This window comes from Ahaetulla prasina, chromosome 1 (genome assembly GCF_028640845.1).
Source record: "Ahaetulla prasina isolate Xishuangbanna chromosome 1, ASM2864084v1, whole genome shotgun sequence".
Taxonomy (NCBI): domain Eukaryota; kingdom Metazoa; phylum Chordata; class Lepidosauria; order Squamata; family Colubridae; genus Ahaetulla; species Ahaetulla prasina.
This window is the reverse complement of record NC_080539.1, coordinates 220,632,168-220,689,062: the sequence shown is the minus strand read 5'-3', so window position 1 is coordinate 220,689,062 and position 56,895 is coordinate 220,632,168. Positions and strand designations below refer to the sequence as shown.

General features: G+C 39.2%; 1 protein-coding gene and 1 pseudogene across 4 annotated transcripts; one reads left to right on the top strand and one right to left on the bottom strand.

Annotated features, from left to right (window-relative positions):
* Positions 1-1,755: 1,755 nt before the first annotated feature.
* TTC21B (tetratricopeptide repeat domain 21B) lies at positions 1,756-55,458 on the bottom strand. 4 transcript variants are annotated; one of them, XM_058191371.1, is made up of 29 exons: positions 55,359-55,458; positions 52,942-53,071; positions 52,024-52,134; positions 50,336-50,502; positions 47,573-47,695; positions 45,235-45,392; positions 43,716-43,800; positions 40,873-40,971; positions 39,618-39,810; positions 39,063-39,160; positions 38,118-38,318; positions 35,473-35,602; positions 33,823-33,980; positions 32,321-32,539; positions 26,417-26,655; positions 25,620-25,692; positions 25,022-25,132; positions 24,010-24,148; positions 23,426-23,532; positions 21,509-21,697; positions 21,292-21,402; positions 16,324-16,405; positions 14,850-15,000; positions 13,384-13,545; positions 12,372-12,567; positions 11,493-11,717; positions 7,252-7,372; positions 4,576-4,643; positions 1,756-4,399 (listed from the first exon to the last, which is right to left on the bottom strand). In XM_058191371.1, the coding sequence occupies exons 1-29, from the start codon at positions 55,377-55,379 to the stop codon at positions 4,322-4,324; spliced, it is 3,945 nt and encodes a 1,314-aa protein (XP_058047354.1). In that variant the 5' UTR covers positions 55,380-55,458; the 3' UTR covers positions 1,756-4,321. The 4 variants fall into 4 exon arrangements, with proteins under 4 accessions (XP_058047354.1, XP_058047362.1, XP_058047371.1 ...); XM_058191379.1 differs by lacking the exon at positions 4,576-4,643; XM_058191388.1 differs by lacking the exon at positions 47,573-47,695.
* LOC131189452 (U6 spliceosomal RNA) lies at positions 44,537-44,632 on the top strand (annotated as a pseudogene).
* Positions 55,459-56,895: the final 1,437 nt, after the last annotated feature.

Below are 56,895 nucleotides of genomic sequence, written 5' to 3'. Positions count from 1 at the left end.
TATTAAAAACTCGATTGGAATCAGAATTAGTGGCAGTACAGTATCTTCCATAAATTTTCATGCAAATTAACACACTGATGAATGGAATAAACCTTGGCTTTATTAGCTGTTAAACTGTTCTTCCTTCCTGTTTACATTTAGGGTGGCCGAAGAAAAGGACAGGAGTTAAATGATAGAGGAACTGAGAAGCCAGCCATGCCGCAATTTAGCTCAATGTGAAAGATGCAGGAGACGTTGGTATTCTCGTGGAAATCTAAACATTCTATCTACTTTTATGAATTATAAAGCAATGTTACTTTTATCCAGTGCAATATCAGAAGACCAGAGTTTTATTAGCAGTATCCTTGTACAGTTCTGGAATATTGTTCCTACTTTTCTTTCTAAAAATAGTCACCCCTTTTTAGTGGTGGTTGGATTATTTGCTATGGGAATAAGAAGGATCCCACCTACTAACTAGAATAAGCTTAGACTATTTTGATCTGGCAAGTTATTCTTTGGTAGCTTTATTGTACAATATACCCTTAACTCTTCTATAGGAAGTTTCTGGCAATTACAAATTCCAATCCACTTAAAAATGCCTATTGTAACAGTAATGAGCAAAATATTGTACAGAACTGGTTATGCCATAAATAACTAGATTTCAGTTCAGGGGCAACTGAAACAAAATTAAGCGTGTATAGATGACTGTGGGCACAAATCTTGTCCTGTAGTGGTTAAAGATAACATTCTAAAAAAATGGAGGGAGAGTTTAAAGCTAAAGTAAAAAAGTCACTTCTTTTCTTGGAAAAATCCATCTCTACATATAGTTTACATAAAAGGAAGAGTTTTTAAAAAAGCAAAACCAGCAGAACTAAATAAAGACTGTTGGTGTACTGTATAGCAACAATTAGTGCAACAACAGGATGTGGATATGACACAGAAAAAAGAACCAACACTCAATCACAGGGATGAAACCTTAACATCACTGTTTGAAAACTGAAATCGGATTTAAGGATACCAGGAAGTTGCAGGACCTAATCACAGAACCCACACTTCTGCAATAAGTAAAAATAGGTTTGAGAATCTGTTTTTATATAATAATATACAATAAACATTCACTTACTTTTCCAAAATAATAACCTGTAACACTGATTGATAATTTTCAAACTTCATAGATACCAATGAGAAAATTATATAAATATTTTATACAGTGCCTTAGAGTTGGATGATGCAGATATAAGTACCAAGCATAAAATTTTAATTCCGCTGTTTCTCTTGTATTAATACCATACAAGATTGGTTTAAACCATGACCATAAAAGAAATAACAGTGGAACTTTCTGCTTTGCACTCCCCCTCCCTACTTCAGGTAGCTCACCTACATACCACCTTTTATAACAGGGCTGTCAAACTTGAACATCTCATATGATGTATTGCGATGGTTTTTTATCTTTGTGGAGCCGGGGTGGGTGTAGCCTGCAATTGATGCATCTGGCCCATGGCCCGCCAATTTGACAGGCCTGTTTTATAGAATCACAGACAGAACTGAAGAGTAATAACTATGTCAGGGCTAGTGCCCCCCTCCCTTGAAAGAATATTTAAACTTCCAGCTACCACACAAGATCCTAATTGTTGAACCTAGTAAAGCTAATGAATGCACTCAGCTGTGTTGGGGCAACAAGAAAACAATATAGCTAAAAGTTTTCATGGATTTGTCACATGCATCCCGTTTGATGCATTTTCCCAAAATTTTACACTAAACACTACTGGCTATAAATGATTTTAATATGTAAGCCTTTAAAAAAATCCAAATGTGGCAAAAGGGAACATTGCAATGTACACTACTTTTTTTAAAAAAGCAATCTTACCCCAGCCAGATTTTCCACAAAAAAAGTAATAAAACACTGGGAAAAATGCCTGGCCAAGGGGCTATCCATTCCTTTTAAAAAATTATCTACCTCCAGCTGATTTAGCAAATGGTTGGAAGAAAGCAGATTATGTGAACATGTTTTTGAGACAGAGCAACAAAAATGGTTTGTGTGCTGCATATACCTATTTAGATTATAATCAATTCAAAATAGCATAGGCATTCATTGGATCAGTAAAACCAAAATTTCTCAGAAATAATCTTTTCTGGAAATTCTAAATCTAGGTAGGCAATACATCACTTGATAGTTTCTTGTCACAATAGCCCAAAGAATCAATTAAGAGCAAGTATGAGAGCCACTTGTATCTTTACCAGAAGTGATAATAAAAAGATAGTACTACTGTGTTTCCCCGAAAATAAGACCCTGTCTTATTTTATTTATTTATTTATTTATTTATTTATTTATTTATTTATTTATTTATTTATTTATTCGTATTTCTATACCGCCCTATCTCCCTAAGGACTCAGGGTGGTGTACAGCCATATAAAAACACACAAATATACAAAATAAAACATTCATCTAAAAAACTTATTATAAAGGCCAAATATTTAAAATAAGATATAAATAATAAAACCCAATTTAAAACCAAAGCTAAAATTTAGTCATTTAAAAATTTAAAACCCTAGTCCAGTCCTGCGCAAATGAATAGATGTGTCTTAAGCTCGCGGCGGAAGGTCCGAAGGTCAGGAAGTTGACGAAGTCCTGGGGGAAGCTCGTTCCAGAGGGTGGGAGCCCCCACCGAAAAGGCCCTTCCCCTGGGCGTCGCCAGTCGGCACTGCCTGGCCGACGGCACCCTGAGGAGTCCCTCTCTGTGAGAGCGCACGGGTCGGTGGGAGGCATTCGGTGGCAGCAGACGGTCCCGTAATTAACCCGGCCCTATGCCATGGAGCACTTTGAAGATCATTACCAAAACCTTGAAGCGCACCCGGAAAACCACAGGCAGCCAGTGCAGTCTGCGCAGGAGAGGTGTTACATGGGAGCCACGAGGGGCTCCCTCTATCACCCGCGCAGCTGCATTCTGAACTACCTGGAGTCTCCGGGTGCTCCTCAAGGGGAGCCCCATGTAGAGAGCATTGCAGTAGTCCAGCCGAGATGTTACGAGAGCATGAGTGACCGTGCACAAGGCATCCCAGTCTAGAAAGGGGCGCAACTGGCGAACCAGGCGAACCTGGTAAAAGGCTCTCCTGGAGACGGCCGTCAAATGGTCTTCAAAAGACAGCCGTCCATCCAGGAGAACGCCCAAATTGCGCACCCTCTCCATTGGGGCCAATGACTCGCCCCCAACAGTCAGCCGCGGCTGCAGCTGACTGTACCGGGATGCCGGCATCCACAGCCACTCCGTCTTGGAGGGATTGAGCTTGAGCCTGTTTCTCCCCATCCAGACCCGTACGGCCTCCAGACACCGGGACAACACCTCGATAGCTTTTTGAACCCTGAAATAAGCGCATGGCCTTATCGCCATGCGCTCAAAAGCCCGATTGGGCTTATTATCAGGGGATGTCTTATTTTGGGGGAAACAGGGTATATAGACTCAAAGCTATAGATAATAATTTGGATGTTAATCCTTGTTTTTGATTTAAATGTTGGGCTTAAATGTAGGCAACTGAAGTTCAAATATGTCCTTAAGTTTAAGAACTCCATGATAATTTTAGAAAAGGCTTTATTTCTTAGTTTGATTCACTTTCCAAAAGATGGAGAGACTGAATATTGTGGAAGGACAACAGAAAATACAGCTGTTAACATGGAAAAAAAATCCTCAGGAAAAGCATGGAACAGAGATCTTTCATTTTATATCATATTCTTCATACTGTTGCATATTTATATGCAATATTGCACACAAACATGCAAAACTGAAGTCGTATTGCTATAGTAAAATAAATTTAAACAAGAATTAGGTTATTGCTTAAGGTTTCCAGCAAAGAAGAATGACAGCTTACAAAAACAAAAGTTAAAATTAGAGAGATACAAATATAACATTGTAGTATAGTACTTTATTTCTCCCTTTCCTGGTATTCCTGGGGATTCAGAGTAGACCCTGTTTCAAAACATTGATTACACTCCAAATAAATCACCTCTACAATGCAGAAAGAGCAATAGACACAGCTGGAAGTTCTCTCTACAGATTTCTCTGCCACAGAGCGATCTTCAAAGAAAGTTCCAGCTGTGCATGTTGTTTCTTTTTACTCAGTTTATCTGGATTGCAGCCAGTATCTACAGGAGGAAAGTGAGACACCAATGATCTTTTGTTTTTACTGAACCCTAAATACTAAAGCAGCCTGTTTTTAAAATAAATCTACAAGTAGTCTTTGCTGGTTTTCACTGGGAACTAGTTGGGTGTGCAGCATCTTCAATTTTACAGATGACTTTAAAGCTCCTTTTATCTTCCAAATTAACATAAAATGCATTCAACAACGCTCAAGTCCTTAAACAGGCACGTGCTTTATCAAGTATTTCTTTTTTTATCTTCGGGTAATTTGGATGTGCTTCTAAAACCTGTTGAATAAAAAAAAAACTTTGAGACTGCTTTTCAAGCTACAAGTTAACTTTAAAACATGTAACTATATTGTCTAAATTTGCTCCGCCATCGGTTTATACGTTTGCTTTATTCTGATTCTTAACATGCAACACATACACACACCTTTCGTTATCAGATAGTCAGTATACTTTACCTTATGACAAATAGTGATAGCATCAATATGTCTCTTGGCTTTCAGATAATTAAAAGCTAGCTTGAAACCTATAAAAGCAGAATGATACAGATTTTGCAAAGGAATATTTTTAAAGAAATAAAAATAAAGAATTAGGATGACATGGGCATGCTTTTCTCTCCAGTTTAAATTATGGTAGAAATGGAAGTTTTTAAAATGAGAAGATAACCTATTGGTCTGTTATACAGAATTTTCATCTCCGTCAAATTTTACCCTTATCCCTCAAGCTCAAAATCCTTAACAATACCAAACAGGAAAAGAAAGGACAAACCATAGAAAAGTTTTTCTTTTAATTTCCAACCACCCATCTCCTTTCATTCACATTTTCTAATTGCAAAAAGTTAATTTCATAGTTGCTTACTACAACACCTTCATTTCAGCTCAGAAGCACATGATTTGAAAAGAACATCCCAATCAATTTCCTAGGCTCATCTGCATGAAATATCAAATCAAATATCTGTATTACGGTCTTGACCAGCTTTTTACAATTTAACAATAATAAAATTACAGCAAAAGAAGGAACAATTTAATACAACAATTAGGAAAGGGGAAAAATGGGGCAATAAAACTAAAAATTTTGCACAGTTGTGTAATTTGGTAAAAAATTTTGGTCACCTGAAGTGTAAGTATAGGGTTAATGTCCTTTAAAAGAATGAACATAAAATTTATCTGATTGGCTCTTGTATTTGGAAATGATTGGTCAAATCAAAGCATGTCTTGCAGCACTGTAGAAGGGGCACCTTATTCACAGAAACATTGCCCCTGTGGTTCTAGAGAGGTATAAACTTTCACCCACGTTCTTGTACTGTGCATGAAATAATCCTCAACAGGTCCTATGGAACTGAGGAAACCTTTGGATTTAGCACAATTAGGTATGTTTATATTAACTTTGCTCAGGTTAGAAAGTGCTGAGCTATATCGTAAATGATAACAAGCCGGCTCTATGGAGCTTGGGCTTGGACAGACTCAGTACACATTCTTTTTATGGAGTTCACTCTGGAGTCAATTACATTTCAGTAGTAAGTATGCAGCATTCCTCAGTGGCTTCATGGAATGAAGAATGTGTTGTAACAACATGGATTTGAGCTCCAAGGCCAGGCAGAGGAAAAGAGTTTGTGGATTTAAGAGTTGAATACAGAAAGCTACACTCATCTCCCAAATTCAAGTGAGTTTTCTCCTAAGGCCCTACAGGTATCACAGAGGACTAGAGTAAACGAGAGAGAGCTGAACCCCCAAAATTCTACAAATGTTGAAGCTGGTAGCATTTTTCTCCTCTCAGTTTTAAGAACTTTTGAAGGGATGAGAGGAGAGCTTGCTGTCCTTGAAAACATGTTTGTTTCTATCCACAAGGAAATTAAGTAGCTTCCCTTCCACTAAATTCTACCTTAGCCAACCTGAGCGTTCTTAGAACCACACTGCTCTCTGCTGCCAACAATCTCCAATAGCATAAAATCAGCTATCATACATAGCACTTAACCTCATCAGTTTGAAAAATGCAGAGGTCTTCTCTAGAAATCCAAGAGGTGATGTATTCAAGTATGTACTTTTCCATCTAGACACATGCCTGTCTATGAATGCCTATTACAAGTTGTGTGTACAGTGTATATGTGTGAGAAAGAGACAGAGTGCACGCAAAAATAGCAATAGCACTTAGACATATACCGCTTCACAGTGCTTTCCAGTTCTCTCTAAGTGGTTTACAGAGTCAGTAGATTGCCCCCAACAATCTGGGTCCTCATTTTACCAACCTCAGAAGGATGGAAGTTGAGTCAACCCTGAGCAGATGACATTCGAACTGCTGGCAATCAGCAATCAGCATAATTAGCATGCAATAGTGCATTCTAACCACTGAGCCACCATGGCTCAAAAAGCTCTTCTGAAAAGTATGATATTCCAGGATGAAAATGTAGTCTCCATTAATTGCATTACTGGCTTTTCAAATATTCTTTAAAAGAGACCAATTTTAGAAAAAAACTAGCAATTTTCTATTACATACAGAATGTTATTTCCATGTGATATTACACTGCAATAAATACATGAATCATACTTACACAAAGGAGGAATGACATTTTTTTCTGAATTACTGTTTTTATGTTCTGTTTTGCTAATTTAACCACAGGGCTGCCTCTTGATAAAACCAAACAATTTGTTAGCCTGCAGCACAGTGCTATATATCTGCTCAAAAGTAGATTTCCAAGCAAACATATGTAGCATCTACTTGGATGACAGCACTGTCATCTTCTAATGGGGTTGTTAATACATCTGATTAATTTTAGAGACATTCACATAGATTTCTACTATTTGAAAGAATATATTTTCCAATTAAAAGTATTACATTGAACACAGATCTTGATAAAACAGAAACGTTTAAAGAACAAATCATGCACACTTTGTTGAACCTGAGGCTGAGATCATAATTTACAATAGGTGTTCTAATACCAATTCCCTAATATTTTAATGCTAGGTATCAGAGCAGGTGAAAAATGATCTGGCAAAGAACAGGATAACATATAATCTGACCTGATAGTAGGTGCATGTTTCCCATTTCCAAACTTTGCAAGATTTCATAAATATTTTGCCATGGCTGGCAATAATCATTGGAAGACCACAAAAAGCAGATCCCAAGAATAGACCTACCAATGGCTGGATTGGTTTGGTTCCCATATTTCCACGCCATCTCATAGTTTATAGCTGCATCTCTGTAAGCTTGCTCTTTTTCCATAATGTATCCCATATATTCATAAGCTTTGCAACAGGACTAAAAAAAAAAAAACAACACCAATTATTCCTAAAGTTAGAATCCCATTATTAAAAGTGTAAGCTAGTTCTGGGTTTTTTTCTAAAATGTATTGTGTGTTAGGCTAAACCAGAACTTTCCTTTGTCTGCTAATACATGTAGTCCTCAATTTACAACCTGAATTGAGCCCAAAATTTCTGTTGCTAAGTGATACATTTGTTTAACTGAGTTTTGCTCCATTTTGCAACCTGTTTTGTCACAGTTGTTAAGTGACTCACTGCTGTTATTAAGTTAGTAACATGTTTGTTAAGTGAATCTGGCTTCCCCATTAACTTTGCTTGTCAGAAGGTCACAAAAAGTGATAACATGACCCTGAGACATTGCAACTGTCATAAGTATGAGTCAGTTGCCAAGCATCTAAATTTGGATCACATGTCCATAGGGATGTTGCAACAGTTGTAAATGTGAAAAGTGATCATAAGACACTTTTTTCAATGATGTAACTTTGAAAGGTCATTAAATGAACCATTGTAAATTGAAGATTATCTTTAAGGAAATAACTTAGAAGAATTGCTTGAACCGCCAAGGACTGCAAGGAAACCTATTATGAGCTATAGTTGTAACCATAAGCCTCTTCCTCTTATTTTTTTTTTTTTAATTTTTTTTTATTACTTTTTTTACAACAAACAAACAAAAAAAAATACATTATTACACCCTTGTGCTATACATAAAAGGAAGATTTGGGTCTTCGGATATATCCTCATGATTGCCAAAATCCACGTTCTCGAGGTACAGGTACTGAAGCGTCCAATGTTCCAAGCGCAAAGTCCACAAATGGTTTCCAAGTCTTCCAGAAAATATCTTCTTTATACACACCACTTCTAATTTTAATATCACATGTCATTTTATCATTTAAAGCTAATTTCCACATTTCAGAATTCCACTCTTCTATTCTAAAAATCACATCTAGTTTCCAATATCTAGCTATTATAATTCTACCTATTATAATCATAATTCTAATCAATTCTTTTTCATATTTTGTTAATTCTATTTCCTTAATTACCAACAATAATATAGTTTCCACTCTCAATGTTATTACTTTCCCCATCATTTCAAATATCATTTTCTCCAATTGTTGCCAAAACTTTTTAACCTTATCACAATTATACCACATATGTTCATAAGTCCCCAATTCCATCTCACATCTCCAACATTTTTACTAGTTTTTTATCCATTTGTGACAATCTTACTGGAGTCAAATACCATTTCCAAACAACTTTATAATTGTGCTCTTTAATCCTTATAGATAAAGTTCTCATAATTCTACTCTTCCAATTCACATTCCAATCTGATTCTGGTATTTCAATATTAAGATCTTTTTCCCAATTTGTCCTCATCACTCTTTGTAATTTTTCATCAGAATTTATAATCTTATAAACCCTACTAACGAGTCCCTTTAGCCCAATTTCATCTTTCATAATCCGAGATACTAAATATTCAAATTCAGTTTCACATCTATTTATCGAATAATTTTCCTTTAGTTTTTTGTCCATTTTCTATCTGTATTTTTCAAACCAACTTAACCCTATTTTTTCAATAATTTCTTTATTCCTCCTTTCATTTCCCATAACTTTTATCCAATCTCTAATAATTTCTATATTTTCCTCTTTAATCACTTCATTACGTTTTATATTATTTTTAATTGGCCAAATTCCAGTTGTCTCCCCCAAAAAGATTATATCCGGAATTAAAATTTTAACAAATTTGTTCCACATTTTTACTTAATCCCTTTAACCAATAACTTCTACTTACACATTTTAAATTTGCTTTATCTAAAACCACCTTGATCCAAATTTCTATATCCCTTAACTCTAAATCTCTCCAATAATTATCTTCACCTTTAAGTATTTTTACCACTATCCGGATACCATACGCACAGTAATAATTAAATAATTTGGGGATTCCTAATCCACCTTCCTTTTGATTTTGATACCACATTTTCTTCACTAATCTGGGTCTTTTGCCACCATTGCAAAATTTATCCAGTTTTTTCTGATATCCTTCAATATCTTTCTCTGTCAAATTTAGTGGTAGCATCTCGAATAAAAAGTTGAACTTGGGCAGCAACATCATCTTACACATTGCAATTCTACCAAACCAAGACAACTTTAAAATTTTATATTTATCTATCTTCTTCTCAATTTCGTTAATCACCACATCATAATTAAGTTTTTTCAATTCTTTAACCTTAAGTGAAAGCACTATACCCAAATATTTCAATGTGTTTTAATCCTTATCCCAAATTGCTCTTGCATATTCTCAGACTCATTACCATTACTATCCATCAATAATTCTGACTTTGACCAATTTACTTTCAATCCTGTCATTTCTTCAAATTCTATCAAATGCTTATATATCTTTTCAAATCTTTCTCTACATTTTTCAAAATAATTAAAGTATCATCCATACAAATTTATCTTATACCCTTATATCCTTCTAATTCTTCATCTTTTCTATCATTTTGTCAATATTTCCATAGCCAATAAAAATAATGTTGGGGACAGGGACATCCTTGTCTCGTACCAGCTTCTAATTTTATCTCTTCAGTTAATATTCCATTCACCTTCACTCTTGCACTGCTCTTTTGGTACAATTTTGAAATAACATGTATAAACTTATTACCAAAGCCTAAAGCCTCCACAATTACTTTAATTGTTTCCCATTGTACAGAATCAAAAGCTTTAAAATATCCAATGATACTATACCAATTTTATCACCATTATATTCAGCTACATCTATAATATTTAATACTCTTCTAACAATATCACTCATGTATCTACCCTTCACAAAACCTACTTGATTATAACTTATATATCTATCTATAAATCTATTTAATCTATTACTTATAATAGCAGTAAATATCTTTGCATCCTGATTAATTAAAGAAATGGGCCGATAGGACTCAATCCTTTCTAACTCTTTATCTGGTTTAGGAATTAGGATATCACCGTTCTATTCCATGACGAAGGTACTTCCCACCATGTAATATTCCATTGAATAATTTTTGCAATCTTGGTATTATTAATTCTTTAAATTCTTTATAAAACTCAACAGGTAATCCATCCTCACCTGGAGCTTTCCCTAATTTTAATTTTTGTATTATTCCATTAATCTCATCTTGTGTTATATCTTCTTCCATCAATTCCTTATATGTTTGATCAATTTTCACCACATACTTTTCTAAATAGCTTTGCAATTTTCCCGATTAATTGGTTTCTTTGAATATAGATTCTGAAAAAATTTCTAACCACTTCACATTTCTCTAATTTTATAACATCTTATACCTCTATCATCTATCAAAACTCCAATTTCTCTCTTCTCTCTTTTATCTTTCGCCATCTTTGCCAATAATTTAGAATTTCTATTACTAAATTCAAAAATTCCTATTTAAAATCTCAAATTTCTTTTACTAACTCTGTATCTTCTTCTATCATTTTATTTCTTAACATATTAAGCTCCTGAAGAATTTTTTTTTCTTTAGTAAGCAAAAATTGATTTTCCAATTCTTTAATCTGATTTTTATCTCTTTCCATTTTAATTTTATAATTTTTATATTTCCTACTTGATAATTTAATACTCTCCCCTCTAAACACCGCTTTCATCGCATCCCAAACAATTTCAAATTTAACCTCCAACTTTCCTCCAGTTTTTTAAGTATCCATTTTTTATCCTTTTCATTTTTATACAATTTCTCGTCATATCTCCAATAGCTTCTTTTTTTCTCAAAATTAAAATCTAAGTCCACCATAACTTCTGCATGATCAGAATCTTTAAAAATTCCCACATCTACCTTATCCACATTATTCAACAAATCTTTAGAAAGAAAAATATAATCAATTCTAGAATATGTATTATATATCTTAGAAAAAAAAGTGTATACTCTCTCAATTCCTTTAACCTCTCTCCACACATCAACCACGCCATTTCGAAGCATCCACATGTGAGGGCGATCTGGCTGCGACATCTGTCACCCCATTGATCGCCAGGGTTGAAGCCTCTTCCTCTTAAGTGCTCATTACAAATCTCAAGAGATAAATTAACCAATTAATAGTTTTAAAATGGTTTCTGGTTTGCTAATTACCCTATTGTGACGAAGGCATCGCTTTAGTAATTCACTCGCCATGTCATATTTTGAAGATTGGATGTAAATATCTGCAAGCAATAGCCAACTTTTTTCAAACTCTTCGGCATCAATGGGATTCCAGTTCATTTTTGAAATTCGTTTCAACTGGTTTCTGGCTCTTGGGGTTTGCTTTAAAATCATGTATGCTGTAGCCATTCCCAAAAGTGCTGGGACATGATCCTTCTGCAACAATAGATGGAACAGAGAAGATAAACCCCTACAGAAAAATAATTTTTTGCCAACAGTGAATATTGTGATGCACATTCAGTCCCAATCTAAAGATTAATGTGCATTGCTCTCAAGAGGCCTAAACAGGTGCAGGAAAACAGATTCCTATCGTGGTGTTTCTCAACTTTGGCAACTTTAACATGTATGGACTTCAACTCCCAGAATCCTGCAGCCAGCATAACCATCTCAAATCATTTTAGCAAATCATTGTTTTTTTCTCAATCTCATTGATGAACTTCGCACAGTCAGTATATTTTTCTTCCAGTGGTTTCATGTATGCTCTAAGGCTAGCAAAAAACAGGAATATGGTTATCAATAACTATATTTCTCTAGAAGCCAGAATCTAACGCCTGCAGCCACATGACCAAGAATGATTTATATCCTATTTTCTTAGACTCCCTCTATCCACTTCCCATCACAAAGTGCACTTTTCTATATTAAACTCTAGATCACGGGTGTCAAACCCACTGTGTCACGCTGCCATCATGTGACGTTTCGCAACGTTTTCCCCATTTGCAGAGTTGGGGTGGGCGTGGCCTGCGTGTGACGCATCTGCCAGTTTGACACCCCTGTTCTAGATGTTCAACTGAACAAATGTTTTCAACTTACCTCATTAGTAACAATTTCTGTAAAGGCCTGTAATGCTCGCTCAACATTTGATTTTTGTTTAGTTGCCATTAAACAGTAATTTTCCATGATGCCAAGCTGAACGTGTCCTTGAGCAGTCTGAGGCTTCAATTCTTTTAGGAGTTTTTCTGCTGTTCTCACAGCCAGCTGGACTGATTCTTGCTTTTCTGTAGAACTACTAGATGCAAGAAAAAACATCAAGGTTATATTTTAGAATGCATTAGCAGTAGGCGGGAAAGAGACATTCTTGCATGTATTCAAGATATAAATGCAAAAAAAGTATTTAAGAGCACTTTTCAGTTTAATGCATAGAGAGAAGCGGTGTTTCTTTAGGCAACAAGACATCACAATGCTCATATTGTATTGGTCCCTTGGCTCTTAAGCCCTCTTTTGAGGGTTCAATGAAAATTGGTCTCAGAAGTAGAATTTGGTTTATGGATGTTAATGTCAACGCTCCATCAGATACGATTCCACCCATAAAGCAAATCCACACTGTCAAAAAGGGCAAGGCTACAACAGGCATCTCTAGTTCCATAACGTATTTTTTTTTCTTTTTGTTCTTTGAATGTCTGAAGATGGATTTCAGTCTTTCTTGTTGAGCATGGAAAAAGAAAAAAGAAAAGAAAAAAAAAACCAAAGCAAAACCCGTTGACAAAAAAAGTTAACAGCTGTACAATTAGAGAAGTTATTTTCCCATTTTATTGAATTAGCTAGATAAGCTTCGAAGCCTTTTAGACGTCTCCAGTGTAAGGCTGGGATGAAGTAGAAATCATCATGTGAAAATTTAAACCAGCAAGCAAGTTTTTTTCAGCATCAGATACTTCTTATTAACACTGTTATCTAACAATACACAGGATGAATTGTCACAAAATTTACTGTTTCATCCTACACTGTTTGGACCCAAAAACAAACTGGATGGATTCCTCCAAACATGAATGATTGAATTCATTGAACAAGATACCATCTTAAAGTAGTAGGAGTCGCCATCACTTACTCTATGTCACCATCCAGATGTTCAAATACCTCACCTCCAATCGTTTCATTGTCAGGATTTAAGCAAATTTCAATCATATTATACACTGCATTTTGTCCCCAGTCATTATCCTTTCTTGCTTTGTTAAAATGTCGAAGGGCATCATTTGGTTCACCAGTGTACCTAGCAAAATAATTAAAATTAATACCTTGTGTGGAAAGAATTTAAAAGAAAAGAAAAAACATGATTCCAAAGGTGCTTTTTTTCCAGGAGGCAAATGGACTTTCTTGTTTTTTCTTTGAAGATGTTTCATGCCTCTCATCTCTCATCTCAAGCTTCTTCATCTCTGACAGGATATTGGGGAATGGAAGGATTTGCCTCTATTTGCCTCCTAAAAAAGCACCTTTTGGGACAACCATGGCCAGGATGACTGAGAATCTGTCTGGACAAAAAACATTATTGTAGTTACTGTGTTTTCATCTTTAGAAGATACAAAGTTCATATTTCATCATGATTTCACAGAGGGAAAGTAGGCATAGTATAATAATAAATACTAATACATCTATTAGAGAATATTAAACGCCATTTTGGATAATGTCTCTTTTAGTTCCCAGAAATTAAAAAGTAGCATGTTCAAGCGTAAGAGACGACAAGAATATATTTGTAGCTAAATGAGAAATAGTCTAAGGCACCAGACTTATAAAGCATAATGCAGTAAATATTACACTTGTTGCTAAGGGAGCTATCTTTACACACAGACTCAATTCTGCCTCAATTCCAAGTTCATTTTTTAAATCACATTTAGCAAATTAATTATCTTATCTATGTAAAGCATGTGACATCCAATCTCCCTTTCAAATATGAAAATAGAATAACAGTGCTAATTCTAAGATTGACAGGTAATCCTTTACAGGAGAAACGTAATCTCTTCCACATCATGTCATTACCATCAAGAATCATCATCAAATAAAAATTTAAACATATGGGTCAACCACTCACATTTACACACTTATCTTCTATTAAAGTATGGTATATATCCAATTAGCATTTGATTATAGTGCATCACTGTTTATCACTCCCTTGATCTGCAAAAGCATGGCAATATTTTCAACCTTTTTTACTTGCCTAATAAGAGTAGCAGGATGTGTCCCTCTATTTCATATTATACTATAGAGGGACACAGTCTGCTACTGTATGTATAAATTCAGAGTGGTTGAGTTTATCCAACACATTACGTTTAAACTAAAAGAGCCACATAAACACATAAGAGACAAGAGGTTATGGAGGAATAGCAGCTTGTAGCTCAAGGATGCTGGAGGTAGAGAAGAGGAAAATGCAAAAAACCCCTACTTTGCTGGCCATCAAGAATCAATCATGGTGCATATATGATACAGATACACTAAATGAACTTGCTTGGCTAATATTTCATAAAGGCAAATATTTTTCCAGATTTCTTTTATTTTTAGAACTTTTCTAGCCATACCTACCACAAATACAATCCTTTGCAATAATGAAAACCCGAATCAAGTTTTGTCCTTGGAGAATGTTTCTCAGCCATTGCAAGGAATCTTGGAACTTCCTCTAATTTTCCAGCTCTTCTTAACAGATCAATTAAACGAGAGAGTGTAGTATAATCGTCTAAGCATATGATAATGAAGAGTAACTGTTTATTAATATATGTTCAGGTTACACAAAGCAACTGTCTATTTTTTAAAAACATACATATACAAACACACACATACACACACAGAACAAACCATAATACCAAAGAGACTTAATAAGAAAGCCAACACTCAAGTCATACATTCTTCACTCTGTAAACTTGCAGGGATATGAAACTGGTGGCCCGCGGGCCTGATGCATCACTCTCAGGCTACGCCAACCCAACTCCATGAATGGGGAAAACGCCGCGAAACATCACCTGATGTCAATGTGACGCCACGAGTTTGACACCTTGCCTCCCCCATCACATTCACACTTCTTTAATTTTGATGAAGGGGAAGGGCAGGTGGGGGGAGAAGATGAGACAATAGCTAAGGCTGGCCTATGCATCTAAGAATTCTGATAGCTGAAAACAACAGAATTATAGCCACTATGTTATTCATCTGTCCTCTGTTCCTTTGTACTACAGGAACTCTTGAATAAGGCTCCGGATGTTTGCAGAATGCTCCTTAAGTATCGAACAATACCCACATCATCATTTCCAATCTACAAATATTCAATGTATCTCTCTCTCTCTCTTTTTTTAAGAATATGAACATTCTTATTTTTAAAAAATATATATATTTCTCAGAACACATCTTTTAGCTTCTTATCCTAACCACATTTAAGGACTTCAAGAATTCATGGAAGTCCAGATTGCCTGCTACCAACGGGAAAAAGATATTTCCTTAAAAAAGTCGCAAAATATAGTCTCTTTTCTCCCATCTTCTTGTCCCCTGCCCCTAGAAACTCTTGCTGGGAGCACCCTTGATTCAGCCAAATATCTGACACCTCTCATGCAGACTGTGAAAGCGATTGCTACAATTGTGTCAGCTTGCAAAGTGTCTGAATGTTCTTTGTTAAATTGACCCTAATGTTTGAGTAATACATAGCCTACTTCCTATTCTGACTGAAATTCTGTTTTCCTGGGGTAAAGCAAATACAGATGTTTTAAAGTTTAAACAATAAAGGTCACGGAAGCAAGGAAAAACAGAATTGTTGTATAATTTAGCTCTGCAAATTATGTCAATATATTCTCTATTCATCTACTTTTTTAAAAAATAAAAGTCCTTCATGGTTTAGAAAACTTTTTCTCATCTGATCTTGGAACACGGTACATTGTCCTTATTACACTTCTGTGGAATATTTCATTTCTAATCATTTGTGGAAAAGAATTGGCTCCTTCAGCCCTTTCTGAAGATTTGTTTGATTTTGAACAAGGCTTATAAGAAAAGAACAACAAAAGGCTTCAATACTCACCGGGATGGCGATCCAAAAGCTGCTGGAAATGAAACACAGCCTGCTCGTAGTCCTGTTTCTTGAACATGAGGTCAGCCATCATCTACAAGGATTAAAGCGGCCAGGCTCACCAATCAGAAAGTAGCGCATGGCCTGCTCTACACTGAACTAATCTGGCAAATACCAGCCTTTGGCAATAGTGAATAACAGTCCAATTGGGCCAGGTATTTCACCTAGGCAAATGCTAGGGGCATACCATAAATGTTTAAGGGAAAGTAAATTACTCACTTTGACGGAGGATCTAATTTAAATGAGGCCAATGCTGCATTGCCAGAGGAAAGAAGATTAGCATTCTTTTTCCATCAATGAATCCCATTAAAAATGACACCACAACACCCAGCAATTATATAAATGGAATCTATTTGAAAATCTCATAGCAATGGAGGGAAGTTTCATCTTTCATTTATTTTATTTAATTAATTTGGTTTATTTAATTAATTTCATTTCTATAACTGTTCATCTCAATAAACGACCCTGGGAGGCTTACATCATAAAACGATTAAAACAATACAGAATAAATAAGTACCTAGAGTACTGCATCCAGTTTTGGTCACCACACTATAAAAAGATGTTGAGACTCTAGCAAAAGTGCAGAGAAGAGCAACCAGGATGATTAGGGGACTGGAGACTAAAACACATGAAGAACGGTTACAGGAACTGGGCATGGCTAGTTTAGTGAAGAGAAGGACCAGAAGAGACATGATAGCAGTGTTCCAATATCTCAGGGGCTGCCACAGAGAGGAAGGGGTCAAGCTGTTTTCCAAACTACCTGAAGGCCAAACAAGGAATAATGGATGGAAACTGACCAAGGAGAGATTTTCTAACAGTGAGAACAATCAACCAATGGAACAACTTGTCTTTGGAAGTTGTGGGAGCCTCATCCCTGGAAGCTTTCAAGAAGAGACCAGACTGCCATCTGTTAGAAATGGTGTAGGGTCTTCTGCTGAGTAGGGGCCTATACGGTCCCTTCCAACTCTGTTAAACTGTTTAAGATCTGTTTAATATGTACGGCTGCTGAGTAAAACTACTGACATATAGCCAAAAAATGGGGTCCTTAACACTCTCAGGGTCCCCAGCCAAAGCACCTAACCAGCTCTTCATAGGTTCAAGGTTCTGGTTACTACCTTCAAAGCGCTCCATGGCTTAGGGCCCGGGTACTTTCGGGACTGCCCGCTGTTACCTTATGCCTCCCATCGACCCGTACACTCTCACAGAGAGGGTCTTCTCAGGGTGCCGTCCGCCAAGCAATGCCGGCTGGCGGCCCCCAGGGGAAGGGCCTTCTCTGTTGGAGCACCTACCCTCTGGAACGAACTTCCCCCCGGTTTGCGCCAAATATCTGACCTTCGGACCTTTCGCCGGGAATTAAAAACTTACTTTTTTTTTTTTTTGGTTTACATTTATATCCCGCCCTTCTCCGAAGACTCAGGGCGGCTTACAGTGTGTAAGGCAATAGTCTCATTCTATTTGTATATTTTTTACAAAGTCAACTTATTGCCCCCCCAATAATCTGGGTCCTCATTTTACCTACCTTATAAAGGATGGAAGGCTGAGTCAACCTTGGGCCGGGCTTGAACCTGCAGTAATTGCAGGCTACTGTGTTCTAATAACAGGCTTCGTAACAGCCTGAGCTATTCCGGCCCCTACTTATTTATCCAAGCGGAACTGGCCTGATTTTTAAATTTTTTAAATTTTAAATTTTAATTCTTTGAAATTTTATATGGGCTATTTTAGGTTGGGTCAATTGACGGTTTTAATTCGGCCATTATTGAATATGTATTTTAAATTGATATTTTAACTTTGTATATTTTATTGTTTTTATCTTTGGCTGTACACCGCCCTGAGTCCTTCGGGAGAAGGGCGGTTTAAAATTTAAATAAATAAATAAATAAATAAATTCATGGCCTTACAAAAGACAAGCAGGGTCAGGGTCATCCTGATCTCTGAAAGGAGAATATTCCAGAAGGCAGGGGCTATGAAAGAGAAAGCCTGTCTCCTAGCCCCTGCCAGATGACATACCTTGGTTGATGGGACCTGTAACATGTCTGTTGTCCAACCTGCTGGACCAACTTGCATGGATAGAACAACTAAGAAGAGAGTACCTCAGATAACTCAGTCCCAGGCCATGAAAGATTTTAAAGGTGACATCATGAATTGCACCGAGAAACGTACTGGCAACCAATGCAGCTCGTGCAGTAGTTGTATTACATGTGTCAAATACCTGGCGCCATTCACGACCTGCGCAGCCACATTTTGCACCAGTTGAAGGACAGCCCCCTGTAGAGCACATTACAATAAGCCAGGCAAGAGGTTATGAGGGCATGAGTGACTGAACAAATCCTCTGGATCCAGGAATGGGCACAACCGATGCATAAACTGGAGGTGTGGAAAGGCCCTCTGAAGACATAGCTGCCATCTGCTCTTTTAGCATCAGCCACGAGTACAGGGAAACCCCTAAACTGCATACCAGGGCTGTCTTCCTGTCCTTCACCAACAGCTCTAGATGACCTCTTAGCTCTGCTTATTCTCTCAGCCCTTCTGGGAAGAGCGGGCATGGAGAGATCACTCAGGTACTTTTTGAAAAGCAGTGCCGAAGAAAACATTACTCTTGCCTCCCAAACAGAAACCAAGCTTTAAAATAACTTCCATTTCTCAAAATGCAACTTACATGTATTTTAGCTTCTTCAGAACTGAAGAAGCGTCCTGGATGAGAAGCAAAACATTTTCAAGGAAAAACAAAAACCAGTTGCCTTTTGAAAAAGCACTTTTGGGACAACCAAGACCCGCATGACTGAGAATCAACATAGAAATTTATTGTAACGTCTTAAGGAGAGAGGGAATTGTTTCAACTTTCAATTGAAGGCCCTTTTCTTAGGGTTTCAGGATTGGGGGAGGGAATCTGGGATCTAAAGGGGCCTCTGGTGGCTCAGACTGCTAAGACAGTCTGTTATTAACAGCAGCTGCTTGCAATTACTGCAGGTTCAAGTCCCACTAGGCTCAAGGTTGACTCAGCCTTCCATCCTGTTTATAAAGTAGGTAAAATGAGGACCCAGACTGTTGGGGGCAATAAGTTGACTTTGTATATAATATACAAATGGATGAAGACTATTGCTTGACATAGTGTAAGCCGCCCTGAGTCTTCGGAGAAGGGCAGGATATAAATGCAAATTAAAAAAAAAAAATCTGCCCCTTCTTATAGATTGAAAATCTCTAGAGGCCACAGGTTTCCAATAGCTGCTGTACAGAATAGAGACAACTTTCTGTCTACTGTAGTTAATACTATGGAGTAGGCATTATAAATAGGCAGAGTCAGCCTGCAATACTGGTTAGAATGCAGTATTGCAGGCTGACTCTGCCTACTGCCAGGAATTCGATCCTGACAGCTCAAGCCTTCCATCCTTCCGAGGTTGGTAAAATGAGGACCCAGATTGTTGGGGGCGGGTGTGTGTGCAGGCAATATGCTGACTCTGTAAACCACTTAGAGAAGGCTGTAAAGCAGTATGAAGTGGTATACACATCTACAAGTGCTACTGCTATTATAGTTGCATTTACGACAATTACAGCTAGGCCTCCCATGCTCTGACACCTGTCTTGCCTTGCCGGTCCGCTTCTTCTTCTGCAGCCACAGCTCGCGTGCATCGCCCCTGGCCTCCATGTCGCCTTCAGGAAAGGCCTCTGATGGTGAAATGGAGTCCAGAGGGGGCACCGCATACATCATACACAAACAAAACGTTCCCTTCATGTTCCTGCAAACCACCAATTACTTGATTATTGGACAGGTAGAAAGGATACATGTCTACATGCTGACAGATCACTTGATGGAAGAAAGGATGTTAATAAGGCTAATGGTTAGTTACTAAGATTATCTGCTAGCTAATTGTATATTAAGTTTTCATATATCTTATTTGTTAAAATGTTTGTAACATTTTCAGCGCCAGCTTTGAATTGCCAGCTTTCCTCGTCCAATTACACATCCTACCTTCTGACTGTTTTAACCCTTTTTCTTTTCAAAATACTCTCACATATTCTTCTGTATACCTCATGATCCATGTTTTCATTTCCATTGACCAAAAGACAAATTCCAACCTAGTCTTTTTTTTTTGCCTCCAAAAGAGACATTAGGTCTTATTTTTGGGGGATGTCTTTTCTACTGTCTCACCTCATGGTGGTGGAGGCATCGACAGCCCTGCCCAGTAGAAACCTGTGTGGCTGCTGCTGGCCCACTTCTTCTGGGACTGCTTGTGGCGCCCCCCAGTGTCCATTTCGCCATCAGAGGCCTTCAGGAAAGACCTCTGCAGGCGAGAAACAAGCTCCGGATTGATGTATGCGGTGCCCCCTCTGGACTCCATTTCACCATCAGAGGCCTTTCCTGAAGGCTTCTAATGGCGACATGGAGGCCAGGGGCGATGCACACGAGCTGTGGCTGCAGAAGAAGAAGCAGGCCGGCAAGGCAAGACAGGTGTCAGAGCATGGGAGGCCTAGCTGTAATTGTCGTAAAGTAAGCGGGGGTGGGGCATGTGGGGCAGCTCCACACCCCATCCCCGCCCTAGTTTGATTTTTACCTATATACCTCACCCAACCTTGTGCAACCAGGTGCAATGGAGTGGAAGGGGTCTTAACTAGGGCTTATTTTTGGGGATATGGCTTATATTGGGTGCACATGTAAAATCAAACTAGGGCTTATTTTCGGGATAGGGCTCCTTTTCAGGGAAACACAGTACAGAATATTGTGGGACAGGCCTGGAAAAGACAGTGGCGCTACATTTTAAAATGATTTTAAAACTCTTAGATTCCACTTTGACTACTATTTGTATCGGTTGTCTGTCACTGTGAAGATGTCTGAATGCAGATTAGACGCTGTGTTGGCAACCATGCAACAAAAGTTTACACATTCATTAAAAACAAACCAACCAAGAAATCATTCTAACTCACCGTAGTGGCTGCTGCATTGTCTCGATCATTTTTTAGCAAGGCAGCACATTGGTACTGGCATGCATCCACTTCATCCAACGCAAGATATAAACGGGCAAGTTCCAGCATCACCTGAGAATCAAAGACAGCACCTTACTATTTCTCCGAATACGACCACCTCCAAGCCTTTTTCAACCAAACCTGAGGAAAAAGTGCCTCAGCTTGGAGCTCAGCTGACCTTGTTGTTGGTCTCACAATGCGCAAGAGCTTCTTTGTAAAATGTAATGGCTTTCTCGTAGTTCCGCTGGGTTGCCGAATGCTTTGCTATCTCTGCACAAATTTCGGCTGCCAGTTGCTTCTGCAAAGGAACAGCATCCGGCTGCTCAATCTGAATCCGCTTCAATACTTTGGCTTGCATCTCCCGAGCCTGATGGAAAAGCCAAAAAAAAAACCAAAACACCTCACCAGCTTTTCAGTAAGAGATCATGAATATGCACATTGGGAGAGAATTCTGAAGAGCTCTGAAGGTTTCTGTAACTTAAGATTGTGCTCCTTTGTGTTTTGATACATTTGAGACCAGCAGTTGTATTAAGTTAGTCTAGTGCTGTCTGTGACTTTGTACTGCTCTCAAAGGTTTCAAGAAGGGACCTGTTCTGTCCCCCCACCGCAGTCCAGGAGGCATTAGAAATGGCTCAATTAGCCAGCAATTGAGTCCACGGCAGCTATCAGCTCTGGCAGCAACCCACTGAGCGTCTGCCAAGGTTTTTCTGTTATCTTTCTTGATGCCGGCGTGTCAACTAGGAAGTCAGGAATAAACAGCACTTCGGCTCAAGTTCTCTCTAGGCAGTTTGATTTGTTCGTCACGAAGTAGTATAGCAGCCCCTCCTGCTTTTATACCCTGTGGGGTGTGGCTCCATGACTCAGCACTTTCTAAGCCTGCCCCACCCCAGCTTCTGTTGTTCCCGCCTCTCTTGCCTATGAAACCTGGGATCTAACAAGGGCCTCTGGTGGCTCAGACTGCTAAGACAGTCTGTTATTAACACAGCTGCTTGCAATTACTGCAGGTTCAAGTCCCACCAGGCCCAAGGTTGACTCAGCCTTCCATCCTTTATAAGGTAGGTAAAATGAGGACCCAGATTGTTGGGGGCAATAAGTTGACTTTGTATATAATATACAAATGGATGAAGACTATTGCTTAACATAGTGTAAGCCACCCTGAGTCTTCGGAGAAGGGCGGGATATAAATGCAAATAAAAAAAATAAAAAAAAACCAGGACTGATTGTCCTCAGCTGGGTCTGGAAGCGTTTCCTGGGCGAGGGGAGATACAGGAGACAGAGGCCTCATCATCTCTTCCACCTGGCCTGCCTCTGGCTCCTGGAGCTGAGCCAGGGAAGTCGGCCCTGCAGAAGGGAGCCCTGATGGCCCTTCCCCCTCACTCTCTGAGTCACTCTCTAGCAGGGGGCCAGGCCCGGGGAGGGGGGCTGGAGCCACAACAGGACCTTTCTAAGCTTCTCCTCCACATGCCAGGGATGGATCTTTGAACCTAAGGCATGCAAAGGGCATTTGCTGCTGAGTCTTACCTCTCACACGAGGGCAAAGTGACATGCAGTAGAACAGTCCACAAGGTTGCTGTAATGAGTCAACACTGAAATGGCACTTGGGAAACCCAGATTCTACTCATCCAAGTCTCCCAAGCATCTCTCTTCTGACTCCCATTCCCCACCCCAAAAACCTAAAGAGACAATAGTGTATTGATTGACACCTTCTATGTACAATCTGCATTTCCATCAGCAACCCACCCTTCCAATCACCTCAAGATTCTTCACCGCGATATATTGAAAAACGAGTGGTCCAATTTTCCATCCAATTTTAGTGGAGCATTAAAAAACTACAGTAAACCACTGAGAGTCTTCACACATTTATAAAAGGGCTTTTTTTAATTACTGTAAGTAAAAATCCTCCTTAAGACTGCTCCATAAAAGAGGCAGAGGAAAGAAACTGAAAATTCATCCTCTTTAGGCCACCCTCAAAGCACAGAATACATTACAGTTTGAAACAGAAAGAAAGAAAAACACAAATTCAGATCATCATTAGAAAAAACCCCCAAGGTCATTTCAATTATATATGCTTTAGCTGATTAAGGGGTTTCTTTACTTGTTGCAATGAAAAAACAGCATCCTCAGTTCTCTCCATTTTGCTGTAAATCTTTGCAAGAAGAACCAGGTAACGGATATCGTCCATCAGAGAAGACAAATCATTGACTGTTGGAATACAAAAAGATGGAATTGAGAGACATGCACACTACAGAGGGGGCCTTACAATGAAAATATGGGTACCAAGGAAACTTAGGCAAGAGTTGGGAGCCCTAAATAGCTCATTTAATTTGATTTGATTGAAAATGGGATGACTGAGGTGGCATGGCAGAGGAAATTGTCAAAATCCCCTCAGTTATTATTTCTGCAAAACAGAAGGATCTGTTCCATGAACGGTCCTTCCAGAGGCTTCCCAGGTTGGAGAAGAAAAACTAGCTATATATCAGACCACAATGCTTCTCTTTTCTAACATCTGCTGAAAGTTTTTTTTTTTAATAATCTATTTAGCTGATAACTATAAAGTGCTTACATAAAATATGCAATTCAAGCAAGCTGACTAGTCAAATTTAAAACGCTTAAATAAGTCCTGGCAATGTTTGCTTATCCCACGTATACAAATCTGAAGCAAACGGGAGAAGGCCTTACCAGGTTCGTGATCTAAGGCTTGCCGAAGAACTTTTTCTGCTTTGTCATGCTGGCTCAACTGTAACAGTAGCTCAGCCAAGTCATAACAGAGGATGTTCTGCTGTCCAGTTTTCAGAGCAGCTTCGTAGTAACTGATTGCCTAAAAACCAAAGATTCCCTCTGAAAGTTGGTAAGTGAAATTTCCAATGCGTTTTTACAGATGAGTGCTAATGCCTTCTCAAAATCTCTTAGATGCTTAAGGAATAACATTATCCAATGACCCAGATACATTCTACTTTTCAATATATTCTTGTTTTGTTCCAATTATAATTCAAGGCAATATGCATACAATAATTATGGAAAAATAGTATGTATATGCAGAAAGTGAGGGCCTGCAACAAGGTACGAATGTTTTTGTGTGAATTAGATGAGTGCTGAGAAACATAAAGCCCTTTCAGTATTGCAAAAGTACAACTACAATACAACTGCCAGCATTTGTTATCACTGGCCGAGTGGCTGGCTGGCTGGCTGGGTTCCTGGAAGTTGCAGTTCCTTTGGATTAGGAAAGCAATACAAACTTCACCATGATTATTATAATCTTAAACTCCCCAACTAAGGATTTAAGGTTTAAGTGCACAAACTTGAACAATGCAACTGGGGAAAAAGGATCTGTGCTTGGTAGCATCCCAGTTTTCCATGTTAGAGAATTTGCTTACTTTGCAATTTTAAAAGTTCCTGGTGCTTGTGAAAAATATACCAGTTACTATTTCTGTATGTTCTTCATATTATTATTATTTTTCTTTTTAATGACCCTGTAATCCCTTGCTTTGAGGTGGAGTTGGGGTGACTGAGTGGAGCTAAGCGTTTACTAGCTGGATGCCCTTCCTGATGCCTATGCGGAGTTTGCAGTAGAATTTTCTCTTTGTGTCCTGACAGAGAAACATCGGTTGATGCCTAGGATTCAACCTTCTGAGAGGGAGGCAAGCATCTTTACCTCTAGGCCACCACGCTGTTCAAGTTCTTCATACTGTACCTTTGAATAATTGTGAGTCTTGACTAGAGCATTCCCAATTTTACGAGCCAAGGCTCCATCTCTAGGATTTTTCTTTAAAGACTGTTCATAAGCCTCTATGGCTTCTTCAGGCTAGAATTGTAACAGATGAAGTGAAGATTACATATGATTGGACTTGCAACACAATACAATTTCAGCAAATTGCTATCAAACTCATTAGTCCACTCATTCCTGAAACATTTTTTCAAGAGAATCAAAAGGTCACAATCAATGCATAATTAAACGATTCATTAATATAGGGCATGTGTGACTCTCCAAATACTGATGAACTGCACTCTTGAGCATCTTTCACTTTTGGCTTTGCTGGCTGGGTTGCTGGGGGCTGAAGCAACATTAGGAAACAGTCATTGGTTTCCCTTCCTCATACTTGGAAAACTCTTCAGACAAATAAGCAAAAAGCCCCCCCAAGTACACACTGACATTTTGGCAAAAAAATAGGCAAACACACACAGATCCTTTGCAAATGTTTTTCAGGAACGTTATCCTCTCTTTTTTTTCTAAATTATCTGAATATCTAGCTTCATTCTTGTACTCTTAGCCTAAAATTGGAGAAGCTTACCTCCTGGATATTCATGTATGCATCACCAAGGAGAAGAAAGGTGTGGGAACTTGGCATTTTTTCCACCAGGTCTCTACAAAGAACCATATGAAACATTATGGCAAACACAGCCAGAAACAGAAACTTTTACTGGCAGTTCAATAAAATAAGTTTTCTACAATCAACAATTTCAGGGGTTGATCTTTAATAGTTAACCGGTAAATATTTGCTTCTTCCTCTGAAACTTCGATTTAGCAGGAATAAAGAATACTTGTCTTCTATAGAAAGAAAACTGGAATCAGTTGATATCTTGGAGACCTTAACTTTAATTAATATGCATGAATCTGTGGGCAAATATTTTTCTAAGTATTTTCTGAAAAGACCCCTAAAACATAATTCAGCCAGGAAAGATAAAGGGCAGTTTGGAAGTGTTGCTCTCCAGTTTTGATTAACTATGTTAACTGAATTAAGCAAAATCAAACCAAGTTTTAGATTCATGTATGAAGCTGGTCTTTTTTTCACAAACCATACCATTAGAATAGAATAGAATAGAATAGAATAGAATAGAATAGAATAGAATAGAATAGAATAGAATAGAATAGAATTTGTTATTGGCCAAGTGTGATTGGACACACAAGGAATTAGTCTTGGTGCATATGCTCTCAGTGTACATAAAAGAAAAGATACGTTCATCAAGAATCGTAAGGTACAACACTTAATGTTAGTCATAGGGTACAAATACATGGTTTCTTGGATATAAATTGACAATACAATTTCTTTTGGGGAGAAAAAAGGATGTGGCCAATATAAGGTCTTACCTATAACAGCTTGCATACAGCTTCTTGTCTCTCCTGTACTTCAGATAGATCTCTGCCATCTTTTCTTTAGCTTGAACAAAATAAGTCTGCTCTGGTGTTATATTTCTGAACATAGTTAAAGCTGCTTCAACATCTCCTTGCATAAGAGCTAAGTCTGCATTAGTAATCATGACCCTCAGTTCTTCAGATGTACCAGAAAATTCATTGATAGCATCTTGTAGGATTTTAATAGCTTCATGCTACAAACAAACAAAACGTTTTGTCAAAATGCCAGCCATCACATTCACGCAAAACTTCAGCTCTCAGATTAAATTTTTTCAGGTTGTCTGCCAATTTAGTTAGTTGCTAGCTAGTTAATTAGTTACTAGATCATCAGTTCATTCCTTCCTTCCTTCCTTCCTGCATTTGATACAGCTGCCCATCTCACACATGTGATTCTGGGCATCTTATAAAAGTTTCTGTCTGAATCTTGTACAAGATATTGTGGGAGCATTTTTAAGGTTCATATTTGGTTCACACACCAAATTAGTCAAAAGGTAATTTATCTCAATTTATACATTTATAATTTGAGTCATATTGGTCATAAATATGAATTACTGTACTTATTATTTATTAAATTTCTACACTGCCTATTTCACTTAAGTGACTCTGGATGGCTTACAACAATGACTTGTTTACTACTGATTTACATTGTTAAATGTTTAAGATTTGCAGATTTATATAACTTATTTTGAATTTTATAACAAATTTTATCATCATCATCCTCTTTTAAACAGCCAATAATCCCTTGCGGGGTGGAGTCTTGGGCAACTGAATGGAGCTAGCAGAGTGTTTTAATGGCGAGATGCTCTTCCTGTCACCAATGCAGAGATTGTTTCAGCAGATATATTCTCTCTCATATATTCTCTCTCATATATTCTCTCTCATATTCTCAGGGAGAGAAATATCTGCCTCTACCTAGGATCGAACTCACAAGCCTCCTGATTGTGAGGTGAGAGCTCCACCTCTAGGCCACCACACCACTCTTTATAATAAATGGTATAATGCTAGAAAATCATTCTTTTTTCGCTTTTTCTTCTTTTTCTTTTTCTTTTGCCTTTTCTTTGACTACATTTGTAAAATTAATAAATGATTATAAAAAAACACCACACATTCATATGGAGCACCAGCCAGATCTATTGGTCTTTGTATTCCCCAATGCTCTATGTTGCAACGAACATAGGAGTACACTGTCTACCTGACAAGCCTACTTACTACTCTACTGAGATTGTGATTAGGAAAAACACATTATCCTGTCTCACTCCTCTTGTTATTTTCCCAGTCACACTCTACCAGTGGTGAAATCCATTTGTTTTTACTACCGGTTCTGTGGGTGTGGCTTGGTGGGCATGGCAGGGGCAAAATACTGCAAAATCCCATTCCCTCCCCACTCCTGGGGGAAGGATATTGAAAAATCTCCATTCCCACCCCACTCTGGGGCCATCCAGAAGTGGTATTTGCCAGTTCTCTCAACTACTCAAAATTTCTGCTACCAGTTCTCCAGAACCTATCAGAACCTGCTGGATTTCACCCCTGCCCTCTACAAACTATAAGGAGATATTTTGAAGCAGGTTGTCATCCCCACTTGACTTGCCTCCCTGTGCAATTTCTTCAACAGGTTCTAAATTAGAAGTCATGGAACTTTCAGAAGTAGAAAAGGCTAGTCTTCTAACTCATGGAGGGTAATCTTCAGCCTTGCTTTTTCTCCTTTATATATTTCAGGAATGTCAACTCAAAACTTGCAAAGAACCTGTTAGGATTTTTCAGAACAGAAACTGAAGAGCACTGTTCACAGTATATCTTGGCAATATCTTGGGAATATTTCTAGCATGCCAGGAGAGGATCAGAATCAATCTGTTGCCTTATTTTATTCCAAATGCACTGAAAATGCACTTTTCATCCTAGGTAGATCCTAACTTGATTAGTACCGTTCCACAGCATCTGCTGACAAAAGGTTTGCTATTATGTGGAAGGCAGTTTGAAAAGCTTCCAAATAACCTTCTTTATTTCAACTGAAGGGAAGGTGAAAATCCTTGGATGCAGTCATGGGCAATCCAAGAGGTAAATGCAGTCTATAGAGGTTTCTTAGTTGGGTGACCAATTTTCTTTTTCTTTCTACTCATAGCCTTTCAATTTCAAACTTTTCCCCACCAGAATGTTCTAAAAGGCACCTTGTGATTTCTGACTTTCTTGTTAGCTATAAAGATTCCAACAACATGAAGAAAGCTCATACGTCGGTTCTTCCGCTCTCGCTCCACTTCGTTGAAAAAGCAGTCTTGTTTAGACTGCTAACCCCGTAGTCTGTAGAGCTGTCAGGACATTGTAAATCATCGTCCAACAGCTTGTAAGTCTCTTCCCTCGGGCAAAGAGGGAGAGATGAGCACTCAGGCTGAAGTTGAGACACCCAAAAAAAGCCACAGAAAGTTTCTGGAGGCTTGAGGGGAGCGTTCCTTCCATAGCCTGAAAAGCTCCAGACTGGGGGGGCTCCTGCTTTCTTGCAGGAAAAAATGCAGCGTCCAGTTTCCACGGCAGATATCGATTTATGATGGATTGTAACGTGGACGGAGCAGAAACTGGAGTTCTAGCATTTGTTTGTAAGAAGACTGCAAGCCCCTGAGGATATATTTGTTGCGAAGATAGGAGAGAAGAAAGCAAATGGCGTTTTGTGGAATGTGTGTACTGGAAACAAAAGTTAAAGAAATGCTTATTAACAGCTAGTGTATAAGAAGATATATAGGAAGATACTGACTAAATGGAAGAAATGAGAATTTTATGATTTATATTTTTTCTTCTTCTTTGGGATTATAGTGATTTAGAAGAAAAGTTTTTTGAATTTTTCTTTTTTAACCTTTTTTTGTCCATTATTAGGTTACATTTTTAAAAAAATGGCTTTTAAGCAAATAGTACCAAAAGTCACTAAAAATTTTGAAATTTCTTCAGTTCAGATTCAAAAATTAAAAGAAGAAATCAAAAAGGAATTAAGGAATTCTTTACAGGAGTTTTTGGAGAGTCGTTTTTCAGAAATAGATCAAAAATTTGATGAAATAAAGAAAGAGATGTTGGATTTTAAGGAAGTGGTGGAAGAGCAGAAGAGGGAAATGAAAATAGTAAAGGATGCAATTGCGCAAATATTAAGCTCTTGTATTCAGATAGAAGATAATCTTGAAGAAATTAATAAAGCTAATTTAGAGTTGCAAAGGAAAATAGAGGAAATTCAAAAAAATCAAAACAATTGGAACTTAGATAATAAGATGGAAGATATACAGGCAAAGGTAGATAGGGCAGATGAAGAAAGAGTAATATTACAATATAGATTAATGGAATATGCTATAAGGGTGAGGGGGTTGAAGCAAAGTAGGAAGGAAAATTTAAAAGAGATTTTTACGCAAGCCTTTGCTCAGATAAAAGGTGTGGAGCCAGAAGACTTTGAGATTAATATTGAAAGAATTTATCGTGTTAATTCTTGGTGGGCAAGACAAAATAGAGTACCGAGGGATGTGGTTATTTATTTTACAAGAAAAACGATTTTTTACGAAGTTTTGGAAGCCTTTTATAAAAATAAATTTCAAATATTGGGACAAGATATAAAATTGATGAAGGAAATTCCTCCTAAAATGTTAAGAAAGAGAAGAGAATTTGCTTTTTTAGTGGATGAGTTTAAGAAACATCAGATATATTTTAGATGGGAAGTTCCAATGGGTTTGTCAGTGAATTTTAGAGGCAGAAAGTATTTTCTTAATTCAGTTATGAAAGCAAGACATTTTTATATTAATGTTTTAAAGAGTGGGAATTCTTTGTTGTTAGATGCTAAGTTAACTGGTTTGGAAACGATGGAAAATAGAATAGGAGAGGGGAGGAATGTTTAAGATGTGAATATGATGATTATGGTTAATTTTTGGAATTGATTTGTTTAGGATATAAATTATAGGATTTTTGTTATTTGTTATTTGTATGGTATAAACCTATGGGATGATATTATTTAATTGTGAAGGATGGAAAGTAAAATTTATGAATTTAGATAATGTTGTGGATGTAATGATTTTAACTGTTTACTGTTATATTGTGGATGTAGTTTAAATGATTGTTTTAATCGACATGTTTAATAGACAGTAAAAGTTATGAAGTTAAGCTGGAAATATTGTATTTGAGAGACTTTATTCGAAATGATATTTGATTGATGGAGTAATATTGGAAAATCGGACATTAAATGTTATGACAATTGAAGAAATATATAAATGATGAGAATTTGAGTTTGAGAAACTGGATTATAATTTAAGAAATGGACTGAAATTTGAAGGAATATACAAGGGGGGGGAATTTGAATTTTAGGAGATGGACTAATTTTTAAAATGGACTGTAAGAAGAATGGACATTAAATGTTATGGCAATTGAAGAAATATATGTAATGAAAATTTGAGTTCGAGAAGATGGACTGTAATTTAAGAAATGGACTTATGAAATTTGAAGGAATATACAAGTGGAAAAAATTTGAATTTGAGAAGATGGATTAATTTTAAAAATGGATTTTAAGAAGAAGTAATATGTGAAGTTGGTACTGCTTCTTTTCTTTTTTATTATTCTTTCTTATCTCTTTATTTTTATTGTGAGGGGATTTAAAGTTTTAAATTTTTGAGGGTGGGAGGTTATGTATATTTTGTATACTTTAGCTTGTGATTGTTGGTCATAATACCCGTTATTTGCTCTGGGAAGTCCGGGGAGGGGAAGGGGGAGGAGGGGGGGAAAGGGGGGGAAATGATACATGGATTGATTATTAATGTACAGAAATGTTTGAAGATATGAAATTAAAAAATTTAAAATGATATTGGGGCTGCCCGACTGCCATTTCAGAAAGAAAAGGAGAGGGGTAGAAGGAGGGAAGAAAGTAGGTAGGAAAGAGTTGAGAAGGAGGAGGGGAATAAGAAGGTTAAATAGGGTGGAAGAAGGGAGGAGTGGGGAAGGAGGAGAGGAAGTAGTAAAGTGAAGGAGATGAAGGATCGGAAAGTAGTAGAGGGTAGAGAGGGAGCTTGTGAAGAAAGGAAGTGGCAGTCGGGCAGGCCTGAATCAGAAATAAATAAAATTAATGATTAATGATGGATAATAGTTTGTACATAAATATGATGTTGGAAAAAGGAAATAAAAATTATTTAAATAAAAAAAAGAAAGCTCATACGTCCTTAATTCAGAAAAGAATAAGGAACTATCACTCCTAGCTTTTTATGAGCATTCTTTGCTCAGGTTCTGCAGATTCTGATGATTATTAAATGTTAAAGAACCTACTTTCAAACCATATTTTATGAAATTGAAATTAGCCATGTTTTGCCAGAGTTAATTTTGCTTAAGCATGAATTCCGTCCTCCATGTAAGAAGGCAACAAATTGAGCCTCTAAGAAAGCTAGGCTCATTCACATTTCATCAAACCCCATTCAGGGCAATGTCTCCTATTGCATCCTATTGATCACTGCTATTAGGGTATTGCAAATACTTTAAAAATTTTAAATTTAGTAAATGTAGTAGCATCTCTCTTTAGTTCATAAAACCATGCTCGAATGTTAAATGTATGTGTCAGCTCCCTTGGATAAATCAGATAGGAAACATACTAGATGAGCTAAATCAACATTATTGTAAGGTTACATTAACAGAATCTGGCAAATCTGAAGGTGCAAACTTCCTGCCGGCATTTTAACCACCTGATCAATTAAGGTGGGTCCTTACTATGTTTCTTTCTCTAACTGTTAAATTCTTGGGGCCTCCTCCTTGTTGTCTGATTGCATCCCTTTCCTTCGTCCCTCAAGGTTATCCATACATTCCATTACAATTCATAACACTGTCATATCATTTGATATACAAATAAATAAAAGTAAATACCTGTTCACCATTCAGACGATGAGCCTCTACCAGCTCCAGGTAGAGAGACAGACGATCGTGTCCATCAATTTCAATTGTTCTCGATTTAGAGGATGGTGTACTTGTTCTCATCCCTGGCAAATTCATTGCCATCTGCAAGGTTTTGATGGCTTCTGCTATCTCACCCATCTTTATCTGGGCTTGAGCTTTTACTAAGTGGTACATAGGATGTTCCCTAATCTGGTGAAAAGTAATTTGAACAAATAATTGGTATCTGCGTTCTCGACTGTCTTCTACAAACATTTAAAAAAAACATTGAAAACCAACTATATATTATTCAGATATTTAAGAACACTCTTTGAGCAATTATAGCACTATATAATTGCTAAGCTTTTTAAAAGATTCCCAGGAGTTCTGCCTTCAAATCATACAAGGGGGTGTTGGAATGTTTGATTATTTTGAAAATCAAGAATATAGTGTACATTGAAAAGGGAAAATACAATGAATTACTGTAAAACAAAAATCAGAATGATTTCTAAAAGGTAGGCCAGTTGTTATACCCACTGCTGGAAAATAAAAATCTATAGAACAAACGATAGCCTTCAAATATCTAGGAATTACATTCCAATCCTGTGTAAGGCGATGACAATTCTGCTATAAACTTCTGATGAACCTCTTGCAATCACCATTGCAGGCCTGTATTTATCAAAACTTAAAATCGCCTGAAGTTTTCTGACCCAAACTTGTTAGATCTATACTATGAGCTCCTCTGTGTGTATCTGGTGCTTTGCTATATATCTACAATCTGGGCTTGCTTCTCTTGTGGCCAGAATAAAGTTTTTCAAACTCTAAAGCAATATTTAATTGGGAATTGTTCGCCTATTTGACACCAGTGAATAGTTGTAAATTAGCAAGCAAAAGGGAACTGAATTAGATCTTAGAAGCTACAGTCTGCCAACCCTGTGGGCATTAAAAGGCTAATTAACAATTCTGTGACAATCTGCAATCATCTCAGCACTCCCAAATAATAAATCCCGATATTAAAAAATTCAGAGACCCAGTTTAGATGACAGTCAAGTATGCAGTGGCAGTAGAGCTTCACTACAGATGTTAGGCCTGGAAGCCATCTTTTATCTTGGATCTTCAGGCCTGCCACATTTACTGCTGTGGGAAACTGAGAGGGGGGATTTTATGGAGCCAGGGTGATATATATAGTCATAATAACATTCCTTTCTCAGAGGTTCAAGGACATCTTGCCCAGCACTTGGAGGGGTGTGACTGGGAGGCATCTTCAATCAGCACGATGTTTGGATTGGACCCTGTGATGGACATGTGGGTATTGGGCAGGGCCGTGAATTTTCCTTTGGATGGGGAAAACCTGAAAATTTTCTGATTCGGGTTTTCCCAGATGTGCCAATATGATAACTTTAATAAAATGGAACTTTGAGGAACTTCAAGCCTTGGAGTCTTTTTTTTGTTGGGGATATTACTTGGAACCCTGACAACAGACTCATCTGACTTGCCTGAAAGTTGTAACTTAGACAGAGCTCCAGGGACTGAGCACAGAGTTGGAAGTTGTTTTGCAGCAGATGGACTTGAGCCATGAGGAGATGAGCCTCTGCATAGGAAGGATTCTGCTCCAGACAGTGTTGTAAGATCCTCTCAGAGGCTTCATAGTTGCCTGAGCAGATTGAACAAATGTAACACAGTAGGTAGGAAAAATAAAAAACCCTCCATCTTCAAAAGTTGTTTTAGGGAAGCATCTGTAAAATAATCCCTCCCACCCTCCCGACCCGTATACAGTATATTTTTTTATCCCCCTCATCCTGTACTAGCCAATAAAGGAATGATTCATTTTAGTCTGGATAGGCTACCGTATTTTTCGGCATATAAGACGCTCTGGACTATAAGACGCACCTACCTTTTTTGGTGAGGAAAACAAGAAAAAGAAATCTGCCTCTGCCTCCCAGCAATTCTGCCTCCTTGCAGTAAACAGCAAATAGCCTGCTTTACTTTCATTTTCATTTTCAGGATAGTTTGATTAGCACAGGAAAAAAAATCTGCTCCCAGCAATTTACCTCCCTGCAGCAAGCAGCAGAGGCCTGCGCAACAATAGCCAATGGGAATCCCTGCAGCCTGAAACAGCTGAGAGTTGGGAGGCCGATCCAATGACAATCCACTTGTGCTAATTAGGTTGTACTGAAGCTGAAATAGACTGTTTCTTCTTGCTGCTTGCGGCAAGGAGGTAAATTGCTGGGAGGCAGAGGCCAAAGGGTGGGGGCCAGTGGGTGAGTGGGGCTACATTCGGTATTTAAAAGGTAAAGGTACAGGTTCCCCTCGCACATACGTGCTAGTCATTGCCGACTCTAGGGGGCGGTGCTCATCTCTGTTTCAAAGCCGAAGAGCCAGCACTGTCCGAAGATGTCTCCATGGTCATGTGGCCGACATGACTCAACGCCAAGGGTGCACGGAACGCTGTTACCTTCCCACCAAAAGTGGTCCCTATTTTTTCTAGTTGCATTTTTACGTGCTTTTGAAACTGCTAGGTTGGCAGAAGCTGGGACAAGTAATGGGAGCTCACCCCATTACACGGCAGCACTAGGGAGCTGCCGACTTTTCGATTGACAAGCTCAACGTCCTAGCCCCTGAGCCACCGGGTCCCCTTCGGTGTATAAGACGCACCCAAATTTTCACGCCTCTTGGGGGGGGAGGTGTGTTTTATACTCTGAAAAATACGGTAATTAGAAATTCACACACACACTCTCAGAGCGAACACTTATGCACACATCCTATCTAAGAGAAGATAATGCATGCAATACACACAGAAATGCATACATTTTTTTGTTGCACAAGAAAATGGCAACCACTCCTATGGCCATTCTGGTAACAGTGATGGAGAGAATCTCAGAAACCATGTTCTTCATCCTTTCCTTACCTTGTTTCTTTTCCGGGTGATTAAATACTCCAGGTCTACAGCTGGGCCAAAGCCATTTTTCAGTCTATTTCCAACCTAAAACAACCATTTCTCATCTATGCTGAATGTTAGCCATGTATTCCTCAGTTTGCCTGTGGGGCAATGTAGCCTGCACTTTACCTACTTCTCTGAAGCTGCTTTCTAAAACTGAGGGTATAATTTGAAAGAACAAAAAATATGTCCTTAAAGAAATGATTACCTGATAAATATTTCACTTTTGCAATCAAGTAGGTAGCTTGTAAAAGACCAGGGACTGTTTTCATCACTGTTTCAAGGACAGATGTGCAAGGCCTCAGAAGTGGTGAAGGAGGCTGCCCTGCACCTGCAGGCTAAAAGTTAACACAGACTTCGTGATTAAACATTACTGTATTCCAACTATACTGAGGGCCCTTGCTACTCTCTGCGCTTAGATGTTTTCTTGCAGACATCTCATTACCCAAACTAGGTAACATCATCAGTGCTCTTCATGTTATTTAGTTTGGGTAATAAAACGTCTGCAAGAAAACAACCAAGCTCAGAGAACAGCAAGGACCCCTTACTTCAGCCCTGAGCTACAAATATTCTCCTTTATTAATTGGCATTTCTGAATCCATTTGTTGTTGACATCCAACTGTGCATTGGGTACTAAGACAAGAGGGTGAGACATGGACAGATCAGGTTTGTCATCCTGCCTGCCTCCTAAAATAGAATCTCCTAAAATAGAATCTTCCAAAGACAGCCTAACTCAAAAGGAGTTTTTCTTCAGGAATTAGGTTAGGATTAGGTTTCTTGCAAAATTGGGGTTGTTGTTTTTTTTACCTTGTTTAATTGACATCATTTAGGCTACACCAGTTTTCCCTTACCTCTAAATATGTTGGGAATATACCTCTCAGAGTTACTAGGCTGTAATTTTGCAAACAACTAATCTTAACTTCTGGTAAGTACTATAGAGGAAAGGTCCTAAAGGCAACTGGACTTTCTTGTTTTTTCTTTTGAAGACATTTCGCTTCTCATCCAAGAAGCTTCTTCAGCTCTGACAGGATAGTGGGGAATGGAAGGATTTATATTCCTTGCAGACAGCTGGTAATCTGCATCCTTTTAGTGGGTTGTTGAAGCACTTGGAGGTTTAACTGTGTCCTCACAGTCACTTGAGTAGTTCTCCTGGTTCCTATAGTCTGCAATTTTTCCTCTGGAAATCCGTTCCTATTCCCACACCATTCAAATGGTGTTCATCCCAAATTGTATAGCTAAAAGTCTGTAGAGATTCTCCGTCATCCAGGTCATGGTTGTCCCAAAGGTGTTTTTTTCAGGAGGCAACTGAAGTTTCTTGCTTTTCCTTTTGAAGACATTTCGCTTCTCATCCAAAAACTACATACTACAGGAACCAGGAGCACTACTCAGGTGACCCTGAGAACACAATTAAACATCCAGGTTCTCCAAAGACTCTCTAAAAGGATGCAGATTACCAGCTGTCTGCAAGGAATATAAATCCTTCCATTCCCCACTATCCTGTCAGAGCTGAAGAAGCTACTTGGATGAGAAGCAAAACCAAGGGTGAAATCTAGCAGGTTCTGAAGAACTGGTAGCAGAAATTTTGAGTAGTTTGGAGAACCGGCAAATACCACCTCTGGCTGGCCCCAGAGTGTGGTGGGAATGGAGATTTTGCAGTATCCTTCCCCTGCCACGCCCACCAAGGGTTAGAAAGGGAGGAAGAAGAGAGGAGTGGGGGAAGGGAAGGGGAAGTAGGAAAGGAAAGGAGAGGAGGAACGAAAAAATTAGGAGATGGAAGAAGGAAGAGAAAGGGAGAAGAAGAGGACAGGTTGCGGGAAAATAAAGGAGGGTAAATGGTAAAAGAGCAGCCCCAAACAACAAAAAATGAAAGTAAAAAGATAAGGATGAATGGAAAACGATGGATAAGAGACTGTACATTCAAAGATGTTTATGAGAAATAAAAATAAATTTTTTATAAAAAATAAAAAAACAAAAAGTTCAATTGCCTCCTGAAAAAAGCACTTTTGGGACAACCATGACCTGGATGACTGAGAATCTCTACAGACTTATAGAGGAAAGGGATATCAGAAAGAGAGTTTCACAAAACAGAAAATGTGGGCCTATCTTACTTCTTGCTTTGGTCCCAAGCAGAATAAATTTGCTATCCATTGCACGTTATAACTAATTTGGATCATAACAATTTCCTCGTTTACATTTTTAATGAAAAGGGGGGAAATGTTTTCCGTAGTTAAAAATGTAAAATTATTCTCACAACTGAGCTTGTATCTTGTTATTTTCGTGATAACATAAAAGTATTAACACTACCTTTTTGCCCATTCATAGGGTAGTCCACTATAAATCACTGTTTACTTTCTACGCATGGCAGGTTAAGGTAAAGGTAAAGGTTCCCCTCGCACATATGTGCTAGTCGTTGCCGACTCTAGGGGGTGGTGCTCATCTCCGTTTCAAAGCCGAAGAGCCAGCGCTGTCCGAAGACATCTCTGTGGTCATGTGGCCGGCATGACTCAACGCCAAAGGCGCATGGAACACTGTTACCTTCCCACCAAAGGTGGTCCCTATTTTTTCTACTTGCATTTTTACATGCTTTTGAAACTGCTAGGTTGGCAGAAGCTGGGACAAGTAATGGGAACTCACCCTGTTACATGGCAGCACTAGGGATTCGAACCGCTGAGCTGCCTACCTTTCGATTGACAAGCTCAACGTCCTAGCCCCTGAGCCACCGCATCCCTATGGCAGGCTAAACATTTTAATAATTGTTCTTTCCATCATTATGGAACTTTTTAAAGAAAGAATAAAAAACAAAACATTATATATTTTGATTATATGAAAAAGAGAAGAATTTTAGTATCTTACCTGACTTGGGCAAAAATTAAGATACTCCTTAATAATTTCTATCAAAAAATCTGGGTTTAATTTTTCAAAATATTCTATACCAAGAGGTAAACCTTGGAGAGAAGAAAAATGGGCATCGAGTACATCATTCAACAAAGTAATAACTTCTTCTTGTCTTTTATTTTTCTTCATAGCCAATACTGCACGTAGATAAGACAGCTCCTACAAAACATGTTTTTAAAAAAATACATAAAAATATTTTCTATTCCATCAGGTGTCGGGCACTGATACTTACTACTGTAGCTGAAAATCTGTTAGGGATCCAACCTCATGAGTCAAATTTGTAGCGCATTCCTCCATATCTGTCTAAGTCTTACATTAAACAGATTAAAAACTGAAAGTTGCATTCCAATTATCTACATTCAGGTAGTCCTTGATTTATGACCCCAATTGAGACTAGAATTTTTATTGCTAAGCAAGGCAGTTGTTAGGTTAGTTGTGTCCAATTTTACCAGCTTGCCTTATTGCCTTGAAGTGAAGTGAAGTGAAGCGGCATGGTGGCCTAGAGGTGCAGACACTTGCCTCACACTTAGGAGGTTGAGAGTTCAGTCCTAGGCAGCAGGAGATGTTTCTCTATCAGGGCGCAAAGAGAAAATATCTGCTGCGAACTCAGGAAGGGCATCCGGCCAGTAAATGCTCAGCTCCATTTAGTTACCCTGACCCCACCCAGAAGCAAGAGATTACAGGGTTGTAAAAAGAAAAAAAATGCCATGATCAAATAAATCACTGCAGCTGTTAAGTGAATCCGGCACCCAAATTTTGATCACATGATCCTCTGTCATGAAATCCAAGAGCTGGATATTGTAAGAACATGAAGACAGAACTATGCCACAAAGGGCCTCATATCCACATTAAGAACATGGATTAGTATTAAATTGTTTTTGGAAAACATTACTTTCCACTTACGGCTGATATTCCAATAGACTGCTGAACTTCTTTCAGGAACTCCAACTGCTGCTCTACATCATCTAACTTCCCTTCCATTAACTGGCTTCGGATAATTCCTGTAATGCAAGGATGTTTCTCTTCAGCTTTATTCTACGAAATGTCTTCAGGGCACAGATCAGATTTCATAGATTACAAGAAGGCATCAATGACTCTTTTCTATCAAAAACTGCAGGCTAGCAGGACCTAGGTCTGAATTCAGCAATAAAAAGGGCATCATCTCTATTGCCAAACCACATTGGGCTCTCGGGGAGAAATGGTTGTTCTTGGCAAAGCCCTAAATCTGAATCTGCAGTAGGCAAATTCAATCAAAGGTAACCTGAAGCTATGAAAATATAATAGTCACTCAAAAACAAACTGGAAAAGATCAGCTTCATACTCTCTCTCCCTCTCCCACTCCCTCCTTTCCTTCCTCTCTCTCCCCCTCCCTCCTCCTTGCTCCCTTGCTTCCTCTCTCTCTCTCTCTCTCTTTCCCACTCCCTCCCTCCCTCTCTCCCCTCTATCAATTATTCAAACCTGTTAGTGCAGGAACACTTGTCTCATCAAGAGCCATAGCAGTTTTGTAGCATTTCACAGCTTCCTTTATTTTTCCTTGGAAAAGCATCTGATAGCCCTGCTCTGTAGCAATGTCTGCATTCTGAGGAGCTAAGCTGAAAGCTCTGTCCACCAACATCTGGGTCAGCTGCAGGATGTGTGGATTGCGGCCACACTAGAGTTAAAACAAACATCCCCCCCACACACACAAAAAATCCATCGTGAATGGTTTTAGTTTTGAAAAACTCTATCAGACATAATCACGATATTAATTAAAAATGATAACCTTTACATCAAATAATTTAATTGTATCCATCATCACATGCATCTATGGCCCGGTTGAAGAAACTGTCTGCCAGAGAGCTGTCCACAATTTTATTAAATCCTTTTACTAATCCCCTATTCTGAAAATAACATTTCTGCAAGAGAAAATGGTTCTGGCATGCTTATTTAAGCAATGCCCTTTGCTAGCAAGCAGCCAGCAACAAATTACTCCTAAGAAAATATATTCCTTGACAGAGCAAGTCTGTCTAATGTATAAAGTCATATTTATATTCCTTGCATTAGTCAATGTGACTGAAAATCGGATTTTCCAATTCTGCTACCAATACTGGGCAACTAAAATCCAGGCCAGTAAAGGCATCCATGGAAGTCCATTTATCATTTCTGCCCCAATCTCCATCTTTGATTGCTTTGGGCAAATGTTCTCAAGCCTCCATTTTTTTTTACACCAATGCACATCTCACATTTTGCTCAGAATCAGTTGTAAGCGAGTCTCTTGCCACAGAGAGCTAACCAGCACAAATAAAGAGAGGAAGGGAAGTGACTATAGGAAGCCATGAGAGGAAGAAAACTGTTCTCCAGGGTTGCAATAATGAGAGAAATGCCGAACAAAGGTTACAGTGATCCCTTAATTTTACATGCCAAATAATCTTTTTCCAATTACAGTAATTTAGCACTTCCTGAAGCATACCTGGCCTTTAACTCCAGTAGTCCTCAACCTACAACTGGTTGTTTGAAATGGTTACTAAACGAATGGTTGTAAGTCAAGGACTACCAGTACCTGCAATAACAATTAGTCTTTGCCTTATCCTCAAAAGGCATGACCAGGACATAAATTAGTGCTTCCTATGAAAGACAAAGTTAGCATTATGTACATAGAGAGCTTACCTGCTTATATAAGAGAGTCATTGAATCAGTCATTACTGGCAATTAAAAAAAAATCTTTTCTACTTACCGTTCTGCTAAACACCAAGGCAATTTTACAGAAAAGCAGAGGATTCTGTGGTTCCAACTGATCTAAAGCACTAATCAGATCTTTCAGCCTGGAGGAAGCCTAGGAAAAACAAAATATACCGTATTTTTTCCACTATAAGACGCACTTCCCTCCCAAAAAAGTGGGTGGAAATGTTTGTGCGTCTTATAGAGCATCTATTGCGGGGGGGGGGGAGGGGATTGTTTGCGCCACCTGACACTGCTGTCTGTCACCGCTGCCCCCATTTGCCAGAGAACACTGGAGCCTTCGCTGTCGAGCAGCTGATTGGTGGTTGGATTGGCCTCCTGGAATACCGCCGATCAGCTGTTCTAGGTGGTGGTGATTGCCACCACTGCCAGTGTACAGCGGCAGCGGCAATCGGCAGCAGCGATCCCCGCCACCTAGAACAGTATTCCGGGAGGCCGATCCAACCAGCGAAGGGTCCAGCGTTCCCAGCAGAGGCAGCAGGCATGGAGGAGGCAGCAACTGGCGTTCCCCGATGGCGGCAGCAGCTCAGCTCAGTTAACTGGTGGTGGCCGCAATGGAGCGGAGCCCTGATGAGCCACGTGTTGGGGCTGCGATAATGTGCTGAAGCTGTTTGCTGCAAGAACTCTAGCCAGATGAATACCAGATGGATGCTGGGAGGCAGAGTCAGGGTTTTTTTCTTGTTTTCCTCCTCTAAAGCTAATGTGCGTCTTATGGTCTGGTGCATCTTATAGTGCGAAAAATATGGTAGGTAGTCCTCAATTTACGACAATTGAGCCCAAAATTTCTGTTGTTAAGTGAAGCATTTGTTAAGTGAGTTTTGCCCCATTTTATGACTTTTCTTGCCACAGTTGTTAAGTGAATCACTGCAGTTGATAAGTTAGTAACACGGTCATTAAGTGAATCTGGCTTCCCCATCGACTTTGCTTCTCAGAAGGTTGCAAACGGGGATCACATGACCTTGGGACACAACAACAATCATAAGTATGAACCAGTTGCCAAGTGTCTGAATTTTGATCATATGATCATGGGCATGCTACAAAGATTATAAGGGTGAAAAATGGTCCTGTCACTTTTTTCAATGCTGTTGTAACTTTGAATGGTCACTAAACAAACTGTTGTAAGTCAAGGACTACCTGTCTACTGGTCTCATTATTGGGGAATAAGGAGGAGGGAGCAAACACTAGCATTTAGGAAAGCTGAAAACAAAGGCATCTGGAATGCAAAACCTGTGCCAACAGTCAGTATTCATATGAACCTAGTTTGAAATGGTTTTATTAATGCAAGTCAATTTAAGCATCTCCTTATACAAGGGTTTCTGAGGGAATAGTATTAGAACAGAGGTGTCAAACTTAAGGTCCGTGGGCCGAATCCGGCCCGTGAGGTGCTTAGATCTGGCCTGCAGGGCAACCCTAGAAACAGTGAAGGACCGGCCCATGGTGCCTCAGAAGCATTTCTGAGCTCTGTTTTCGGCTGTGATGGCTCCTGCAACCTTCTGCCAGAGAAAATGGAGCTCGAGAGCTGTGTGTGGCCCTCCCGAGCGCCATTTTCTCTGGCAGAGCACTCGGATCACCACAGGCGCCCTCAACATGAGTGACGTTGAGCTGGCCACGCCCACCCTGGCCACATACCCCCTGCCCCGAGGTCAAACATAACCCTGATGCAGCCCTCAATGAAATCAAGTTTGACACCCCTGTACTAGAACATTTATATATGTTTTAAATAAAATGCCCCACAACCATTGATCTACAGACTTTGAATTCAGGCTAAACAAGGCTAAATGCAAATCTAAGCTATAGAGTTATGTTTGCTTTTTCTAGACAAACAACAGCAGCAAAAGTAAAAATAGCAGCAGACAGGAATAGTGCTTAACCAGTTCAGGCAATAAAAGAAACCAGGTTAATGCTTAACATTAGTTTATTCTACCATACATTTTTATAATGCAATAAAAAAAAACTCCTTGAAAAATATTAGAGTTATACCTAAGAATCCCAATCCCAATATTACAGTTCCCCCATTCCTAATAACCATATTTTGGGTTAAATCTTAATGGAAATTAAGGAAATACTTTCTAACATGCATACATTGCTTAAGTTTCATATCAAAAACAAAGCTGATTCACTCAAAATACGCATATAACTATTCTGTTTTCTTTTAATTTGATTTAGCATCTTGAATGAATCCAACACATCTAGTTTTTAAACCATGGTGCTGATGTAGGTGTGCAAATCCAGCCAACAGTTTTGCTGATTTTTTTTCTTGTCTTTTAATGACCCCATAATCCCTTGTGGTGGAGTTGGGGCAACTCAATGGAGCTGAATATTTACTGGCCAAATGCCCATATTGCCAATGCGAAGTTCACAGCAAATATATTTCTGCTGTAAACAGAACAATATATTGTGCCCAGAGAGAGAAATATCTGCCTCTACCTAGGATCGAACTCACAGTCTCCCGATTGTGAGGCGAGAGCTCCGCCTCTAGGCCACTGCACCACGCAACAGTTTCATTGATAGCCTTCATTAAACACTTTCTGCAATGTGTAAAATCAATGTATCTTTGGACCAATCTAGAGTAGACTTTGGAAATTGTTAGTTATGGTATCAATCACAGACTAAGGAGCCTATTGACAAAAAACCCTAGAGCTTCTGGGTGGGAGTGGGGTGGGAAGGAAGGCTGTTTGCTTTGCATCCAATTACTACCTCCTGAGTAATTAATTGTTTCCTATGCCTCTATATAAAATGCATCCAACAATGTGGATGTCAGGGTTCCAAGGAGCACTGCCAACGAAATAAAGCTTTGAGGCTAGAGGTTGACAGTGGAATTAAAAACTGAAGACTCACCTCAGGTATGTTTCCTTCCCTGCACAAATAGTGAACAGCCTCCATTTTTAAGGCATCGAGGTTGAGAGCATCTTTCTGCAACAACCTAAAAGAAAATTTAAGAACACACACACCAAAATACTATATTTTTAGGTGTTGAAACTACAAGGAAAACTGCTGAACTACAAGACACAGAAGCTACAAACAGAATGGCTATGTCAGAATGGCTATGTCTGCTGTCTATGGGCGATGCACCCATAGACAGCAGAACTCTGAGGCAGGCAAGAACAATTTATTGGATACATCGTATTGGTACAACTGGTGAAAGCCGACTCTGAAAGTTCTCGTGGCTTTCACCTAATTATAAAGTAAACATCTTTCCTTTCCCCCAAGTCACTGGTCACGGTGTCCAATCCAATTGCTTGATTACTTCACTCCTCCTCTGGCCAGCCACCCGTGAAAATGTCCTTGGTTCCCACAGGAAAACTTTATTGTTTTGGTTACATAACCCCATCTAACTATTTCCCCCCCTCCCACTGTTGCCTGGCAACCCTGAAACCTCCAAGATGGTCTCCATCAGGTTCACTTCACGGTGGACAGGCTAATAGCTAAACTCCATTTGGAGGACTTTCCTGCTTCTATTTTAGGACAAACTTTAGGGGAGTTAGTCTTTGGGGACACTAATGACGATTAATTGCTTCTGTGGACAAATGTCAAATTAATTGGGAATTTTATGTGCTTAGGACACCCTCTTGAAAATGTATTGCATTGCCTGGCATCTTTATGTATCCCTCGTCTCCAGCTTTCAAGGCAACTTAGAGAAATGGAAACAAGGCTACCCTGTTCACTTTGGCAGCACATTTATTAAAGCTGGAACAATACAAAAAAGATTTGCATGGTCCCTGCACAAGGCTGGGCACACAAAGCTACATTACTTTACCGGAGCAGTAAATTGCCCATTCTTGTTTAGTTCTCATAACATTCTCTACCCTCGTTATATAAAATTTTCAAACAAAAAAAATCAGTGAGAACAGCTGATATAGGTGCCATTTACCTCCACTGATAGTGTGTGTGTGTGTGTGTGTGTGTGTGTGTGTGCGTGCACAGAAGATGCTTCAGCCAGGATAGAAAATGTTATCAGCCTTCACATATTTGGTTACCCACCATCAATCATGTACAATCCGATAATACTGAAGCAATGACTGAAAAAATGAGTTTCACAGAGTTTCATAGCTACTGACTAGCTAGATCAAGACTGGAAAATAAATAAGTAAAAAACTGTATTTCTCTTTTTTTTTAGACTTTTTCCCACTAGTATCTTAAGCTGCTGTCACAGCATCACTCAGCCATTGTTAATGAGATATAAAATTTATCTCCCTTACCGTCATTTTGGCACTACAAGGTTGGACGACTCTACAAGATGATCTAAGTCACCAGGGGAGAAATCACCTTTGATCATTTTGCTTTCTGCAAAAGCACTGCAGCTGAGATGATACAGCATTTTTAATGGATCTCGACAAGAGTAATTAAGTTGACTCACCTCTGGGCAGTCTCAACTGACTGCTCCCAATCCTGCAAAGCCAGCTGTAACTTCATCTTTTTTATAAATGCCGGAAGGAAGCGTGGGAAATTCGCAATTATTTGATTCACAGTTTCCAAAGCTTCTGAATAATTCTGACGCACTTCAAAATATTGGGCCTAGTGAACAATGGAATGATCATCTGGTCACTTTTGTCTTGCTTTTTTTAAAAAAAGGCTTTCCAACTAGAAAAAAAGGTACACACTGGTGGAAAAGCAGTTTGTTGTGACTGCTTATCTAGAACCTGTTTCCTCAAATATAAAGATTTTGGAAGGAATATTAGGTAGTCCTTGATTTACGACTGGCTGCTTAGTGACTATTTGAAGTTATGTCAGACCTCTCCGGAGGTATTTATGACCTGGTTCCAAAGTTATAATAGGCCACCCCTCTGATTGTCATGTGACTGCATGTCAGGCACTCACAACTGCATTAACATCAATGGCCATATGTTCTCATTTTATGACAGTTTTGCTGAAAACCAGTATTTAATTCTGGTTTTCAGCAAAACTGACCCATAGTATACCTGTCAGGCCTGGAAACCATACTAGGCCGTAGGTTTCCAGACACTGCCACATTTCTCTCCTGCGGGGAAGAAGGAGGGTTGAGGGGTATGGTAACATTCTTCAAGCGGTCAAGGTCGGATTGTGTTCACACCTGAGTGGCAAGAACAGGTTTCGAATAAAGTGGAAGAACGTTGGACCATGTGACCGGCAAAGGGGTTAGGGGGGTGGGACTCTTGGGGTTTGTATAACTGGGAAAAGAATCCGGAAGTTTCAGTTTTGGAATTTCACTCATCATGTGCCAGTTTCCTTATGCTAGTAAAGAACTTTGAAAGACAATGGCTTCAGAGTTTTTTTTTTATGCAGAAGAGGTTTTTCTGGAACCCTGACATTACCATTGGTTTGCTTAATGACCACAGAGTGTGATGGCTCACATTGTTAGGACACTGGGTTGGGGTTAGCAAGTCCATGTTTGAAACCCGAATGGTGCTGTGTGGCAGGGTGAGCTCCTGTCACTTGCTCCAGCTCCATGAAAGGAGCCCTACAGGAGTTCTCTGTGCAACGGTGATGTCACTGGGTAATTCTTTCAACCTAGAAGTGTCTTAAACAGTGCCTTCAACACAAACGGGATTGGTGGTGGTGGGGGGAAACCACAGTGTTTGCTCAACAATTGCCACAAAAAAAGTTAATGAAGTCAGGCTTGTCAGATGGGTGACCTTTCTTACAATTATCACAACTTATGACCATGATAGGCAGGCTCCATTATGATCACAAGTCAAGGACTATTTGTATGAACTTATAGGATATCTTCCACTGAAGGTCATCAGTTTTTATGCTGTTGTATAAAATAAAGCTACAATATGCTAAGTATAATGTGGCTTCTTTGGTCTCCATTTAGTGTGTTATGTTAATCTAGCCCATTGCTGTTTATTCAGTAACTACGTTTAAACAACGCATGCTTAGTATAGTGCCAGAACCAATGAGTTTATAATCAGGATTATAATGATTTGGAAAGCAAAACCATTCAAAGCGGTGAGTATGCAAAATGCACGTTTCTAAGTGGAATTTTTTAAAAAAAAAATCGTAGCAAAGTGATTGTAAACCTACTGATTCAAAATGCAATTTGTAGTAAGGTTTTAAAAATAATATATTTAACATAACATAACAACCGAGTTGGAAGGGACCTTGGAGGCCTTCTAGTCCAACCCCCTGCCCAGGCAGGAAAACCCTACACCATCTCAGTCAGATGGTTATCCAACATTTTCTTAAAAATTTGGGCAGACGTAATATTTAAAAAAGACCCACGAAGCTTCTTTTTAAGAAGAAACGAAAAGAACTATTTCTTCTCTACAGTTGCAAATGGTAAAAAACCCTTTATAGCATCTATTTGATTCCCAGACTTTATGTACATTGCTCTTCAATTGCTTCAATTCTTAAGTGTAGAATTGACTCCAAATGCATCTTTTTGTTTTTCATAAAAAAAGCATATGTCAGAGAAAATACAAATAATTGATAATATGATGGCTAAAGAGAATCAAAGAATACTGACTTCAGTCAGATTCTTAGAACCCATATTTACAGCACACAAAATAAGAAATTAAGAGGAGAGAGAGGGAGAGAGAGAGAGAGAGAGAAAGAGAGAGAGGGAGAATAAATAGCATTCTGAATGCAAAATAAGGTTGCTTTGATCTGCTCCTTCATCCTGGATGGCAATTGCATTAATCTGGGCTGGATCAGTCTGCATCAGCTGCAATGTTTGTTACTAATTAGAGGCATTTAAAAGCTTTTCATACACTTACTTTACCCATCAGGCCAAAAATATCATTCTCATTTTGGAGCCCTTCATCAAAACATTTCCCAGCTTTTTTGATGCTTGCTTCTTTCCCGCTAGTCACATCAAGCCACCCTTTTAGAATCCACCCCTGGAAGAACAAAGCAAAACACTAAATGATGCAACACTCTGCTGTTGTTACTGGATACATATTTATTTTTTTAAAAAATCATATAAAGTTCTACTTCACATAAATGCAATAATTTATGCAAAGCAGAAGACTGATATATGTTCTGTGGTATTCATACCTGCTGTTGTAGCAATAGCACTTAGACTTATATACCACTTTATAGTGCTTCAACAGCCCTCTCTAAGCCAGGGGTCTCCAACCTCGGCAACTTTAAGACTTCTGGACTTCAACTCCCAGAGTTGTAGAGCTTTGCTGGCTGAGGAACTCTGGGAGTTGAAGTCCAGAAGTCTTAAAGTTGCCAAGGTTGGAGACCCCTGCTCTAAGCAGTTTACAATGTCAGCATATTGCCCCCAACAATCTGGGCCTTCATTTTACCCACCTCGGAAGCAGTGGTGGGTTTCAAATTTTTTTACTACCAGTTCTGTGGGTGTGGCTTGGTGGGCGTGGCATAGTTTGATGGGTGTGGCTTGGTGGGCATGGCAGGGATACTATAAAATCTCCAGTCCCTCCCCATTCCAGGGGAAGGTTAGTGCAAAATCCCCATTTCCTCCTGATCAGCTAGGACTTGGGAGGCAGAGAATAGATGGGGGCGGGGCCAGTAAGAATTTTTACTACCGGTTCTCCAAACTATTCAAAATTTCAAAATTTTCACTTCCGGTTCTTCAGAACTGGTCAGAATCTGCTGAAACCCACCTCGTGGATAGAAGGCTGAGTCAACCTTAAGCCAGTCAGGATCAAGCTCCCAGCTGTAGGCAGTGAGTTTGCTTGCAATTCTGCATTCTAACTACTGTGCCACCATAGATCATGGGATGGGATGGATTTAGTACTTAAAGCATTATGATGTTCCCTATTTATCCATCCCCACTAAGAGGCCCGCTCCAGATAGGCAGAAAGACAACACTGACATACTGATGAACTGCTCTAAAAGCTGCTGTGAAAGTTAGAAGGACTAAAATCACGAGATCAAAGAGATGTTACAGTGAAATCCATAGATGTTGACTGCTCCTTCCACTAAGAAGCAATCCACCTTTAGCCCATTCAGATATTCAGGCAGGAAGAAGAGATGTAAGGTTTGAACCTCAAGATGGATATAAATAAATATAAGGCTTTGAAGCAGGGGTGAAATCCTACCGGTTCGTTCCGGTTTGGGTGAATCGGTAGTGATAAAAACTACCGGTTCGGGTGAATCGGTAGTAAAAAAAAATGCTTTAAAAAGTTTTTAAAAAAAGGTTTCGACGATCACAGCTGTGCCACGTGATTGTCAGAACCTTTTTTTACTTTTTTAAAGCATTATTTTACTACCTATTCGCCCGAACCTTTTTTTTTAACTTTTTTAAAGCATTTTTTTAGTATCGCTTCAGGTACACCCAGCTGTGATCGTCGGAACCTTTTTTTACTTTGTTAAAGCATTTTTTTAACTACCTATTTGACCAAAAATAGGTTCAGGCAAATAGGTAGTAAAAAAATGTTTTAAAAAAGTAAAAAAAAGGTTCAGATGAATAGGTAGTAAAAAAATGTTTTAAAAAAGAAAAAAAAAGGTTCAGGTGAATAGGTAGTAAAAAAATGCTTTAAAAAAGTAAAAAAAGGTTCTGACGATCAAACGGCACAGCTGTGATCATCAGAAACTTTTTTTTTAACTTTTTAACACATTTTTTTACTACCAGTTCGGGTGAATAGGTAGTAAATAATGCTTTAAAAAGTTAAAAAAAAAAGTTGGCCACACCCACCCAGTCACATGACACCCCAACAAGCCACGCCCACCAAGCTACACCCACAGAACCGGTAGCAAAAAAAATTGCATTTTTTGCACTGGTTTGAAGGTTTATGGTCAGCACCGGCAAATTTTCTGTTCTAATTATGGCCTTCCTAGTATCTGTAATAAAACTAGCTTATCGAACAGCTGAATTCTTGAATCTCAACTTTGGAGTGCAAGTCATAGTCCAGATGAAGCCTGGCATCTTTTCAACAGCATGTGGAATATTAGCATAACAGAAGTTAATAACAAAGAAAACTAGTTGCTAAAGAAAACATTTAGGATTTCAGGATTCTCCCATTTAAAACGGCTGGATGGCTTAAAAACAATAACAACCTGTTATAGCCCCCAAGTGATCCAAGATCTATTCCTGAGTGTTTCGAGACTCCTAAAAAATGGAATACGATGTGATAGAAAGAGACAAAGCAATGTGGAAAAATCAGCAAATACATAGGGTGCTCCAAGTTGTGTGAATAGAAGACAAAACTACCACTAGTTACCGCCCCATATATATGGCAGTATATTTGCAGGGAACATAGAACTTGTAAGCTAAGTGTGAAATATATAGTAGCAGCAGAATGTGAACATATTGTATCATTGGCCAGTAGTACATTCCACTTTTGGAAGCAGGCCTCCCAAACATTAAACTACAGAAAAACTATCAGGCTATTTTGTAACAGTACCAATATTATCAGTGTTCTTGTAATTTTTTTGTACTTCTCATGTATTAAGGAAGTTAGTGATAATCCGCTCTGATATGAAAGATGACGGAGAGCATTACAAGGCTCTGGGAGTCATCAAATCTTGTTTATAGCAAGTACAACACACAACTACAGGGAATGGGTTACCTCTTTACTGCCATTTGAGATCTTGATCATTCTGTCGATGTATTCGCGGGCTTTCTCATAGCGGCCAATATGCCACAAGAACAGTCCTGCAAAATATAACGCCTCCTGTCCTGCTGTCTTTCGGTGTTCCTTCAACTTGGCATCCAAATCCATAATAACTTCCCGATCTAAAAACAAGGGAGGCGAAAGTAATAATCATATAGTTTGAAGGACCAATGGTTTCAGCAGATTAAAGACTTATTGCAAGACATTACATAACAGCAACCAAACCCTATTAAAAACAATAAAGTAAATGTCTTCTATAGAGTCATAGAGCAGAACAGCAAATGGTTTCCAGCCAATGCAGGAAATTCACCAATCTGGTGTCCTAATTGCTCTAACAGACAAACATCTACTCTCTGAAAAGCCCACCATTTTTTCACCATAATCTGCTCTGCTGTTGCATGGCTGAGAGACGTATTTTAGCCATTTTTGAAGATGGCTTTTCATATATTCTTTTCATATTTTTTTTCTCAAGAATAATCATAGTTTCCAGAACCCGCTCCATCTTTCTTGTTCTTCTCTGGACCTTTTCCATTTGCAATATTCTTGAATGGCCTCATCCAATACTGAACACAGTAGTCTCCAAGAAGTCTGATAAAGGCGTAAAGACACAATTCAATTTTGACTATGACACTAGATCTATTAATCAAGGTTATACTTCCAGAAACTGGTTTGGCTGTCACACTGCATTTAGTAATTCAGTTCATGGAGAGAACTAGGTCTCTGCAGACTAAAGATGATTTTTGACCTGACATTGTCCACAAGGGGATTTGGAAAAGCATGACATAAATTAAATTTGAGCCTTTACCTATGCAGACATCTCAAACTACAACTTCCACGCTTTAAATCAATGGATGTAAAATTTATTTCCTGGAAATTATGAGGGATAAAACATAGAAGGCATCATCTGAATCCAAATCAGGTAGTTAATTGAATTAAATACACCATAAAACTGGCCAACCAGTGGTTTAGAAATTGGAAATTATGAGATGGACTATTCATCATTACCCAAAACATCCACATTAGGATCAACTGAAATGAAATCATCTTCCAGGAGAATTTGAAACCTTGTTCCTATTAATAATTGATAATTTTAGAGAAAGCTAATTTCTAATTAGCTGATTATAGAAAGCTTATTTCATATAAACTCATGCTTGAAATATAAGCCTTGCTCGTGTACTGTGCGAATTTGGACTTCATTAAAGAGAAGTTCATTTTTTTCTTCAAGTTTGCAAAAGTATCTGGAAGCTGTTGGAAGTCAGTGGTCAGAGAAACCTAGTTCCTAGATGCAGCATTGTAAAGAGATTTGCTATGTTGATTGGAAAATAATGTTTACAAGAGATTATAAAAGAATGGAGAAAGTGGTGATGCAACTAATCAGCTCTCATGGAACTTTGTGATAACTGAAAAAGATAAAATAATAATGGAATGGGAGAGAGAGCCTTGTTAGAAGAATACATGGTTGGTGGTTGCAACAATCCCATCAGGATGGGGAGGTGTGAACATCTCTTTTGTAGCAGAGTGCCACCTGTACCTTCATATTAAAATGGAGAAATAGCATTATTACAATTCACCATGTAGCATTATTACAATTCACCATGTACAAGTATAAATTTTTTTCTGATTAAAAATAAGTGAGACACTACCTGGATTTGATCTTTTTTTATGGGCATAGATCATTGCCATCAGTGTGCACAGGCATACTTCTTGTTTGTTTTTAATGGATTCAAGACTGAGAAGAGCTTCTTGGACGTGCCCTAGGTAGGAGAAGAAACTCAGTCAGGGTAAGTTGCATTCATTTGTGTAGCGGCACTTTGGCTTCCCCACTATGCCTTCTTCAACGTAATGTTGTAATGAGCATGCATGAACATGTTAGCATGTGTGTGCAAAGTACCTTTTAAAGCTTACATTACTATGTAAACAATTTATGTATTTAAAAGAATCATCACTTAAGATCGAAAAAGCCAAAAGCCAGGAGATACAAAAAGACGATAACTCTCTTGACTGACTAGAAAATCATGAATTGCCCAAATGATCTTAAAAGAGTTTATTTGAAGAAACAAATTACAAGGGTATCAAATCAATAATTCTTTTCCTTTGCAACAGAAATTGCAGAGACGGATCACCTGGGACTTCAGATGTTAAATTCCAACTAGGCTACCAGGTTTGAGCTGCAAAAACTAAACATCCACAAAAGACTACAGGTAGCTGGATTCTTCTGTGATTCTTTTCTGACATCATTAGTGTTCCCAATTTTTTTCTGCCCAAATCTGCTAGCGCTACCTTTATCCATCCAGCATTACCAAGGGCTGAAGTTCTGCAGCATCCAGGACCCAGTCCCATAAACTGTTTAACAGGCAGAAATAGTGGCATGCATGTTTGACTGTAGAACCAAAAGATTTACTTATAGAAACTTTTAAATGAGATGATTTAGGATTGCAATCCTATATGCCCCTTCCTGAAAGGAAGGCCCATGAAATACAATGAAATTTACTTCTTACTAAGTATACATTATCAGATGAATAAATAATACCTGCAAATGTGAAAGTATATAAACGAATTACCTTCCATCAAAATACCATAAGCATGGTAGAAAAGAAACACTGGGTCATTGGCAAATGTCTTCAAGCCTTCATTGGCGATAGTCTGAACATGGCGAAAATAGCCTTCCTGACAGTAGTAATTAATTAAAGCCTGTAAGGAAATTAAAAGACTTGGATGTACACAAGCAAGCAGGGGAACCACACTCATAAAACAGAGAGAAAGGATTTTAGGAGAGTTACTTCGAAATCTGACAATCTCTTTTGCACAGCTTTTTGGTAGTTTTCCCCAAACTGATTCACTTCCCCAAGACGCTGCAACTGCAGAATCTTCAAGCAGAGAAAGAATTTCCCCACATGGTGCTTCGACTTTTGGCCTCCTGCAGTATTCAAGCATTTAATGATTCCTGTAAAATTTCTATGAGTGGCTTGTTGATTTAGTGTATCACATATTTTCCAAAGGCTGAGAAAAAGTGACTAGCCCAAAAGTCACCAATGGACTTGAGTAGGGCTTTTGAATCTGCATCTCTTCAGCCCCAGTGCAATAACTCTCAACCCTGGGAGTTGGGATCTCAGCTTGAAGTTTGAAGGACAGCTTACAAAAAGATGGTGTAAGGGAGAAGCCAGTCTTGACTAATTGCCATTTTTTCTCTGGCTTTTGACATCTCCATTATGAATAGAATAGAATAGAATAGAATAGAATAGAATAGAATAGAATAGAATAGAATAGAATAGAATAGAATAGAATATCAGAGTTGGAAGGGACCTTGGAGGTCTTCTACTCCAACCCCCCTGCTAAGGAGGAAACCCTACACCATTTCAGACAAATGGTTATCCAAAATCTTCTTAAAAACTTCCAGTGTTGGAACATTCACAACTTCTGGAGGCAAGTTGTTCCTAACTGTCGGGAAGGTTCTCTTTAGTTCTAAATTGCTTCTCTCCTTGATTAGTTTCCACCCATTGCTTCTTGTCTGACTCCAACAGAGTTTATGTTTTGCACAGGCATTCTTCACAAAGGCGAAGCATACCAACAATCCTCCACCTTATGACCGCTGTAGGAAAGATTTGTATTTATTTATTTTATTTATTTTGTCAATCATATATAAGATAACAGGTAAAAGTATAAACATAATCTGGATACATGAAAAGAGTAAGTAAAAAGGAATATTAGGACAGGGACGGTAGGCAAGCGAGTGCACTTATGCCTTTTCTCACAGCAAAACACATGAAGCAACCCTTAAGTAAATCAGCACCAGCTTTCCCAAAAACAGTTCAGACACAAGCAGAAGCAATGCGGGTGGTTGTGGTTGTTTCCTCACGTTCCGCTGCCTCTAAATTTACACACCCCTTCTCACACCCCCACGCCCCCAATTGCAATTGCTGCTTCTGGAGCCCAGCAGATTTCCTCAGTGCTCTGCTCTTCGGATGTACCAACTGGCATGACAACTTTCAAGAATTTTAGCCAGGAATTCTGGGAGTCGTAGTTCCAAGGTAGCCGAGAAGGAAGGGGTGTGTGTGTGTGTGTGTGTGTGTGAGTGAGTGTGTGTGTGTGTATTCTAGCGGAGGGAGTCTCCAACCTTGGCAACTTTAAGCCTGGAGGACTTCAACTCCCAGAATGCCCCAGCCAGCAAAAGCTGGCTGGGGCATTCTGGGATTTGAAGTCCTCCAGGCTTAAAGTTGCCAAGGTTGGAGAGCCCTGTTCTAGCGTTTAATGATCCCTGTGTTCGTGCCAAGGGGTGGGGGAGGGCCTGGACTCACACGTACACTCAGCTTCTTACAAAAATCATAGCCATCCTCAGGACAGGAGGAAAAACGTGTCGGCTTTAGATTCTAAGGCAGACAAGAGAAAGGGGGAGGCAATTTCAAAGGCCCTGGAGAAAAAAAAGCCAAGCTATTTCTTTTTTTTGCCGTCCGATGCGGGCGCCGAAGCCAAACCCTGCGGGAAGCGGATCCGTTCTTCCAAGCAAAACCCAAAGGGCTTGGCGGAACCATCGGGGACGGGGAGCCTGGCCTTCCTCGCCCGGCTGCTGACGGCGTTGTTTTCCCGGAGCTTAGCCTCCTTCCCTAGGAGGGAGGAGGAACAACAACAACGCCGACAAGGAGAAGCGTCAGAAAACGGGGCTGCCATTTCCAGAATGGAAGAAGGGAGACGCGGGGCGATGCACGGCGGCGAGGAAGTGTGGATTCGCTGCGCAGTGGAAGGAAGGGAAGGAAGGAAGGAAGGAAGGAAGGAAGGAAGGAAGGAAGGAAGGAAGGAAGGGAGGAAAAAGGAAGGGGAGAAAAGGAAGGGAGAAAAGGAAGGAGGGAGGGAGGAAGGAAGGAAAAAGGAAGGGGAGAGGAGAGGAGGGAGGAAAAAAGGAAGGGAGAAAAGGAAGGAAGGAAGGAGAGAGGAGGGAGGGAGGGAGGGAGGGAGGAAGGAAGAAGCAGAGTTTCCAACCAACCTGCAGGAAGGAAGAATCCATGGCCGCTGAAGAATCCAAGCGGTAGCAACACTCGTTGCCAATGCAACAGGATGGCCCCCAAACGTCAGTGAAAGGTGGAGCTTAAAGGAAGGAGCGACGCTTCGCCTTTGAATCGCAGGAGAGGCGGCTGGCGGCAGCTCCGCCCTTGCCCGGGAAACTCCGCAGTGTCTTTCAGCTGATTAGAAGTCGGTGGCTCCGGCGGTTTTTTTGCAGCCCGCAGCCAAAGGATGCGAGACCGAGCTCCCCTCTGCGGGGTCTTTGAGTGGGTTGGCATTGCCCCTGCACCCGAGATCGGCTGCCTCGGAGCCGCGAAAATCTCCCCCCCCCTCCACGAACCCATTCTGTGTGAACCAGTTCCGCTCAATCCCCCCACCCCACCCATGATAAAAGCGCAGCGAAACAGAACGAAGTGGAATCTTCCTCCCAGCCCTTCCCAGGGTTCTCGAACTCCTGCGCGGGATCCTAACTCTCGACCGGTGCGTCCGATGGGTTGCTGTCAAGACCCATCACCGCTTGATGGGAGTTTATTCAGTTGGGTGCGTGTGCACACAAAGACGAAGGCGGCCTTTAAAAAAAAAGTTGCACCAACCTAGGGATCTTGATTGATTTCATGGGCATTTTAAAAGTATTGTTTTTAATGCCGAAATATGTAAGAATTACAAGATGCCCTATTTTTTTTTCCGCCTAAAGAGGGGGCGCTGCATCCAAGCTGGTTGTTTATGCTACCCTCAAGTCTTTGTAACTTTTAAGCAGCCACACAGATTTTCTCCTAGCCTGGTTGGTTCAGCTCTTCCACCGATACACTAAGTTACATCTTCTCTTTCGTTCCTCCTTGCTCAACAACATACCCTTTTCCAGAGATTCTCAAAATTGTCCAAATTAGGATAATTTGAGCCTGATCATTTACAAGACTTAGATGCTCCCTTATTCAAATGTGATTGTTCATACAATAACTGATTGAAGCTGGAGTCCCAAACACACTATTTTCAAGCATCCAATATGTGCCATATACCACTCCCTTGGCACACCCCTAATTTGATTCTCTGCCTAATTTGCTGCTATGTTCCTGAATGATGTTTTAATTCTGATTAATCGCAAAATATAGCCACTTCACAGTTATGAATTATAACTTCCCCATTTGTTATTATTGTAGCGTCCTCCAGAGATTTACACGGCTCCTACTCTGGTGGTGTTCAGAAAAGCTTTGAAAACCTAATTATTTTCCTGGATTTTATGTAAGGATGACTACTAATCTCATTTAGGATTTTATGCCTGGTGAATGGTCTTTTCGGGATGCACATGGTTTGTGCTTCTACTGCTTTATTATATTACATTTTATTGTTTGTAAGCTGCATGGAGTTGTATGGAATTGGGCAGCCTCTAAAAGGTAAAGGTTCCCCTTGCATATATGTGCTAGTTGTTCCCAACTCTAGGGGACGGTGCTCATCTGATTTCAAAGCCGAAGCACCAACACTGTCCGAAGACGTGGTCATGTGACCGGCATGACTAAACGCCA

What these genes read in the sequence shown, in the direction of transcription:
- TTC21B (XM_058191371.1), bottom strand. Translation starts at nt 55,379, where the DNA reads ATGGATTCTTCCTTCCTGCAG. An exon ending in AGCCTTAGATCACGAACCTG is followed by an intron (nt 23,533 to 24,009) that starts GTAAGGCCTTCT and finishes GTATTCCAACAG; the next exon opens with TCAATGATTTGTCTTCTCTG. An exon ending in CCAAACCAATCCAGCCATTG is followed by an intron (nt 4,644 to 7,251) that starts GTAGGTCTATTC and finishes CTGCTTTTATAG; the next exon opens with GTTTCAAGCTAGCTTTTAAT.